The following is a 71,911-nucleotide window of genomic DNA, read 5'->3' as shown; positions in this document are numbered from 1 at the left end:
CAGAGGCGTCTCTCGGCCAAGGGGCTGTCCACGACGCTCCTTGGCCGCCTATAAATACCAAGGTACCTCCCTTGGTCCAGGTAATCCGAATTTGAGTACTGAAACGCTGTCGAACTCGTACCTCGCTCGTTTCTCTCAAGTCTCGACCTCTAAACACTAAACCCTCTACAAACCACCTCAATCCTACTAATGTTGAGCGTCGGAGAGGTAAACAGAGGCAACCCCTCTGTTTCCCCTTTGTAGTTCACACCTTCTTTGCTTACTTTTCAGGTGCTTGGACGAGACAGAGACCACCTACAGCTAAGGGACGGCTTGGAATACCAAGCCCGACACGCTCGAGTCGAGACGAGACCACTTGGTCCGGCCTTGGGTCTAACCGTCTGCGACTCCTAAATCGTTGTCCGAAAAACTGCGACAACAGTATCTTCCGAAGGTACTGAATTGACCAGTGCACTTCTAGAGACAAGATAAGAACAAACCATTTAACCTCTTATGTCTCGAAGTCACTACGTATGAATTGCATCGTGCTTACCTTAATCCTAAAATGAGACATGCCATTTCGACTATGACATCTGGCAAATGGATGTCAAGACAGCCTTCCTGAATGGCAATCTTGACGAGCGCATTTACATGGCTCAACCAGACGGTTTCGTGGAAAAAGGTCAAGAGACCAAGGTTTGTGAGTTACTTAAGTCCATTTATGGACTCAAGCAAGCATCTAGGTCATGGAATATTAGATTCAATGAAACTGTGAAAAGCTTCGGCTTTGAACAATCAATAGATGAGCCTTGTGTTTACAAGTTAATACACGAAGGCAAAGTTGTGTTTCTGGTACTGTATGTCGATGATATATTACTCATAGGTAATGACGTGGGTAAGTTATCTGAGGTTAAGGTCTGGCTAGCAAAGCAATTCGATATGAAGGATCTAGGAGAAGCCGCGTACATTCTGGGGATCCAAATCTTTCGAGATAGGAAAAACCGGACTCTGTCACTCTCTCAAGCATCTTATATTTATAAGGTGATGGATCGCTTCTCGATACAAGACTCCAAGAAGGGTCAAACACCCATTAGGCATGGAGTTTCACTCTCTAAGGACCAGTCTCCCAAAACTGCAAAAGAGATTGAAGATATGAGGAAGATTCCTTACGCCTCTGCCGTAGGAAGCCTCATGTATGCTATGCTTTGCACTAGACCTGACATCTGTTTCGCCGTTGGCATAGTTAGCCGTTTCCAATCCAACCCTGGACCCGAGCATTGGATTGCTGTTTAGCATGTTCTTAAGTATCTTCGAAGAACTAGGAACTTGATGCTTAAATACGCAGGTACTGACCTGACTATGACGGGATATACCGACTCCGATTTTCAAGCGGATAAGGATTTCAGGAAATCCACTTCGGGATCTGTGTTCATCCTTAATGGTGGAGCTGTTGTGTGGAGGAGTATTAAGAAATCTTGCATTGCTGACTCCACAATGGAAGCAGAATATGTGGCTGCTTCTGAAGCATCCAAAGAGGCTGTATGGCTTAGAAAATTCCTTAAGTATTTGGAAGTTGTTCCAAACGTCGATGAGCCCATGACCCTTTATTGTGATAATAGTGGGGTTGTCGCTAACTAAAAGGAACCTCAAAGCCATAAGCGCTCTAAGCATATTGAGAGGAAATACCATTTGATTTGAGAGATCGTGCAGTGCGGAGACGTGGAAGTGAAGAAGATCTCAACGGTGGACAACCTAGCAGATCCATTCACCAAGGCCCTAGCGAACAAGGTCTTCAACCAACATCGTGAGGGATTAGGCATGAAGGACTACACACATCTTCTTTGAGTCAAGTGGGAGTTTGTTGTCAATGGTGCCCACAAGAAGAGTTGTAGTCTTTATTTTGTACATTTGATGTAATAAAGTCTCATGAAGACTCTTGCTTGTAATTGCTTATTCATTAATAAAAAGTTGAAACGTTCATTCATTCCTCCTTGTCTATTTGAAGCTTTATGATAAAAACATTAGTCTTTAGTCCATAAACAAACCTAACAACTTACGAAGAGACAAATGTAGATTTGCATGAACAAACTCTTCGTAGTTTGCTTAAAACGATACATTCGCAATCTAAGGGTCAAAGGACTATTGACCTCAGTATGATTGTTAGAAGAATCTATGATGTCTGGTTATGAGGCATTGAGAGTTGGGGACTCTATAGTTCTTCTAGGTATCTTCCGAAGGTATTGAATTGACCAGTACACTTCTAGAGACAAGATAAGAACAAACCATTTAACCTCTTATGTCTCGAAGTCACTACGTATGAATTGCATCGTGCTTACCTTAATCCTGAAATGAGACATGCCATTTCACACCTTACGTATTCTCATTTGAGAAAGTCAGAGTTCGGACTCACTATGTGATTCCGAAAAAGGCCTATTGGTGAAGTACTAAGCTGTGAGAATGTCATGAGTAACTTTGTGAAGTTCTCATAGATATGGAATTCATGTACAAGATTGCTGAAATGCAATGTATATCACCTCATGCTTTGTTCCTTGGAGTGTGAATAAATGAACTGGCCAGTGTCCAAATTGAGTCTTGACTCTTTTGGATGAAACAATGTGACTTGTTAGCTCCTCGTCAATACATTGTTTCTAACTTATTCACAAGCGACAAAGGAGTTGAGGAAATAACAGCTAGAAGGGTAAACTGGTAATTTTGTAAATCCCGGCTAACTGATGATATTCATGAAGGGTAAACATAGATAATATTTAGTGGATCCGCTCATCATAATTTGGTTGAATTCCTGAGTAGAAAATAAATTCATTTGAACCGAGAGATTTTCAGTGTCAACTCTTTAGTGGAGTCAGTTGGCATTAAACTAAACTTGGAAAATGTTTGTGAACTTTTGAGTCCAGGTGTTTAGCTCAAGCTTTGTTCATTTGGATCCATGAGGTCACTGTCACGAATCACATCGAGTAGGAATAGTTAAACTAGAAGCTAAGTCAAAACAAGAACGAGACAAATTTTACGAAAATTGTCAAAAGGGTATTTTTGTATTTTGAGACATAGGATGAAATGAATGTCAATAAATTTTTTGACAAGGTCATTAATGACATGTACCACTCGGCCAATATTAGTCTTATTGGGCCTTGTGGATTAATTTCATTTCATAAGAATTTTATTGAAAATTCTTAATGTGCCTTTTTCATGTTGTCATGAGCAAATGAAGGAGCTTCTAGAAGCCCCTTCTAGAGTTGAAATGGGCGCCTACTACCCAAGAGAAAGAGAGAATATTTTGTGCATAAATGTATCAAGATACTTGCCAAAAGAAAAAGAGGAAACAAATTTCCTCCAAAGAGGAAAGCATAGGGGGCGCGGCCAAATGGGTCAAGGGAGAAGCAAATAAAAGAGGAAACAAATCCAAGGATGTACTTGGATCCTCTTGGCCGTGTGCCTCATGAAAGAAAAGGGGAAATTGGCTCATGAATATGTGATATTCTATAGAAGAGGAAACTACCTAATTGAAGGTGAGACCTCACCTATAAATAGGAGCCTCATTCCACACATTTCATTCATCCCAAGTTCTAGAGATTTGAGAGCTTCTCTCTCTAGCTTGGCCGATCCTCTCTCTCTCTCTCTATTCAATTTTGTTTTTGTTTTGGCACCTAGGTCCTCATTTGACCTAGAGTTTAGCTCTTCGACTTCAAGACTCGTTCTTAAGTCGTAGTGTTTAAAAGTGCCCACACACTAATTCATTTTCTCTCGAGTGATTTAGTGATAGAAACTTTCGTGGTTGCTCGCGTTGCCAAGGAAGGAAGAGAGACGTGCTTCGAGGGAGACGAATGTTTTCAACCTTCCGAAGGCTCATCAACGTTCAAGCTTCTAAAGAGGTTAGTAACTTATTTATGCTCATAATAGTTTTTATTTACATGTGCTTGCTCTTTGTCTAGGTTAGTAAAAACTGTTTTACTTGTAAAAGAAAATTTTTAAAATTCCGCTGCTTACCGAAGCGTTAAACTTTTTTCTTAAACCCTAGATCAATTCCAACAAATGGTATCAGAGCTATGGTAAAAGATATGCATGTACATGTATTTAAAATTACGAGCTTGAAAATCGTTTTCGAAAGTTTACTAATTTTGTGACAAGTTAGAATGGTTATCTTAGATTTTTTTAATTTATTGCTTTTGCCTTTAAATTAAAAATCATTTTGATTTTCTATGAGTTTGCGATGTTATTAAAACACATTAGAATCAGTTCTAAAAGTTTTTAATTTTTTAAATTGAAAATCGTGTTTTTAAGTTTGAGAATTTTTCGAGTAAAATTTTGTGACTAGTTTTCTTGTTTTACTAGTTTCTTATTTTTACTTGAATCGTTTTATACTTGATGTTATTTCTTTTATACCATGTTATTACCTTGCTAATTAAACACAAATAAAAGCTTTAACAACTTCCTAAAACGTTCCGTTACACTCGATTCTTTTTCGCACCTAAAAGACCGAACTTTAATTATTTCTTTTTCTTCGAGCTGGAGTAAAACCCGATATAAAAGTGGCATAACTCTCTGCTCAGAAATCTAAATTTAATTATTCTTGAATCAAATTAAAGCTCTGTCTGTCCTCTTTCCAATTCCACCGGTTTTTGGTCAAAAGAAAATCGGAGCCGCCAGTTATGGTGATTTTACTCCGAGGTGCGCGGCTGTTCCGAAAGTCCAGTTTTTTAGAAATCCGGATTTTCAGCCCCCCTACCATGAGTTATAGAACTCTAATGAGAAAATTTTCTTGAGCAAAAATGTTTTTCATAAGATTATAAATATGATGTGAAAGATTAAAATATTTTGATTTTTGAAAGTTTAATTGAAATTGAATTTTTACAAAACTAGTTTGAATCTTGAAAAACCGTTTTCGTTTTCAAACTTGAAAATATTTTGTCATCCAAATCAAATAAGTTTTCAAAATGTTTTCAAAAGTATATCTATATCAATATGTTCAAAATCTATATGCTCTTGAAAATTTGAGTGGGAGGTCTCCTTGTAGACAAGCCGAAAAATAAAAAGATGTGTAATCTCAAACTTTCAAGTGTTCGAGTGAGTTGAAGTTCACACTTCCCTCATGCACTTTCCCGAAATAGAAAATAGGAAAAGATCCAAGTATGTCCCTTGTGCCTTTATGCACTAACACTGCTCTGAACATGAAAATCTTGGATTCTCTTCTAGTTGTCCGCTCTGTCGCTCTCTAAGTAGGAAATCTGTTTCCGAACTTATAAGAGTCGATGTACCAACTCCAAAAACTAAGTGGGAGGGTTATATTTGTTGTTTGTAACCCACGATCCCCAACACTAATAAAAGAAGCAATTAACGTGGGACTAAGAGCTGCTCTTGCGACCCTCTCTTAAATGGGAGTACTCCAAGGCGTTTTTGCTTCGATCATTGCTCAATGAGATACGTCCGAGAGTGATACGATGAAGGCAAGGCTTCCCCTTGGGGGATTGTTTGTCAAAGTTGACCTTTTGGACTAAGTGGTTGGTTGCACACTTAGGCTCAATCCCTAGTAATCCTCCCTTGAGGCTCTGCGAAAGGATGTGAGTGATCAAACCAATTTAAAAGGTGGCTAGTCAAAATTGGTGTATTGACATCTTGGCTAAGCATTAATGATGTGTCATTTACATATAAATGGAGATTTTTTGCGGCCTTCTCTTGAGGGAGTAAATTATCGTTTGGTTTATAACACCTTTGGATTTTATCAAGTCTTAAATAAAACTTAAATCCTAAACCAAAGACTAATCCTAAACTTGTTTCAACTTTTATAAGCAACATGTCTCTCAACCATCTCTCAATCATCCTTTCCTCAAACAAACTCGAAACCAAAAACTACATAGATTCGAAACGTGACCTCGATATCATCCTTACCATTAACAAGCACAAATAGGTACTCACCACCTCGTGTCCTCCTCTGACGAATGATGATTCGACTCAAGAGGACAAAGACGCCTTAGCGGCCTGGCTTCGATCCGATGAGATTGTGAGGTGCTATATCTTAGCATCTATGAACAATATGCTGAAAGAGCAACATCATGACATCGAGACTGGCGCCGAAATGATCAACAATCTCCATGAGATATTAGGAGGGAAAAGGCGTCATGCAAGGCAACAAGTAGTCCGACAGTTTATGAACTGTCACATGAAGGCTAAGACTCCTGTTGGAGACTTTATGATACTGATCATTAGTTATCTGAATAAAATGGAAATCCTAGGATCTGAGATTGATGGAAAGAATGTCATAGATATGACCTTAGAAACTCTCCCCGCATCTCTTGATACCTCCAAGATGAACTACTCCATAAACAAGCTAGAGTACACTGTTACCAAGCTTATGAAGGAGCTTCACACTGCTGTGGGTCTCACTAAAAGAAAGAGGAATCAAGGAGAGGCACATGCTACTGAGCAAAAGGCCTCCGCCTCTAGAACTGAGAAGAGACCTTACAAGGCCAATAAAAAGAACTGTCCTGCCTATCTCAATGCAAAGGAACATAGTATTGTACTAGTTACCAAAGCATGCTTAGTAGCTGATAATGTATCAACGTGGATTCTTGACTCCGCTGCTACTAACCATATTTGTTGTTCCTTGACTGGTTTCAAGAAAATCAAAAGCTTAGAGGAAGGTGAGTTCTGTTTCAAATGGGGTGATGGGAGCCTGGTGTCTGCGAAGGCTGTGGGATCCGTGACGCTGTCTTTTGAAGACCGCACTTTAAACTTGAATAATGTTTATTTTGTTCCTACCTTTGGGAAGAACTTAATATCCGTTGCTCGTATTCTTGAGCAAGATTATTGTTTAAAGTTCATCAAGAATGGAATTCGTATTTTGTTTCCTGATAATTCTTTTGTCACTGATGCATGTATGAAGAATGCTCTTTTTACATTTATCCCACTCAACCTTTCATTTTAGACACTGAAATAGATAATGATCTAATTAGGGAGTCAAAGAGGATCAAACTTTCTGAATCCTCCGATCTAACAAAATCAACATACCTATGGCACTTAAGACTTGGTCATATCAGTCTAGATAGGATTAAGAGACTTGTGAGGGATGGTCCACTACAAGCCTCTGCAATAGGTTCACTACCTACTTGTGAATCATGCATAGATGGAAAAATGACTAAGCGACCTTTCTCCGATAAGGGTCGAAGAGACACTGAGTTGCTGGAACTAATACATTCTGATGTATGTGGTCCGCTCATCCAACATGCACTTGGAGGATACGAATACTTCGTTACCTTCACCGATGCTTACTCACGATATGGTTTTGTCTATTTTCTCAAACACAAATCCGAGACCTTTAACGTATTTAAGGTCTTTAGGGCTTTAGTGGAAAAGCAAACTGGCAAAGTGATCAAAACCCTTCGATCTGATCGAGGTGGTGAGTATATGTCTGGAGAGTTCGATGACTTTCTTAAAGAAGAAGGTATCGCTTCTCAACTTACCGCACCTGGCACGCCTCAACAAAACGGAGTGTCAGAGAGAAGGAACCAACCTCTTATGGAGATTGTTAGATCAATGATGAGTTACTCGTCACTCCCTCCTTCCTTTTAGGGATATGCCCTCGAAACAGCCGCCTATATTCTGAACCAAGTTCCGTCCAAAATGGTTCCTGGTACTCCTTATGAACGATGAACTGGCCGTAAACTGAATCTTGACCGCATCAAAATTTGGGGTTGCCCTGCACACGTGCTAAGGATAAAGACTAGCAAGTTGGCTAGTAGATCAGAATTGTGTCTGTTCGTTGGATATCCGAAGGAAACCAAAGGTTTTACTTTCTATGGTCCCGAGGACGATAAGACTTTCGTTAGCACGAATGCTCGTTTCCTTGAGGAGGACTTTATGAAGGATGCAAAACCTAGAAGCAAAATTGTGCTTGAAGAAAAATTGGGTGAGGAAGCTTCTACCTCATCTGTAAGAACTGTTCTTACCTGTTGTCGCTGTTTTTCGGACAACGATTTAGGAGTCACATGCGGTTAGACCCAAGGCCGGACCAAGTGGTCTCGCCTTGACTCGAGCGTGTCGGACTCGGTATCCCAAGTCTTCCCTTGGCTGTCAATGGTGTTTGAGCTCGCCGGCATACCTGGAAAAGGTGAGAGAACCGTGAGCTAAGAAGCGAAAACAGAGGGGGTGCCTCTGTTTACCTCTCCGACGCTCAACATTAGTGGGATTGAGGTGGAGTATAGAGGATTTAGAGGGTGAGAGGCCAAAGATGAGTGAAACGAGTGAAGTATGAGTTCGACAGCGTTTCGGGACTCAAAAAATGGATTACCTTTGGAAGAGGGCAGGCCTCTTGTATTTATAGGCGACCAAGAGGTCATTGGAGGGCCCCATGGCCGAGGATAGCCAATGGCCGAGGATAACCAGTGGCCGAGGATAGCCAATGGCCGAGGATAGCCAATGGCCGAGGATAGCCGAGGTCGAGCTCATGAGGTCGAGGTCGAGTTCGTGAGGACGAGGTCGAGCCATGGAGCTGGAGGCCGAGCTCATGAGGTCGGAGGTCGGCCATGGAGCTGGAGGCCGAGCTCATGAGGTCGGAGGTCGGCCATGTAGCTGGAGGACGAGCTCATGAGGTCGTGAGGCCGAAGTCGAGCTCATGAGGCCGAGGTCGAGCTCGTGAGGCCGAGGTCGAGCTCGTGAGGCCGAGGTCGAGCTCATGAGGCCGAGGTCAAGCTTGTGAGGCCGAGGTCGAGCTTGTGAAGCCGAGGTCGAGCTCGTGAGGCCGAGGTCGAGCTCGGTCGAGCTCGTGAGGCCGAGGTCGAGCTCGTGAGGCCGAGGTCGAGCTCATGAGGCCGAGGTCGAGCTCGTGACGCCGAGGTCGAGCTCATGAGGCCGAGGTCGAACTCGTGAGGCCGAGGTCGAGGTCGTGAGGCCGAGGTCGAGGTCGTGAGGCCGAGGTCGAGGACGTGAGGCCGAAGTCGAGGTCGTGAGGCCGAAGTCGAGGTCGTGAGACCGAAGTCGAGGTCGTGAGGCCGAGGTCGAGGTCGTGAGGCCGAGGTCGAGGTCGTGAGGCCGAGGTCGAGGTCGTGAGGCCGAGGTCGAGCTCGTGAGGCCGAGGTCGAGCTCGTGAGGCCGGTCTAACTCATGAGGCCGAAGTCGAGCTCATGAGGCCGGTCTTTGGCCTCTCAGCCATGGGACCCCGCGGGCGCTGTCGACCCGGAACGGGCCGACAACATTAGCCCCCCGAGTTTGCGATCGAGCGTAAGTCGAGTGGAAACTCAATGCTTACGTCGGCGTGTGGACGCGGGACGAACGCTCTCGGGTTTGCGAGCGTGCCGCAAGAGGGCTTTTAATGCATCGCGAGGGAAAGCCTCTGTGCGTCGCGAGGGACGGCCTATGTGCGTCACGAGGGACGGCTTTATTGCGTTGCGATGGACGGCTTTATTGCGTCGCGAGGGATGACTTTATGCGTGTCTTATGTTCTCGACATACTATCGTAGTCGATTCGCACGGTTTTGTCGGTGCGCGTCTTATTTTCTCGACTTACTAGTGAAGGCGTAATCGATTTGCGCGACTCGGGCCTCGGGGGACCCTAGTGTCAGGTTCGTGTGACCGGGTTTCCCGCGGACGCTGGCTAGACCAGATAAGTCCGGCGGACGCAAGACTTTGAAACCCACTTGTGACTCGCTGCCTTTCGGCTCACGAGCTGGGCGGCGAGCGCGGTGCCACACTTGTGCGGCCAGGTTTCCCGTGGACGCTGGCTAGACCAGATACGTCCGGCGGACGCAAGCCTTTGAAACCCATTTGAAACTCGCTGCCTTTCGGCTCACGAGCTGGGCGGCGAGCGCGGTGCCACATTTGTGTGGCCAGGTTTCCCGTGGACGCTGGCTAGACCAGATACGTCCGGCGGATGCAAGCCTTTGAAACCCATTTGTAACTTGTTGCCTTTCGGCTCACGAGCTGGGCGGCGACCGCGGTGCCACATTTGCGTGGCCAGATTTCTCGTGGATGCTAGCTAGACCAGATACGTCCGGCGGACGCAAGCCTTTAAAACCCATTTGTAACTCGCTGCCTTTCGGCTCACGAGCTGGGCGGCGAGTATGGTGCCACATTTGTGTGGCCAGGTTTCCCGTGGACGCTGGCTAGACTAGATAAGTCCGGCGGACGCAAGCCTTTGAAACCCGTTTGTAACTCGCTGCCTTTCGGCTCACGAGCTGGGCGGCGAGCGCGGTGCCACATTTGTGTGGCCATACCATCTCATGAACATGGCACCACTGGGCGCGTGCGTCACGTGACAGGCAAGGTTGGGTGCAGATTTGATCCCCCGACGAGTGTGGCACCTTAGTGCGCTGGTCGCATTTCCGAGTTGGGTCTCTTGGGTCGAGCCTTGTGCCTTTGTGAGTGCGGCGCCCTGGTGCGCGTTTCGCATTTGGGTACTCAGGTGGCCCGTTCTTATTTGGTACTCGACTCGAGGAGTGAACTCGACCCAAGGAGACACGTAGAGTCGTCACGAGGAGTAGCTAGTCGACTCGCGGACTCGGTACTTGACTCGAGGATTGGACTCAACTCGAGGCGGCATGTAGAGTCGGCATGAGGAATAGCTTGTCGACTCGTGGACTCGGTACTTGACTCGAGGATTGGACTCAGCTCGAGGCGACATGTAGAGTCGGCACGAGGAATAGCTTGTCGACTCGTGGACTCGGTACTCGACTCGAGGAGTGAACTCAACTCGAGGAGAAATGTAGAGTCGGAACGAGGAGTAGCTTGTCGACTCGTGGACTCGGTACTCGACCCGAGGAGTGAACTCAACTCGAGGAGTAAATGTGGAGTCGGCACGAGGAGTTGTCGATCGACTCGTGGACTTGAAACTCAACTCGAGGAGTGAACTCAACTCGAGGAGTAATGTAGAGTCGGCACGAGGAGTAGCTTGTCGACTCGTGGACTCGGTACTCGACTCGAGGAGTGAACTCAACTCGAGGAGAAATGTAGAGTCGGCACGAGGAGTTGTCGATCGACTCGTGCACTCGAAACTCAACTCGAGGAGTGAACTCAATTCGAGGAGAAATGTAGAGTCGGCACGAGGAGTAGCTTGTCGACTCGTGGACTCGATACTCGACTCGAGGAGTGAACTCAACCCGAGGAGACAGGTAGAGTCGTCACGAGGAGTAGCTAGTCGACTCGCGGACTCGGTACTTGACTCGAGGATTGGTCTCAACTCGAGGCGACATGTAGAGTCGGCACGAGGAATAGCTTGTCGACTCGTGGACTCGGTACTTGACTCGAGGATTGGACTCAACTCGACGCGACATGTAGAGTCGGCACGAGGAATAGCTTGTCGACTCGTGGACTCGGTACTCGACTCGAGGAGTGAACTCAACTTGAGGAAAAATGTAGAGTCGGCACGAGGAGTAGCTCGTCGACTCGTGGACTCGGTACTCGACTCGAGGAGTGAACTCAACTCGAGGAGAAATGTAGAGTCGGCACGAGGAGTTGTCGATCGACTCGTGGACTCGAAACTCAACTCGAGGAGTGAACTCAACTCGAGGAGTAATGTAGAGTCGGCACGAGGAGTAGCTTGTCGACTCGTGGACTTGGTACTCGACTCGAGCAGTGAACTCAACTCGAGGAGAAATGTAGAGTCGGAACGAGGAGTAGCTTGTCGACTCGTGGACTCGGTACTCGACTCGAGGAGTGAACTCAACTCGAGGAGAAATGTAGAGTCGGCACGAGGAGTAGCTCGTCGACTCGTGGACTCGGTACTCGACTCGAGGAGTGAACTCAACTCGAGGAGAAATGTAGAGTCGGCACGAGGAGTAGCTTGTCAACTCATGGACTCGGTACTCGACTCGAGGAGTGAACTCAACCCGAGGAGACACGTAGAGTCGTCACGAGGAGTAGCTAGTCGACTCGCGGACTCGGTACTTGACTCGAGGATTGGTCACAACTCGAGGCGACATGTAGAGTCGGCATGAGGAATAGCTTGTCGACTCGTGGATTCGGTACTTGACTCGAGGATTGGACTCAGCTCGAGGCGACATGTAGAGTCGGCACGAGGAATAGCTTGTCGACTCGTGGACTCGGTACTCGACTCGAGGAGTGAACTCAACTCGAGGAGAAATGTAGAGTCGGCACGAGGAGTAGCTCGTCGACTCGTGGACTCGGTACTCGACTCGAGGAGTGAACTCAACTCGAGGAGAAATGTAGAGTCGGCACGAGGAGTAGCTTGTCGACTCATGGACTCGGTACTCGACTCGAGGAGTGAACTCAACCCGAGGAGACACGTAGAGTCGTCACGAGGAGTAGCTAGTCGACTCGCGGACTCGGTACTTGACTCGAGGATTGGTCTCAACTCGAGGCGACATGTAGAGTCAGCACGAGGAATAGCTTGTCGACTCGTGGACTCGGTACTTGACTCGAGGATTGGACTCAACTCGACGCGACATGTAGAGTCGGCACGAGGAATAGCTTGTCGACTCATGGACTCGGTACTCGACTCGAGGAGTGAACTCAACTCGAGGAAAAATGTAGAGTCGGCACGAGGAGTAGCTGGTCGACTCGTGGACTCGGTACTCGACTCGAGGAGTGAACTCAACTCGAGGAGAAATGTAGAGTCGGCACGAGGAGTTGTTGATCGACTCGTGGACTCGAAACTCAACTCGAGGAGTGAACTCAACTCGAGGAGTAATGTAGAGTCGGCACGAGGAGTAGCTTGTCGACTCGTGGACTTGGTACTCGACTCGAGGAGTGAACTCAACTCGAGGAGAAATGTAGAGTCGGAACGAGGAGTAGCTTGTCGACTCGTGGACTCGGTACTCGACCCGAGGAGTGAACTCAACTCGAGGAGAAATGTGGAGTCGGCACGAGGAGTTGTCGATCGACTCGTGGACTTGAAACTCAACTCGAGGAGTGAACTCAACTCGAGGAGTAATGTAGAGTCGGCACGAGGAGTAGCTTGTCGACTCGTGGACTCGGTACTCGACTCGAGGAGTGAACTCAACTCGAGGAGAAATGTAGAGTCGGCACGAGGAGTTGTCGATCGACTCGTGCACTCGAAACTCAACTCGAGGAGTGAACTCAATTCGAGGAGAAATGTAGAGTCGGCACGAGGAGTAGCTTGTCGACTCGTGGACTCGATACTCGACTCGAGGAGTGAACTCAATTCGAGGAGAAATGTAGAGTCGGCACGAGGAGTAGCTTGTCGACTCGTGGACTCGGTACTCGACTCGAGGAGTGAACTCAACTCGAGGAGAAATGTAGAGTCGGCACGAGGAGTTGTCGATCGACTCGTGGACTCGAAACTCAACTCTAGGAGTGAACTCAACTCGAGGAGTAGTGTAGAGTCGGCACGAGGAGTAGCTTGTCGACTCATGGACTCGGTACTCGACTCGAGGAGTGAACTCAACTCGAGGAGAAACGTAGAGTCGGCACGAGGAGTAGCTTGTCGACTCGTGGACTCGGTACTCGACTCGAGGAGTGAACTCAACTTGAGGAGAAACGTAGAGTCGGCACGAGGAGTAGCTTGCCGACTCGTGGACTCGGTACTCGACTCGAGGAGTGAACTCAACTCGAGGAGAAATGTAGAGTCAGCACGAGGAGTTGTCGATCAACTCGTGGACTTGAAACTCAACTGGAGGAGTGAACTCAACTCAAGGAGTAATGTAGAGTCGGCACGAGGAGTAGCTTGTCGACTCGTGGACTTGGTGCTCGACTCGAGGAGTGAACTCAACTCGAGGAGAAAGTCGCCTCGTCGAGTGGTCCGTCGGGGACGCTATCTCGGGGCTCGTCGCCTTGCCGAGTATGTCTGTCGGGGACGCTATCTCGAGGCTCGTCGCCTCGCCGAGTGGTCCGTCGGGGACGCTATCTCGGGGCTCGTCGCCTAGCCGAGTATGTCTGTCGGGGACGCTATCTCGAGGCTCGTCGCCTCGCCGAGTGGTCCGTCGGGGACGCTATCTCGGGGCTCGTCGCCTCACCGAGTGGTCCACCTAAGCCCAATGGACTTTTCCCCCTCGCGCGTTTGTACCAGATCTGTGCACCGTGGTTGGGCTCTGTTCTCCCTCCACGGCGTTGGGGCCTTCGAGTGCGACAGCTGGAGGTCCAGCGAGCATTGGAGCTTCTTGGCGGGCGTCGGGGTTACCTGGGTCGCGAGCCAAGGAGCTCTCCTCTGCGCTGCCCGGGTCAGATCTGCTCCAAGGGACCGAGCACCACCCTTCCTCCATGGCGGCGTCGGAGCTGTCGCGCGCGCTGACGAGGGTCGACTTTGGATCTCTACTAACGTCGGCTCAGGTGGCTGTCGATCTGGCAGGAGCTCGTCCCGCCGGCGTTCGTGGTGGGACGATTGGGGCTGAGGTCTTGGCTAGCGTCGAGGCTGGATCGCGAGCGTCGGGGTCGTCTGGATCTACAGCGTCGGTTGGGATGGAAGCTTCAGCGAGCACCGGAGTCGGCTCGCGCGTGCTGGGGCCGAACAGATCTGCAGCATCGGTTGGGATGGAAGCTTCGGCGAGCACCGGAGTCGGCTTGCGCGTGCGGGAGTCGAGGCTTCGGCGGGCGTCGGAGTAGGTTCGCGCAAGGAGGCATAGCGTGGATCTGCAGCGCTCGATGACCAGCTGACCCGAGGAGACCAGCTCGCCTGTGCTCATGGCTTCGGACCCGCTCCTCTTCTTCGCGCGGCTGAAAGCTCATTCACCGGTCCCAGATCTCCATCGATGCAAGCTCCGGACCCTTCTTCCCCATCGCCATGATCGCCGCTGGAGAGGTAAGGTGAGCACGGACCAGACCTCGTTGCCGGGGCGACGATGTGGGTGGAGGAGCTGTGACCGTTGTCGCCGAGAGCGCCGATGTGGCCGCCGTCTCCTTCTCTTTCCTTTCTTCTATCTCTTCTCTTTTTTTTCTTTTCTATGACTTTTCTTCTCGCTGGAGAGTCTGAGATGAAGACCAGAGAGGAATCTTTTTTTCTTTCTTTTGTTTGTGGCTGAAGAATAAAATGGGAGAGGAAATTGTTGGCTTTGATTTTTTGTGGTCTTCCGTGGAGGAAGTGAGTTTGCCGGTGGAGAGCTCGTGATTGTTCTCGAGATCCCCTCCTTCTAGCGCCAAAATGTTGTCGCTGTTTTTCGGACAACGATTTAGGAGTCACAGGCGGTTAGACCCAAGGCCGGACCAAGTGATCTCGCCTTGACTCGAGCGTGTCGGACTCGGTATCCCAAGTCTTCCCTTGGCTGTCAATGGTGTTTGAGCTCGCCGGCATACCTGGAAAAGGTGAGAGAACCGTGAGCTAAGAAGCGAAAACAGAGGGGGTGCCTCTGTTTACCTCTCCGACGCTCAACATTAGTGGGATTGAGGTGGAGTATAGAGGATTTAGAGGGTGAGAGGCCAAAGATGAGTGAAACGAGTGAAGTATGAGTTCGACAGCGTTTCGGGACTCAAAAAATGGATTACCTTTGGAAGAGGGCAGGCCTCTTGTATTTATAGGCGACCAAGAGGTCATTGGAGGGCCCCATGGCCGAGGATAGCCAATGGCCGAGGATAACCAGTGGCCGAGGATAGCCAATGGCCGAGGATAGCCAATGGCCGAGGATAGCCAATGGCCGAGGATAGCCGAGGTCGAGCTCATGAGGTCGAGGTCGAGTTCGTGAGGACGAGGTCGAGCCATGGAGCTGGAGGCCGAGCTCATGAGGTCGGAGGTCGGCCATGGAGCTGGAGGCCGAGCTCATGAGGTCAGAGGTCGGCCATGTAGCTGGAGGACGAGCTCATGAGGTCGTGAGGCCGAAGTCGAGCTCATGAGGCCGAGGTCGAGCTCGTGAGGCCGAGGTCGAGCTCATGAGGCCGAGGTCGAGCTCGTGAGGCCGAGGTCAAGCTCGTGAAGCCGAGGTCGAGCTCGTGAGGCCGAGGTCGAGCTCATGAGGCCGAGGTCGAGCTCATGAGGCCGAGGTCGAGCTCGTGACACCGAGGTCGAGCTCATGAGGCCGAGGTCGAACTCGTGAGGCCGAGGTCGAGGTCGTGAGGCCGAGGTCGAGGTCGTGAGGCTGAGGTCGAGGTCGTGAGGCCGAGGTCGAGGTCGTGAGGCCGAGGTCGAGGTCGTGAGGCCGAGGTCGAGGTCGAGGTCGTGAGGCCGAAGTCGAGGTCGTGAGGCCGAAGTCGAGGTCGTGAGGCCGAGGTCGAGGTCGTGAGGCCGAGGTCGAGCTCGTGAGGCCGAGGTCGAGCTCGTGAGGCCGAGGTCGAGCTCGTGAGGCCGAGGTCGAGCTCGTGAGGCCGAGGTCGAGCTCGTGAGGCCGGTCTAACTCATGAGGCCGGTCTTTGGCCTCTCAGCCATGGGACCTCGCGGGCGCCCGCGGGCGCTGTCGACCCGGAACGGGCCGACAACATTACCCCTACTGAAACACAACCTAACTCTTCAGAATCTCGTCAAGTAGTACTTCGATGTAGTGGGAGGGCTACTCAAAAGCTTGACAGGTACATGTCTTATGGAGACTCTCTTGTAGCCGTCTCTGACATGGATGATCCTGTTTCCTATAGCCAAGCGATGGCTTGTTCTGAATCAAACCTTTGGCATAACGCCATGAAAGTTGAGATGCACTCGATGTATGTCAACAAAGTCTGGAAACTTGTAGACCTTCCCGAAGGGATTAAACCCGTAGGGTGTAAATGGATATACAAGATGAAAAGGGGTCCGGATGGGAACGTCGAGACGTTCAAAGCACGACTTGTGGCAAAGGGTTATACCCAACAAGAAGGGATTGACTATGAAGAAACCTTCTCGCCAGTCGCGATGCTTAAATCCATCCGCATACTCCTATCAATAGCTGCAGCTCTCGACTATGAGATCTTACAAATGGATGTCAAGACAGCCTTCCTGAATGGCAATCTTGACAAGCGCATTTACATGGCTCAACCAGACGGTTTCGTGGAAAAAGGTCAAGAGACCAAGGTTTGTGAGTTACTTAAGTCCATTTATGGACTCAAGCAAGCATCTAGGTCATGGAATATTAGATTCGATGAAACTGTGAAAAGCTTCGGCTTTGAACAATCAATAGATGAGCCTTGTGTTTACAAGTTAATACACGAAGGCAAAGTTGTGTTTCTGGTACTTTATGTCGATGATATACTACTCATTGGTAATGACGTGGGTAAGTTATCTGAGGTTAAGGTCTGGCTGGCAAAGCAATTCGATATGAAGGATCTAGGAGAAGCCGCGTACATTCTGGGGATCCAAATCTTTCGAGATAGGAAAAACCGGACCCTGTCGCTCTCTCAAGCATCTTATATTGATAAGGTGATGGATCGCTTCTCGATGCAAGACTCCAAGAAGGGTCAAACACCCATTAGGCATGGAGTTTCACTCTCTAAGGACCAGTCTCCCAAGACTGCACAAGAGATTGAAGATATGAGGAAGATTCCTTACGCCTCTGCCGTAGGAAGCCTCATGTATGCTATGCTTTGCACTAGACCTGACATCTGTTTCGCCGTTGGCGTAGTTAGCCGTTTCCAATCCATCCCTGGACCCGAGCACTGGATTGATGTTAAGCATGTTCTTAAGTATCTTCGAAGAACTAGGAACTTGATGCTTACATACTCAGGTACTGACCTGAATATGACGGGATATACCGACTCCGATTTTCAAGCGGATAAGGATTCCAGGAAATCCACTTCGGGATCTGTGTTCATCCTTAATGGTGGAGCTATTGTGTTGAGAAGTATTAAGCAATCTTGCATTGCTGACTCCACAATGGAAGCAGAATATGTGGCTGCTTCTGAAGCATCCAAAGAGGCTGTATGGCTTAGAAAATTCCTTAAGTATTTGGAAGTTGTTCCAAACGTCGATGAGCCCATGACCCTTTATTGTGATAATAGTGGGGTTGTCGCTAACTCAAAGGAACCTCAAAGCCATAAGCGCTCTAAGCATATTGAGAGGAAATACCATTTGATTTGAGAGATCGTGCAGCGCGGAGACGTGGAAGTGAAGAAGATCTCAACAGTGGACAACCTAGCAGATCCATTCACCAAGGCCCTAGCGAACAAGGTCTTCGACCAACATCGTGAGGGATTAGGCATGAAGGACTACACACATCTTCTTTGAGTCAAGTGGGAGTTTGTTGTCAATGGTGCCCACAAGAAGAGTTGTAGTCTTTATTTTGTAAATTTGATGTAATAAAGTCTCATGAAGACTCTTGCTTGTAATTGCTTATTCATTAATAAAAAGTTGAAACGTTCATTCATTCCTCCTTGTCTATTTGAAGATTTATGATAAAACATTAGTCTTTAGTCCATAAACAAACCTAACAACTTACGAAGAGACAAATGTAGATTTGTTGGAATCGATCTAGGGTTTAAGAAAATAATTAACGCTTCGGTAAGCGGCGGAATTTTAAAAATTTTCTTTTACAAGTAAAACAGTTTTTACTAACCTAGACAAAGAGCAAGCACATATAAATAAAAACTATTATGAGCTAAGAAGTTTACTAACCTTTCTTGAAGCTTGAACTTTGAGAAGCTTTTGGAAAGTTTGCAACGCTCGTCTCCCCTCGCAGCACGTCTCTCTTTCTTTCCTCGGCACCTCGAGCAACCACGAAAGTTTCTATCACTAAATCACTCGAAATAAAGGAATCAGTGAGTGGGCACTTTTAAACACTACGACTTAAGAACGAGTCTTGAAGTCGCAGAGCTAAACTCTAGGTCAAATGAGGACCTAGGTGCCAAAACAATAAAACGAAATTGACTAGAGAGAGAGAGGAGAGGGGCGGCCACAAGTTCTAGAGAGAGAGGCTCTCAATCTCTAACTTATGTGGAATGAATCAAATGGGAGGAAAGATGTGGGGTATTTATAGGAGGAGGATTACCTTCAAAAGGTAGTTTCCTTCTAAAGGAAATTTGTTTCCTCTTTTTCTTTTGGCAAGTATCTTCATACATCAATGCACAAAATAAACTCTCTTTCACACTAAGGGCTGCACGAAATTTGGTCTCCCATTCACTTGGGTTGGACGGCCAATAGCCTTCTAGAAAGGCTTTCTAGGTTTTCTTTTAATTGTTCATGACAACATAAGAAAAGCCCATTAAGAATTTTCTAGTAAAATTCTATGAAATGAAATTAATTCACAAGGCCCAATAAACATGTTATGGCCGTGTGATATAATATGTCATCATATGACATTGTCAAAAAATTTATTGACATTCATTTCATGCCATGTCCAAAAAGACAAAATTACCCTTTCGACAATTTTCCTTATTGTTTTGACTTAGCTTCCAGTTTAACTATTCCTAATCGATGTGATTCGTGACAGTGACCTCATGGACCCAAATGAACAAAGCTTGAGCTAAACACTTGGACTCAAAAGTTCACAAACCTTTTCCAAGTTTAGCTTAATGCCAACTGACTCCACTAAAGAGTTGACACTGAAAATCTCTCGGTTCAAATGAATTTATTTTCTACTCAAGAATTCAACCTAATTATGATGAGCGGATCCACTGAATATTATCTGTGTTTACCCTTCATGAATATCATCAGCTAGTCGGGATTTACAAAATTACCATTTTACCCTTCTAGCTGTTATTTCCTCAACTCCTTTGTCGCTTGTGAATAAGTTAGAAACAATGTATTGACGAGGAGCTAACAAATCACATTGTTTCATCCAAAAGAGTCAAGACTCAATTTGGACACTGGCCAGTTCATTTATTCACACTCCAAGGAACAAAGCATGAGGTGATATTGCATTTCAGCAATCTTGTACATGAATTCCATATCTATGAGAACTTCACAAAGTTACTCATGACATTCTCACAACTTAGTACTTCACCAATAGGCCCTGTTCGGAATCACATAGTGAGTCCGAACTCTGACTTTCTCAAATGAGAATACTAAGGTGTGAAATGACATGTCTCATTTCAGGATTAAGGTAAGCACGATGCAATTCATACATAGTGACTTCGAGACATAAGAGGTTAAATGGTTTGTTCTTATCTTGTCTCTAGAAGTGAACTGGTCAATTCAGTACCTTTGGAAGATACCTAGAAGAACTATAGAGTCTCCAACTCGCAATGCCTCATAACCAGACATCATAGATTCTTCTAACAATCATACTGAGGTCAATAGTCCTTTGACCCTTAGATTGCGAATATATCATTTTAAGCAAACTACGAAGAGTTTGTTCATGCAAATCTACATTTGTCTCTTTGTAAGTTGTTTAGTTTGTTTATGGACTAAAGACTAATGTTTTATCGTAAAGCTTCAGACAAAGAATATTGAATGAACGTTTCAACTTTATTAATGAATAGATAGGCAATTACAAGCAAGAGTCTTCATGAGACTTTATTACATCAAATGTAGAATATAAAGATTACAACTCTTCTTGTGGGCACCATTGACAACAAGATTTGCATGAACAAACTCTTCGTAGTTTTCTTAAACCGATACATTCGCAATCTAAGGGTCAAAGGACTATTGACCTCAGTATGATTGTTAGAAGAATCTATGATGTCTGGTTATGAGGCATTGAGAGTTGGAGACTCTATAGTTCTTCTAGGTATCTTCTCAAGGTACTGAATTGACCAGTGCACTTCTAGAGACAAGATAAGAACAAACCATTTAACCTCTTATGTCTCGAAGTCACTATGTATGAATTGCATCGTGCTTACCTTAATCCTGAAATGAGACATGTCATTTCACACCTTAGTATTCTCATTTGAGAAAGTCAGAGTTCGGACTCACTATGTGATTCCGAACAGGGCCTATTGGTGAAGTACTAAGTTGTGAGAATGTCATGAGTAACTTTGTGAAGTTCTCATAGATATGGAATTCATGTACAAGATTGCTGAAATGCAATATCACCTCATGCTTTGTTCCTTGGAGTGTGAATAAATGAACTGGCCAGTGTCCAAATTGAGTCTTGACTCTTTTGGATGAAACAATGTGACTTGTTAGCAACTCGTCAATACATTGTTTCTAACTTATTCACAAGCGACAAATGAGTTGAGGAAATAACAGCTAGAAGGGTAAAATGGTAATTTTGTAAATCCCGGCTAACTGATGATATTCATGAAGGGTAAACATAGATAATATTCAGTGGATCCGCTCATCATAATTTGGTTGAATTCTTGAGTAGAAAATAAATTCATTTGAACCGAGAGATTTTCAGTGTCAACTCTTTAGTGGAGTCAGTTGACATTAAGCTAAACTTGGAAAAGGTTTGTGAACTTTTGAGTCCAGGTGTTTAGCTCAAGCTTTGTTCATTTGGATCCATGAGGTCACTGTCACGAATCACATCGAGTAGGAATAGTTAAACTAGAAGCTAAGTCAAAACAAGAACGAGACAAATTTTACGAAAATTGTCAAAAGGGTATTTTTGTCTTTTGAGACATAGGATGAAATGAATGTCAATAAATTTTTTGACAAGGTCATTTAATGACATGTACCACTCGGCCAATATTAGTCTTATTGGGCCTTGTGGATTAATTTCATTTCATAAGAATTTTATTGAAAATTCTTAATGGGCCTTTTTCATGTTGTCATGAACAAATGAAGGAGCTTCTAGAAGCTCCTTCTAGAGTTGAAATGGGCGCCTACTACCCAAGAGAAAGAGAGAATATTTTGTGCATAAATGTATCAAGATACTTGCCAAAATAAAAAGAGGAAAAAAATTTCCTCCAAAGAGGAAAGCATAGGGGGCGGCCAAATGGGAATAAAAGAGGAAACAAATCCAAGGATGTACTTGGATCCTCTTGGCCGTGTGCCTCATGAAAGAAAAGGGGAAATTGGCTCATGAATATGTGATATTCTATAGAAGAGGAAACTACCTAATTGAAGGTGAGACCTCTCCTATAAATAGGAGCCTCATTCCACACATTTCATTCATCCCAAGTTCTAGAGATTTGAGAGCTTCTCTCTCTAGCTTGGCCGATCCTCTCTCTCTCTCTCTCTCTATTCAATTTCATTTTTGTTTTGGCACCTAGGTCCTCATTTGACCTAGAGTTTAGGTCTTCGACTTCAAGACTCGTTCTTAAGTCGTAGTGTTTAAAAGTGCCCACACACTAATTCCTTTTCTCTCGAGTGATTTAGTGATAGAAACTTTCGTGGTTGCTCGAGTTGCCGAGGAAGGAAGAGAGACGTGTTGCGAGGGAGATGAACGTTTTCAACCTTCTGAATGCTCATCAACGTTCAAGCTTCTAAAGAGGTTAGTAACTTATTTATGCTCATAATAGTTTTTATTTACATGTGCTTGCTCTTTGTCTAGGTTAGTAAAAACTGTTTTACTTGCAAAAGAAATTTTTTAAAATTCCGCCGCTTACCGAAGCGTTAAACTTTTTTCTTAAACCCTAGATCAATTCCAACAGAACCTCCTGTGCAGCTTCTCGTGGATGGCGGCGTACCCAACATCATGTTTGGACCTTTTTTTTTACATACTCATTTATTATAGCAGCAATCCAGTACTTAAATTATTCAAAAATTATGATGTATATGTTACCTCTTCAACCTTTTTTCAACCACGTTGCCATGTCCTCCACATCAACATCCGACGGCGCTGCCTTAGGCTCCGAGAGCGGATGCTTTGCTGGCTTCCTTACTCCGATGGTGAATTTAGCACAGACCTTTGGCACTGTGGGAGTGTATGCTTGTGGACTTCTCATAACCCTCTTCTTCTCCTGTAAGATTAAAATCTCCATTCAGCGAATGTCACAAACGCATAAACATGTCAATAACTGAAGTACATTTCAATAAACAAGAAGGATGTCCCTAATGTTCTAACATGTCCCTAACGTAGATTCGGGTCACTAACTGCAGAACATGTCACTAAGGCGGACTTAGATCACTAGATTCAAAAAATGTCACTAAAGCCGAATTATGTCACTACAGACTAAACATGTCAGTAAACCTCTTAGACGTCACTATAGGCATGCGATGTAAATCTCTATATATTATTCCCTATATTATTGCCGGAATTAAGTAGTTTACCGGAGAGTCTGGAATGTTTAGTATCTCCGACGCTCCTTCACTCCGAGATGTCTTTGACGAATCATACGCACTGAACATGTAAGTCTCGAATCCGAATCCACTTGGATTGAATATGACGATGAGGCTGGTTCGGCTGGAGATGCAGCATCAGTACATCCGCCGACAGCTGCTGGGACGTGATGCGCTTCTTCTTCTTCTGCATCACCTTCAACCGCATCACCAGCAGCAGAGTCTACACTTCTTTGCTTTGCCTGCTTAGCCTCATCTCCGTCATCGTCATCATCATCAGCATCGTCGTCCTTTTTTTGTCTTCTTCTTTGCAATCCCTGTCTTCTTTTTTCTTTTTCTTCCCATCTCCATCTTTCTCCTTTCCTGTATCTTCTTCTTTATCGGTAGTGACATCGGTTGGGTCACTACTGACAGCATTTTTCTCAACGATGACAGCCTCTTCGTCACTAGTGACAACCTATTTTTCACCGGTGAGAGAGTCTTTGTCATCGGCGAGGGTCTCGTTCTCCTCATTCTTTTCTTCTTCTTCTTCTTCTTCTTCTTCTTCTTCTTCTTCTTCTTCTTCTTCTTCTTCTTCTTCTTCTTCTTCTTCTTCTTCTTCTTTTTCCTTCTCACAGGCTTCACTTTCACTTGCTTGTCGCCCTCCGTCACCAGGGTTGATTTTCTCTCTCTTAGTCTGTTCTCTGCTCCTCCTCTCCTCAGACTCTTACTCTGCTACCTCCTCCAAAATCTTGTCCTTCGCTGCCTTCTTTGCCGACCGCATGTCAAGATCCTCCAACACGTGCTTTAGGTCATGCGCAAGCGAACCTATGTGTTTTCGGATCTCCTCCAGGTCTACTCGTAGATTACCGACCTCATTCTCTAGGTTGGTCAATTGCTCCTGAAAAATCAGTCACAAAATCTTTCACTCAACATGTCACTACCGTCTGAACATGTCACTAAAAGTTACTTTTGAATTACGTACCTCGGTTTTTATGTCACCCGACTTGGTCTTCTTCGAGGCAGGTGGCAAAACAAAGTCTCGCAAAGGTTTGGAGGACTCGGGCTCCTCGTCACCAGCCTTCTCGCTGCCAAGATCTCTGAATTCGACATCGTCGAGCCCAATTCTTTGGATACCCCCCTCGGTCACTTTGGAGTTCGAGGACCACTTCAACAACAAGGGATCCACAGAAGCATTGAAGACTGTGCAGAAACCTCGCTCTTGAAGTCTCGGGATGCATTTGTACGCCCAGACCTACAGAGGATGTAAGAACCCAGGGAGATGCGGCTTCGACTTCGTCCCTCGCTTCGTCTTCGCCTTCGTCATGAATGACCTCACTCCGGACATGAAGTAGTCCCATGCTACGTTGCCCCATGGAAAGTTGTTGAATGCGTCGGGATCATCTACCATCTTTATGTATGACAAAGTCGGCAATAGACTGGCCGGTTGGCCAGAGAGAAGCACGTTGTATAAGAAATGGAGAAGTAGGAAGCGAGTCCGCTTTACGTCGCCCCATTCCTTGCTCGGCTCAATGAAAGCGGAGATATTTCATCTAGAGGCAAGTGCCCCTTTTTGGAAAGTCTCGTCGAAGAGGCCTTTTTCAATTACGTCAGTGTACTCCATCTCCTTGAAGTTGTAATCCTCGGCCAACTTCAACCCCATTATATTTGCGTAATGTTGCTTCGTGAACTCCCTAGGAGTTCTGCCAAGCTCGATAAGTAGCTTGTCCGCCGATTGGGGTTGTCCTTCGTAGTACCCGGTTCTCAACATCAGATTGCTAATTAGTTTTGAAGACCGGGTGATTGTTGGCAAGGACAGAAAGCGTCCAAAACAAGATTCCTTGAACAAATCTATTTGATTCTATGTCATTGCACAGTTCTCGGCAAAGTTATCCACATTCCCATGGAAGTTGAAGTTGTATTCGCCCATCTAGTCCTCACTGACATAACGTCGCCATGACTGAACACAAATCAAAAGATCAGACAAACAATTACAATTCATCATGAAACACAAAACTGAAGCAATTATTTATTTTCGACTACTTAAACCATGTAACTACTGACATAAATGTAACTAAACCAGAGATGTGATATATGTTATCGGCCCGACCTCAATCACGACCAAACAAGGGCAAGACAATGACCAGACTTGCCCCTGCCATTGATCGATCCTATGAGGCCGAGGTCGAGCTCGTGAGGCCGAGGTCGAGCTCGTGAGGCCGAGGTCGAGCTCGTGAGGCCGAGGTCGATCCTATGAGGCCGAGGTCGAGCTCGCGAGGCCGAGGTCGAGCTCGTGAGGCCAAGACCGAGCTCGGCTATCCTCGGCCTCATGAGCTCGACCTCGGCCTCACGGGCTCGATCTCGGCCTCATAGGTCTCACGAGCTCGACCTCGGCCTCACGAGCTCGACCTCGGCCTCATAGGATCGACCTCGGCCTCACGAGCTCGACCTCGGCCTTATAGGATCGACCTCGGCCTCACGAGCTCGACCTCGGCCTCATTGGATCGACCTCGACCTCACGAGCTCGACCTCGGCCTCACGAGCTCGACCTCAGCCTCGCGAGCTCGACCTCGGCCTCATAGGATCGACCTCGGCCTCACGAGCTCGACCTCGGCCTCACGAGCTCGACCTCGGCCACTGGCTATCCTCGGCCATTGGCTATCCTCGGCCATCGGCTATCCTCGGCCATCGGCTATCCTCGGCCATTGGCTTTCCTCGGCCACTGGCTATCCTCGGCCATTGGCTGTTCTCGGCCATTGGCTATCCTCGGCCATCAGCTATCCTCGGCCATCGGCTATCCTCGGCCATCGGCTATCCTCGGCCATTGGCTATCCTCGGCCATGGGGCCCTCCAATGACCCCTTGGTCGCCTATAAATACAAGAGGCCTGCCCTCTTCCATAGGTAATCCATTCTTGAGTATTGAAACGCTGCCGAACTCACCTCTCGCTCGTTTCTCTCAAGTCTCAGCCCCTAAACACCTAAACCCTCTATTCTCCACCTCAATCCCACTAATGTTGAGCGTCGGAGAGGTAAACAGAGGCACCCCCTCTGTTTCCCCTTTGTAGTTTACGTGTTCTTTCTTCCTCTTCAGGTGCTTGGACGAACTCAAGGGACATCTACAGCTAAGGGAAGGCTCGGGATACCGAGTCCGACACGCTCGAGCCCGAACGCGACCACTTGGTCCGGCCTCGGGTCGAACCGTTCGGGGCTCCTAAATCGTTGTCCGAAAACGAGCGACAACATTTTGGCGCTAGAAGGAGGGGACCACCGACCTTAGCGCACTCTCCCTTCCATTCCACACCCTCACTACTCTTACGACTCTCGAGAGATGAGTCACATTCCAGCGACCTCCGCCGGCACTCGAGCGACGAGCTCAAGGTACGGTCTCCGGAGCCTCGCTCACCGTCTTGAAGGGCAACCTCGTGATAACAAGAGCCAGCCCCAAGACCCGACGAATGACGCCGAGGCCGCGCTCCGAGAGGACACGGCTCGGCGGCTCGCAGAGCTTCTAGACCGTCCCGGCGTCGACGGCTCGCTCATTGCCGATCTCCTCGGCTACGATGTCGAGGATCGATCCGCCCATAACGACTCCGACCCCGACTATGTGGGGGAGTCAAGGACCGACTTGGCGACTCCTAGCCTCGCCCATTCGCGACCCGAGAGGCCCGATGGTGCTTTGGCCGGTCCGTCGCGTCCGGCGCGACGACAGGCACGGTCACATTCCCGGGGACTCGCCCCTTCGGTTTCAAGAGGCGGCCGGACATGGCCCCTCACCGAGGAGAGAGCGACTCTGGGCAATGATGGGGCCGATAGCCGAAGCGCTCGCCGCACGGCCCAACCAAGGGCGAACTCGCCCCACCACGCGCCGAGCGTGGACCTTAGAGAGCGCTTGATGGCGCAGAGAAACTCCCGAGGGGAGGATCTCCGCCAAAGGCTCAACTCTCGGAGGGACGCGCTCCCCGCCGCAACTCTCGGCCAACCTCAGGCCAATATCGTGGACCAAGCGTCCAACGAGCGCCAGCCGGCGACTCCCGTGGCCCCGGCGGTCAGCCTTGCTAACGGGCTTGACATGGTCACGATGATTCAGAGCCTCCAAAACCAAATCATCGAGATGAGGGAGTCGGGGAGGCAGAGGCCGTGTGGAGGGATCGAGGAATCATACTCTCCTTTCGTCACGCAAATCCTTGCGCAACCTTGCGTGGGGAACTTCAAATTGCCGTCCATCCCTCCCTATGATGGGCGGACTGACCCTAACTTCCACATCCAACACGACGAGACGTGGATGACAATGCAAGGGCAGCCGGACGTGACCCTATGCCAAGCCTTCAGCCTAACCCTCACAGGGTCGGGCATTGAGTGGTTCCGGAGCTTGAGACCCGGGAGCATCCCGTCCTTCCGGGCTTTACAAGAGGCTTTCCTTGCCCGCTTCGCCACGCTCGTGGCACAAAAGAAGTCGAAGACCCACCTCCTCTCCATTCGGCAAGGGAGAGACGAGACGTTGAGGCAATACCTCGCTCGCTTCACCGAGGAGTCTCACAAAGTCGATGGGTTCGACGACAAGGACGCCATCATGGCGATCACCGAGGGAGTTCGCACGGGCGACTTCCTCAAGTCCATTGTTGGGAAAGTCCCGCGGGGCATGGCGGAGCTGATGACGAGAGCCCGCACGTATATGGGAATCGAGGATTATCTCGATGGCCGAGATGGCCGGAAGTCAAGGGGGCAAGGTAGTCGACGCCACGACGACCAAGATGGAGATCGTCCCGACCCTCAAAAGAGGAGGAACAAGGGAGGCCAGGCCCCTAACGGCCGCTCCCTCCCCGGGCCAAGACCATCACACGTCGATAGCTTCCGAAAGTTCTCGACGTTCACCCCCTTGAACACCCCACCAGAGCGGATCCTAGCTCTGCACCGCGACAAGCTAGGGAGCCCCACTCCTCTCGCAAAGGATCCTGCAAAGAGGGATCGAAACAAGTTCTGCGAATACCACCAAGATCACGGGCATCTGACGTCCGAATGCTATCAACTCAAGCGTCAGATCGAGGCCTTGATTCAAGACGGGAAACTGAAAGAGTACGTCCTTAGAACGATCGGGACGGGCGCGGCGCACGGTGAGCGTCCACGGCAGGAAAGGAAGGGTCCGGCAACGATGACCGTCACAGACCGAGCAGCGATCGAAGAACTGGAGAGCTCGCAACTGCACGTCGTGGGCTCAATCATGGGCGGCCCGGAGTTTGGGGACTCGTCCACGCAAAGGAAGAAGTACGCGCGTGAAGTTTCCCAAGGGAAAATAGCGCACTACATCAACCATACGTACGAGGCTCCTCCTCCGGCCCCGTTCGAATCCATGTTCTTCACTGGCCAAGAGGCGGCGTGAGTCCTCCACCCACACAACGACGCGATAGTCGTCTCAGCCCCGGTCGCCAACAACCTCGTCCGGAGAATCCTAATCGACAATGGGAGCTCCGCCGATATAATCTTCAATGCGGCGCTGGACAGGATGAAGCTATCTGGGATGAGACCGACCCCGATCTCGACTCTGCTCTTCGGCTTCTCCGAGGAGAGGGTTATGACGGAGGGAACCATCGACCTCCCGGTGACCTTCGGGACACTGGGGGGGCTCGAGGTCACCCACATCGTATCGTTCTTGGTCGTGGACCAACCCTCCGCCTACAACATCATAATTGGCCGCCCGACCCTCAATCGGTTGAAGGCCGTTATGTCCACTTACCACCTGATGATGAAGTTCCCGACTGACAAGGGGATAGCCATGATGTTGGGAGACCAATCAATGGCAAGGATGTGCTACATCCAAGGCGTGGACGGGAAAGAAAAGGGAAACATGGTGAGCACCGTCTTCCAGCTCGGGGACAAGTTCCCGTGCGAAATAGAGGAAGGAGGAATCTTCGGAGAACTGGACCAGAGGGACGATGTCGGGCGTCGAAAGGTGGAGACACCGGACGACCTTGTTCCCGTCGTGTTGGACGACGCCAAGCCTGACCAGGTAGTCAAGGTAGGCGCCCATCTCCCGTCCGAAGTCCGAAACCAGCTCACCACCTTCCTCCGCAAGCACAAGGACGTCTTCGCGTGGACACACGCCGACATGCCGGGGATCGACCCCGAGATAATGGTTCACCGTCTCAACGACGACAAGAGAGTAGCCGAACGCGTTCAACCGCGGCGGACGTTCAGCGGAGAGAGATACCAAGCCATCGGTGTAGAGGTCGACAAACTTCTCGCCGCCGACTTCATCAGGGAGGCGGAACACCCCAAGTGGGTGTCCAATGTGGTGATGGTCAAGAAGCCAAACGAGAAATGGCGGATCTGTATCGACTATAAAGATCTCAACAAGGCCTGCCCGAAAGATAGCTTCCCCCTCCCGAGGATCGAGCAGCTTGTGGACGCTACGGCGGGCCACGAGTTGTTGAGCTTTATGGACGCCTACCCAGGCTACAACCAGATCCGCATGCACGAGCCGGACCAGATCAAGACCACCTTTGTTACGAACCGCGGACTCTACTGTTACAAGGTCATGCCCTTTGGCCTCAAAAACGCGGGAGCGACGTATCAAAGGTTGGTAAACCGAATGTTCGCCAATCAAATTGGAAAAACCATAGAGGTCTACGTGGACGATATACTCGTCAAAAGCCTCAAGACCCACGACCACGTCCGAGACCTGAGAGAGATGTTATTGCGATCCTGCGACGCTACAAGATGAAGCTCAACCCCAACAAGTGCGCTTTTGGGGTCGAGTCCGGAAAATTCTTGGGCTATATGGTTAGCCGCCGCGGGATCGAGGATAACCCTGAGAAGATAAGGGCGATCTTAGAGATGAGGTAGCCGTAGAAAGTGAAAGAAGTTCAGAGTCTGACAAGAAGGATCGCCGCCCTGACGCGATTCGTGTCCAAGGCCACCGACAAGTGCCAACCGTTTTTCAAGGCACTGAAGAAGACCGACGGGTTCGTGTGGACGGAGAAGTGCGAGGAAGCATTACGCGAAATGAAAGCCTATTTCGCCTCCCCCCCGCTCCTTGCAAAGCCAAAGAATGGCGAAACCTTGTACATCTACCTCGCGGTTTCCGACAGGGCCGTGAGCGCGGTTCTCATACGCGAAGAAGACAAGGTGCAATGGCCGGTCTATTACGTTAGCAAGGCGCTCCTCGACACCGAGACTCGATACCCGGAAATCGAGAGATTGTCCCTCGCCCTTATCATGAGCGCGAGAAAACTCCGACCCTACTTTCAGGCGCACCCCATTGTGGTCTGCACGGGGCATCCCATCGAGAAGGCCCTTCAAAAAGGGACCTCCTCTTGAATGGCCGTATGGTCCCAAGAGTTGGGCGAGTACGGGGTCGAGTTCCAACCGAGAACCGCCATCAAGGGCCAAGCCCTCGCAGACTTCATAGCCGAGTTCACAGGCGCGCCCTCGGCTGATGAGGGGGACAAAGGCGGTGAGGGCAGAGAAGACGAGGAGGACAACCACAGCGAGTCGTCGAAGAAGAGGACCAACAACCCGATAGGGCCGGTCAGGGACTTGCACGTGGATGGCGCGTCAAACGCCCGGGGGGCTGGCGCCGGCGTTGTGCTCACAAATCCCGATAGGGAAAAACTGAGATACGCCCTGCGGTTCGAGTTCAAGGCTTCCAACAACGAGGCGGAATACGAGGCTCTGATCGTTGGATTGGAGCTAGCAAACAAGCTAGGCATCCGAAACCTGCGCATCCACTGCGACTCGCAGTTGATTGTGAACCAGGTTAAGGGCGACTACGCCGCAAAAGAGCCAAACATGGTCGCGTACCTGTCCAAGACCCAAGAGAACCTAGAGGCCCTATCATGGTTCGAGATCGTCCAAGTTCCTCGAGAGGCGAACGTCGACGCTGACGCCCTGGCCCGCCTCGCGTCCGGGATAGACGAGGAGGGCGAGGGCAGCGTCCCGATCGAAGTGCTGACCCGACCCTATGTCTCGAGAGGCGACGTAGGGGTAGTCGACGAGACTCCGCCCCCCTCATGGATGACTCCGCTCGTGGAATTCCTTAAGCGAGGAGTCACCCCCGAAGACAAAGAAGAAGCCAAAAAGCTAAGAAGCTTGGCGCCGAAGTACGCGATGAGGGAGAATAACCTGTTCAAGAGGGGCTACTCCATGCCCCTCCTCCGCTGCTTGACCGAGGTCGAGGCGAAGAAAGCGCTCCGTGAAGTGCACAAAGGGGTGTGCGGAAACCATGCCGCCGGATAATCCTTGGCATTGAAGCTTCTAAGGCTCGGATATTTTTGGCCAACCTTGAAAAAGGACTCCCACGAGTGGGCCAAAAAATGCGACAAATGCCAAAGGTTCGCTCACATCCCGCGCCAAGCGCCTGCCCCGCTATGCCCGATCATCGTGCCGCGACCCTTCGCGAAGTGGGGAATCGATCTCATCGGTGAGCTACCTATGGCTCCGAGGCAATACAAGCCTGCGATCGTGGCGATCGACTATTTCACGAAGTGGGTAGAGGCCGAACCGCTGGCAAAGATCACCGAGACAAACACAATGAACTTCATCTGGAAGAACATTGTCTGCCGCTTCGGGATCCCCGCGTCGATTATGACCGATAACGGAAAGCAATTTGACAACGCGTGCCTCCGAGAAGTATGCGAGCAGTTGGGCATTAGCAAGACTTTCTCTTCCCCCCGCCATCCTCAAGCCAACGGTCAAGTAGAGGCGGTCAACAAAACAATCAAGGAGAATCTGAAGAAGAAGCTGGAGGAGAAAAAGGGGGCTTGGGCCGACGAGCTCCCCATGGTCCTATGGGCGTACCGAACCACCGCGCGAAACGCGACCAGCGAAACCCCTTTCGCTCTCGCGTTCGGCATCGAGGCCGTGGTGCCCGTCGAGACCAAGTTGCCGACCCTGCGCATCGAGGAATACGAAGAAGCCGCCAACAACAACGCGATCAGGCTCGAGCTGGACCTCATAGATGAGAAGAGGGCGGACGCGCTCACCCGCCTTGCTGCACAAAAGAGGAAGGTTGAAAAATACTACAACTCCAAGGTCAAGCTGCGGCAGTTCACCGACGGAAGCCTCGTCCTCAGGAGGGTGTTCCAAAACACCAAAGTGCAAGGGGCGGGAGACTTGGGCCCCACCTGGGAAGGTCCGTAGCACGTGCGCCGAGCCATCCACAACGGCACGTACGAGCTCGAGAACCTGGAAGGACTCGTATTCACGCACCCTTGGAACGCGGAGCACCTTCGGCGATACTACCAATAGATGCCCGTTCCCGCTTACTCTATGTTTTGTTATGTCATTTCATTTTCGATTATTGCAATGACAATTTTAAATCTCAAGTATGGCCAAACGGCCTGGGAATGTAATTTTTTAACTATTTCAACATTGTAATCGAATTACATTTCGCTTCGAAACCTTTACCTTATTTTGTAACAATTTCTCGTCTTCTTTGCGAGTACCCGAGAAACTCGGGGGGCTAATGGATTGTTGGGACTTTGACCTTGTCTAGTCGAGCTCGTCACTTCCAGCTCGCCACTTCGAGCTGTCGAGCTCGTCACTTCGTCTAGTCGAGCTCGTCACTTCGAGCTGGTCACTTCGTCACTTCGAGCTGGTCACTTCGTCTAGTCGAGCTGGTCACTTCGTCTAGTCGAACTCGTCACGTCGTCTAGTCGAGCTCGCACAATGGCACGTGTTACGCGCCGAAAGGTAGCTAAAGATTAACAAGTCGGATCCGCGCACCGGACCTCCGACCCCCGCGCGATGCTCTCGCACAATTCCACGCCCCGCAAACCGATAGGCAACGGGGCGTCGGTAGATCGCGTCCGCGCACCGGACCGTCGATCTCGGTAGTCAAAACCCAAAACGTGACGCGCGTACCGACAAGTACCACGCTCACTGGGAACTGCAAGCTCGTCCCGATACACACGCCGATAGGTAGCGTACTCGCCGGAAGATGAGCGCGACGGCCACCCAGCTCGCACACGCCGATAGGCGACGAGTCACGAATGGATGGCCGAAGGTCGCACCCGCCGGGCGAATCTGGTCTAGCCAGCGTCCGCGGGAAGCTTCGCCGCCAAGTGCGGCAGTAAGCCGTGCAAACCGGTTACGCTAGGTAAGGCAAGCCGGGCTCATGAGACACGCACCAATCACATTGCGCGAATCGATTACGCTAAGCATAGCAAGTCGAGAAAATAAGACGCATAACAGACGAAAAAGCTTTAACTAAAGCAAACAATGTTGTACGAGCAATCCAACAAGAAAAGTATGAGAGTACGGCAAACTTCTAACGGAAGAAAGACATAACGAAATTCCGGAAGAAAGCATGACGCAAGCGCTAAACAAGTGCGCGGAAAACCTGTTGTTGCTGTTTTTCGGACAACGATTTAGGAGTCAAAGGCGGTTAGACCCAAGGCCGGACCAAGTGGCCTCGCCTTGACTCGAGCGTGTCGGACTTCGTATCCCAAGTCTTCCCTTAGCTGTCAATGGTATTTGAGCTCGCCGGCATACCTGAAAAAGATAGGAGAACCGTGAGCTAAGAAGGGAAAACAGAGGGGGTGCCTCTGTTTACCTCTCTGACGCTCAACATTAGTAGGATTGAGGTGGATATAGAGGGTTTAGAGGTGGTGAGAGGCCAAAGATGAGCGAAACGAGTGAAGTATGAGTTCGACAGCGTTTCGGGACTCAAAATTGGATTCCCTGGACCAAGGGAGGTGCCTTGGTATTTATAGGCGACCAAGGGGCATTTTGGGCATCCCCTTGGCCGAAGGCCGGGTCTGAGTCAGCCATGGAGGAAGGCCGGCTCTGAGGAAGGCCGGCTCTGAGGAAGGCCGGCTCTGGGGAAGGCCGGCTATGAGGAAGGCCGGCTCTGGGGAAGGCCGGCTCTGAGGAAGGCCGGCTATGGAGGAAGGGGAGGAAGGCCGGCTCTGGAGGAAAGCCGGCCCTGGAGCAAGGTCGGCTCTGGAGCAAGGCCGGCGCTGGAGGAAGGCCGGCTCTGGAGCAAGGCCGGCGCTGGAGGAAGGCCGGCTCTGGAGCAAGGCCGGCCCTGGAGGAAGGCCGGCTCTGGAGCAAGGCCGGCTCTGGAGGAAGGCCGGCCCTGGAGGAAGACCAGCTCTGGAGCAAGGCCGGCTCTGGAGGAAGGCCGGCTCTGAGGAAGGCCAGCTCTGGAGGAAGGCCGGCCCTGGAGGAAGGCCGGCTCTGGAGCAAGGCCGGCGCTGGAGGAAGGCCGGCTCTGGAGCAAGGCCGGCCCTGGAGGAAGGCCGGCTCTGGAGCAAGGCCGGCTCTGGAGGAAGGCCGGCCCTGGAGGAAGGCCGGCTCTGGAGCAAGGCTGGCTCTGGAGGAAGGCCGGTCCTGGAGGAAGGCCGGCTCTGGAGCAAGGCCGGGGCTGGAGGAAGGCCGGCTCTGGAGCAAGGCCGGCCCTGGAGGAAGGCCGGCTCTGGAGCAAGGCCGGCTCTGGAGCAAGGCCGACGCTGGAGGAAGGCCGGCGCTGGAGCAAGGCCGGCGCTGGAGCAAGGCCGGCTCTGGAGCAAGGCCGGCTCTGGAGGAAGGCCGGCCCTGGAGGAAGGCCGGCCCTGGAGCAAGGCCGGCTCTGGAGCATTCACTCGGCCATTGGCCGAGTTAACTGAGCGGCTAGATGACCTTTGGGCCGGCTGTGGGCCGGATGACCTTTGGGCCGGCCGTTGGCCGGCTAACCTTTGGGCCGGTCACGGGCCGACTGACCCTTGGGCCGGCTGAGCATACGGCCCGCCATTGGCCGGCTAAACCTTGGGCCGGCCATTGGTTTGGGCCGGCCAATGACTGAGGCAAGGTCTCGCCGTCAAAGGCCTCATGCCGGTCTCGTGGGTCGAAGCGATGCCTTTTTCTTCGTCGGTCCGAGACGGGCCGACAACATTAGCCCCCCGAGTTTCTGGTCGAGCGTGGGTCGAGCGGAAACTCAGTACTTGGGCTGACGTGCGGACCCGGGACAAATGTTCTTGAGTTTGTGGTCGCATCGTAGAAGGGCTTTCAATGCGTCGTGAGGGACGGCTTGTGTGTCGTGAGGGACGACTTTCGTGCGTCGCGAGGGACAGCCTTTGTTCCGGGTTAATCGTGCGTGGCTTATCTTCTCGACCTACCAATGAAGGCGTGATCGGTCCGCACGGCCTGGGCCTCGGGGAGCCTTGGTGCCACGTTTGTGTGACCGGGTTTCCCGCGGACGCTGGCTAGACCAGATACGCCCGGGCGGACGCAAGCCTTTGAAACCCATTTGTGACTCGCTGCCTTTCGGCTCACGAGCTGGGCGGCGAGCGCGGTGCCACATTTGTGTGGCCAGGTTTCCCGTGGACGCTGGCTAGACCAGATACGCCTTGGCGGACGCAAGCCTTGAACCCATTTGTAACTCGTTGCCTATCGGCTCACGAGCTGGGCGGCGAGCGCGATGCCACATTTGTGTGGCCAGGTTTCCCGTGGACGCTGGCTAGAACAGATACGCCCAGCGGACGCAAGCCTTGAACCCATTTGTAACTCGTTGCCCATCGGCTCACGAGCTGGGCGGTGAGCGCGATGCCACATTTGTGTGGCCAGGTTTCCCGTGGACGCTGGCTAGACCAGATACGCCCTGGCGGACGCAAGCCTTGAACCCATTTGTAACTCGTTGCCCATCGGCTCACGAGCTGGGCGGCGAGCGCGATACCACATTTGTGTGGCCAGGTTTCCCGTGGACGCTGGCTAGACCAGATACGCCCTGGCGGACGCAAGCCTTGAACCCATTTGTAACTCGTTGCCTATCGGCTCACGAGCTGGGCGGCGAGCGCGATGCCACATTTGTGTGGCCAGGTTTCCCGTGGACGCTGGCTAGACCAGATACGCGCTGGCGGACGCAAGCCTTGAACCCATTTGTAACTCGTTGCCTATCGGCTCACGAGCTGGGCGGCGAGCGCGATGCCACATTTGTGTGGCCAGGTTTCCCGTGGACGCTGGCTAGACCAGATACGCCCGGCGGACGCAAGCCTTGAACCCATTTGTAACTCGTTGCCCATCGGCTCATGAGCTGGGCGGCGAGCGCGATGCCACATTTGTGTGGCCAGGTTTTCCGTGGACGCTGGCTAGACCAGATACGCCCGGAGGACGCAAGCCTTGAACCCATTTGTAACTCGTTGCGTATCGGCTCACGAGCTGGGCGGCGAGCGCGATGCCACATTTGCGTGGCGAGGTTTTCCATGGACGCTGGCTAGACCAGATACGCCCAACGGACGCAAACCTTGAACCCATCTGTAACTCGTTGCCTATCGGCTCACGAGCTGGGCGGCGAGCGCGATGCCACATTTGTGTGGCCAGGTTTCCCGTGGACGCTGGCTAGACCAGATACGCCCAACGGACGTAAACCTTGAACCCATCTGTAACTCGTTGCCTATCGGCTCACGAGCTGGGCGGCGAGCGCGATGCCACATTTGTGTGGCCAGGTTTCCCGTGGACGCTGGCTAGACCAGATACGCCCGGCGGACGCAAGCCTTGAACCCATTTGTAACTCGTTGCCCATCGGCTCACGAGCTGGGCGGCGAGCGCGATGCCACATTTGTGTGGCCAGGTTTTCCGTGGACGCTGGCTAGACCAGATACGCCCGGCGGACGCAAGCCTTGAACCCATTTGTAACTCGTTGCCTATCGGCTCACGAGCTGGGCGGCGAGCGCGATGCCACATTTGCGTGGCGAGGTTTTCCGTGGACGCTGGCTAGACCAGATACGCCCAACGGACGCAAACCTTGAACCCATCTGTAACTCGTTGCCTATCGGCTCACGAGCTGGGCGGCGAGCGCGATGCCACATTTGTGTGGCCAGGTTTCCCGTGGATGCTGGCTAGACCAGATACGCCCAACGGACGTAAACCTTGAACCCATCTGTAACTCGTTGCCTATCGGCTCACGAGCTGGGCGGCGAGCGCGATGCCACATTTGTGTGGCCAGGTTTCCCGTGGACGCTGGCTAGACCAGATACGCCCAGCGGACGCAAGCCTTGAACCCATTTGTAACTCGTTGCCTATCGGCTCACGAGCTGGGCGGCGAGCGCGGGCTCAAGGCTCAACTCGAGGACTCATGTAGAGCCTGCACGAGGAGTAGTTAGTTGACTTGTGGACTTGGGACTCAACTCGAGGGCTCTTGTAGAGCCTGCACGAGGAGTGGTTAGTTGGCTTGTGGACTCGGGACTCAACTCGAGGACTCATGTAGAGCCTGCACGAGGAGTTTCATGAAGAATCGGCGTGAGGAGTATCGGTCGACTCGTGGATTCGAACTCGACTTGAGGAATGAACTCATCTTGAGGAGACATGTGGAGTTGGTACGAGGAGTAGCTTGTCGACTCGTGGACTCGAACTCGACTCGAGGACTCACGTAGAGCCTGCACGAGGAGTTTCGTGAAGAGTCGGCGCGAGGAGTATCGCTCGACCCGTGGACTCGAACTCGACTCGAGGACTCATGTAGAGCCTGCACGAGGAGTTTCGTGAAGAGTCGGTGCAAGGAGTATCGGTCGACTCGCGGACTCGGAGCTCGACTCGAGGAATGAACTCATCTCGAGGAGACATGTGAAGAGTCGGCACGAGGAGCTTCAGTCGACTTGTGGTCTCGAACTCGACTCGAGGACTCACGTAGAGCCTGCACGAGGAGTTCCGTGAAGAATCGGCACAAGGAGTATCGGTCGACTCGTGGATTCGAACTCGACTCGAGGAATGAACTCATCTCGAGGAGACATGTGAAGAGTCGGCACGAGGAGTATCAGTCGACTCGTGGACTCTAACTCGACTCGAGGGATGTGCTCATCTCGAGGAGTTTCGTGAGGAGTCGGTGCGAGGAGTATCGGTTGACTCGCGGACTCGTAGCTCGACTCGAGGAATGAGCTCGTCTCGAGGAGATATGTGAAGAGTTGGCACGAGGAGTATCGCTCGACCTGTGGACTCGAACTCGACTCGAGGACTCATGTAGAGCCTGCATGAGGAGTTTCGTGAAGAGTCGGCGCGAGGAGTATCGGTCGACTCGCGGACTCGGAGCTCGACTCGAGGAATGAACTCATCTTGAGGAGACATGTGAAGAGTCGGCACGAGGAGTATCGCTCGACCCGTCGACTCAAACTCGACTCGAGGACTCATGTAGAGCCTGCACGAGGAGTTTCAGTCGACTCGTGGTCTCGAACTCGACTCGAGGACTCACGTAGAGCCTGCACGAGGAGTTTCGTGGAGAGTCGGCGCGAGGAGTATCGGTCGACTCGCGGACTCGGAGCTCGACTCGAGGAATGAACTCATCTCGAGGAGACATGTGAAGAGTCGGCACGAGGAGTTTCAGTCAACTCGTGGGCTCGAACTCGACTCGAGGACTCACGTAGAGCCTGCACGAGGAGTTTCGTGGAGAGTCGGCGCGAGGAGTATCGGTCGACTCGCGGATTCGAAGCTCGACTTGAGGAATGAACTCATCTCGAGGAGACATGTGAAGAGTCGGCACGAGGAGTTTTAGTCGACTCGTGGACTCGAACTCGACTCGAGGACTCACGTAGAGCCTGCACGAGGAGTTTCGTGGAGAGTCGGCGCGAGGAGTATCGGTCGACTCGCGGATTCGAACTCGACTCGAGGAATGTACTCATCTCGAGGAGTTACGTGAAGAGTCGGCACGAGGAGTGTCAGTCAACTCGTGGACTCGGACTCAACTCGAGGACTCATGTAGAGCCTGCACAAGGAGTTGCGCGATAAGTCTTTCCTTGGGACCTCCGGCCTAACCATCGGCCCCTTGAGACTTTGTTATACTTTTGTTTTTATTTTTGGGTTGTTCTTTTTTTGTTGAGCGAGGGAGCTCTAGTTTCGTTGAGCATTGATCCCTGTTAGCCCCCCGAGTTTCTTGCGTTTGTGAGACAAAGGCCAAGAAACTCTCATGTTAGAGGTATACAATAGTGTGCGTTACATTTCATGTGTGAAATAACTCTTTATTGCAATAAGGGGGTCGTTACAGTTTGTCATGGCACTTGGCCTTTTTTGAAAAAAGGAAATTACATTTTCGAAATAAAAGTGATCACGAGGCCGATCGAGTTCGGACGTGAGTCTAATGGCGGAAGCCGTGGTAGTCGTCATGGCGAGTGGTGGGCGCTTGTCTCTCTTTGGGACCCCCGGCCTAACCATCGGCCCCTTGAGATGCCTCATTCCATCCGACGAGTCGGGCGCTCGGTCGGGGTTGTCACCTTGCTAACGGATGCGACGAATTCCTTGAGATCCCCACCTCGAATCAGGGAATCAATTTGCTTCCTAAGTTGGTAGCATTCAATGGTTGCGTGTCCGTGATCTTGGTGATATTCGCATAACATACTTCGATCTCGCTTCGCGGGGTCCTTTGCGAGTGGAGCGGGGCTTCCCAGCTCATCGCGGCGTAAGCTCAGGATCCGGTCGGGCGTTGTGTTGAGCGGGACGAAGGATTGCTTCGGGGCTGGAGAAGGGTGGTCATTAGGGACTTGACCCTTCCGGCGCCTTTTCCTTCGTGACTCGAGACCAACGGCCGGTATCGCAACCGCGGCTGCGCGCTTCTGGTTGGGTGCTCGATCAATGTTGGGTGGTTGCTGCCCCAAGACGATCGCGGTCTCGCGTTGAGCATCGAGTTTTTCTCTCAAGTCAAACTCGTGATCCTCTCTTTGAGAGCTGAGGTGGTCTCTCAAGTCCCCGGAGGCCGTCCCTATCACCCTTGTTAATGGCGTGTCATTCGGGCGACGCCTTTGGCGGAGGCCGCGACCATCGACGTTGTCACCTTCACAAGGGTTTTGGACGCGGATGGTGAGCTTGGAGCGCCCCTTTCGGGACCTCGAGACTGAGTGTCCTCGGGTATTGCGTGAGCTTTGGAGCCTTGACGTGGTCGCCCGAGGGTGTCCCCTCGAGGGCGCGTGCGCGTGCTCATCAGGAAGTTGACGTCTTGACGCGGTCGCCCTAGGGTGTCCCCTTGGAGGCGTGCGCGTGCGTCCACTTTCATGAACAGCGTGGTCAAGGTTGGTCTCGTGGTTGACGTCGTCGACGTTGTTGGAGTCGAGGAGGTCGGTGATGAGTGCGCCGGTGACGCCGGGGCGGTCTAGGAGCTCGGCGAGCCTTTGAGCCGTGTCCTCTCGGACTGCGGCCTCGGGGTCATTCGTCGGGTCTCGGGGCTGGCTCTCATTATCATGAGGTTGCCCTTCGAGATCGCGCGCAGAGCTTTGGAGGCCGTGCCTCGAGCTAGTCGCTCGGGCGCCCACGGAGGTGGCATGCACATGACTCATCTCTCGAGAGTCGTAGGTGTAATGATGGAGGAATGGAAGGGAGAGCGTCGAGGTCCCCTCCTTCTAGCCCCAAAATGTTGTCGCTGTTTTTCGAACAACGATTTAGGAGTCAAAGGCGGTTAGACCCAAGGCCGGACCAAGTGGCCTCGCCTTGACTCGAGCGTGTCGGACTTGGTATCCCAAGTCTTCCCTTAGCTGTCAATGGTGTTTGAGCTCGCCGGCATACCTGAAAAAGATAGGAGAACCGTGAGCTAAGAAGGGAACACAGAGGGGGTGCCTCTGTTTACCTCTCCGACGCTCAACATTAGTAGGATTGAGGTGGATATAGAGGGTTTAGAGGTGGTGAGAGGCCAAAGATGAGCGAAACGAGTGAAGTATGAGTTCGACAGCGTTTCGAGACTCAAAATTGGATTCCCTGGACCAAGGGAGGTGCCTTGGTATTTATAGGCGACCAAGGGGCATTTTGGGCATCCCCTTGGCCGAAGGCCGGGTCTGAGTCGGCCATGGAGGAAGGCCGGCTCTGAGGAAGGCCGGCTCTGAGGAAGGCCGGCTCTGGGGAAGGCCGGCTCTGAGGAAGGCCGGCTCTGGGGAAGGCCGGCTCTGAGGAAGGCCGGCTCTGGTGGAAGGCCGGCCCTGGAGGAAGGCCGGCTCTGGAGGAAGGCCGGCCCTGGAGGAAGGCCGGCTCTGGAGCAAGGCCGGCGCTGGAGGAAGGCCGGCTCTGGAGCAAGGCTGGCGCTGGAGGAAGGCCGGCTCTGGAGCAAGGCCGGCCCTGGAGAAAGGCCGGCTCTGGAGCAAGGCCGGCTCTGGAGAAAGGCCGGCCCTGGAGGAAGGCCGGCTCTGGAGCAAGGCCGGCTCTGGAGGAAGGCCGGCTCTGAGGAAGGCCGGCTCTGGAGGAAGGCCGGCCCTGGAGGAAGGCCGGCTCTGGAGCAAGGCCGGCGCTGGAGGAAGGCCGGCTCTGGAGCAAGGCCGGCCCTGGAGGAAGGCCGGCTCTGGAGCAAGGCCGGCTCTGGAAGAAGGCCGGCCCTGGAGGAAGGCCGGCTCTGGAGCAAGGCCGGCTCTGGAGGAAGGCCGGCCCTGGAGGAAGGCCGGCTCTGGAGCAAGGCCGGCGTGGAGGAAGGCAGGCTCTGGAGCAAGGCCGGCCCTGGAGGAAGGCCGGCTCTGGAGCAAGGCCGGCGCTGGAGGAAGGCCGGCTCTGGAGCAAGGCCGGCGCTGGAAGAAGGCCGGCTCTGGAGGAAGGCCGGCCATGGAGGAAGGCCGGCCCTGGAGGAAGGCCGGCCCTGGAGGAAGGCCGGCCCTGGAGCAAGGCCGGCTCTGGAGCATTCACTCGGCCATTGGCCGAGTTAACTGCGCGGCTAGATGACCTTTGGGCCGGCAGTGGGCCGGATGACCTTTGGGCCGGCCGTTGGCCGGCTGACCTTTGGGCCGGTCACGGGCCGACTGACCCTTGGGCCGGCTGAACCTTGGGCCGGCCATTGGTTTGGGCCGGCCAATGACTGAGGCAAGGTCTCGCCGTCAAAGGCCTCACGCCGGTCTCACGGGTCGAAGCGATGCCTTCTTCTTCGTCGGTCCGAGACGGGCCGACAACAAAACCGAAGAAAACTCGGCTACTCTGAGCCGAAGTCGATCTGCTCTTCGTCATCCTCGGGGCAGGGGGCGCCAAACCCGCCGATGGCTTCTCCGTCAAATTGACAGTTTGTCGACTGGGCGGCTTCCGCGGGGGCTTGGGGGCGCAGGTCGTCCTCAGGCGGCTCGTCGTCCAGAGGAGGAAACATGACGTCAAAGAAGGAAAACGTGGTCCCACGAGACACGTTCTCCTTCGCGGTCGCATCTCGGACCCGTTTGGCTGCCTCATAACGGGCCGCCTCCAGCGCGAGGTCCCAGTCATCCTCCAAGTCCATCTTGGACTGCACGGCGTCGTCTTTCTCCTCGGCAAGGATCTGCACCTCCGCCCGCAAAGTATCCCTCTCCCTCTCGGCCTTGACCCGGGAGATCTCGCTCACTGACAGCCGAGCGTGGACGATGCTCAGCTCCTCGTCCCGGCTCGAGAGCGCCGCCTGGAGCTTCTTCGTCTCCCCTAAGAAGGTGTCGGCCGCCTGCTCTGCCTTCTCTCGAGACGCATGCCCGGCCGTGCGAAGCAATTTCTCGGTCGCCGACTCCTCGCGAGCTCGCTTAAGCTCATCCTCGAGTGCTTGCAATTCTCGAGCGGTGCGGGCTCCCGCTAGAGCGTCAGCGTGGGCGGCCGCCGTGCTCTCCTTGTCCTTCTCCATGATCTGCATGCGTCGCAGCAGGTCCCGGAGAATACGACCGCTTCGCTCTTGACGTACGAGCATCTGCAGAGACAAGTGATATACGTATAGTCGAAATAAGCATAATGGTTACGCATGAGATAAGCGGGCGAATCGTACCTTTCGGGCATCGCCGATCCCGTTTTGGAAATGCTCCAGATCGCTTGTCGTCAGCAAACCTTTGAAGTCCCGCAGAGAGGTCCCAAGTATCCCTCGGGAGCACTGATCCCTTAGCTCCGCCGCCTCCGCCAGGAGCATCGAATCCATGCTATCCGGCACCGTCGATGTGTGGGCGCGCTTGTGGCCAGAGGGTGGGCCGAAGGAAGTCGATGACGACGATCGCTTGTTAGAAGAGATCGCCTCGTTCCCCGCCCGCGGTGGCGACTCTCGGTGGCGAACCTCAGCTCGGGGGCAAGCCGCGGTCGTAGCTTCAGCGACAGGTGCCACTCTCGGCACGTGTGTGTGCGGCCGATGTCGTCTGGGCATGGTATCTGAAAGAGAGAGGGACGACAGTAAGTTAGAACACACACGATAAGCGTAATACAACAAAAAGCGTGATAACATGAGAGCGTGTGAACGACTAGTACCCCCCGCGTCGGGGGGAGGGGTGGACGAACCCCCCGCCTCTGATACAGGGCCCTCCGTAACCTCCACGCCAAGACCAAGACACGGAGGAGCGTTGTCATAAGGCACGAACCACCCGGTCCTCGCCATTAGGTCCGGGGACTCGAACAGTGACCCCTGCCGCCTCGAATCCGGGATCGCTTTGATCACGGATACGAGTTCGGAATCTTCTGCGTCCCCGACGGAGGGAAAGTCGACCGCGGGCCCAAACGTTAAGGGCGCCGCCCCGAAGGTCGACTCAGAAACCCACACCCAAGGGTACCGATGTTTCGAGGTAACCTTTGTGACGATGGAGATGCGCTTCCGAGGGCGCGCGTAGTAGAAGCCCGGTTTCCCCGGGACCTCGCGAACGACCACGAGATCCTGGATATCGCCTGCGGTGACTGCCCGTTTCTTTGCTCGATAGAGCATCATATGGCACGCGGCGATCGCCCGGTTGAAGGACGTAGACATCAGCGACGCATGCACCCCCAATCGAATCAATAGCTCTTGGATCACCGGTTGAAAGGGTAACCGTAGCCCCCCGCGAAGACTCGCCTCGTGAATGGCCGCGTGTCCCTTCGGAGGGCGAGTCGGGCGATCGTCGGGCAACGGCCTCAGGATCGACACCGAATCCGGGATGCCGTAACGCTTCCTCAAACTCGTGAAACTGACGATCGAGAGCGAGCTCGGGACATCAACGCCCGAGCAGTCCAGGTCATCACGGATTGCAGACCCCTCACGGCGGCCGCCTGAGCCGGCCGGCCTTGTCTTCCCCTTGTCCGGGCCGGCAGCGGGCCCACCGTCGGCGCCCGGCCTGGTCGGAGAGTCCCATCGCGCGCCTAGATCACCCTGGCTCTTTGGGCTCTCGCCCGGCCCATCGGCGCTTGCGCCTGGCCCAGCAGCACGGCCCGGCTCGCCAGATGGGACGCCACCGACCCCTAGGGCTAGGGCGACCAGCGCCTCGGCCGTCGCCCCCTGGCCGGCGCTGTCCGGCCGGCGCTCCTCGTCTCTGGCGCTGCCGCCAACGACGCCGCCCGCCTCCGGCGGCCCTCCATCGGCGCCCCCCGCCTCCGATCGACCTCCATCGGCGCATCCCTCTTCGAGGGAGGCCAGGCCCAGAGTACCCGGGCCTCCCTCGCCGCCGCCCGCTTGCCGGACAGTCCCGACATCGCCACCCGGGACCGACGCGACTCTCCCTGCGCCCGGCTCGGCCGACGCAACTCCTTCCAGGGCGGGCGCTCCACCAGCGCGGCTTAGGCCTCTCCCGGCAACGCCTCTAGCACAGACAAGGCCGACGGGGGTCGGCCCACCTTCGCGCGGACTCACCTCGGCTGGCGCACCTTCCCCCGGGCCGCGCGCATCCCCGACGACGTCGGGGTCCCCTCTGGCGACGTCTCTGGTGCGCGTACCCTCCTCCACGTCAGCCAGCCACGCGTCGACCGAGTGAAGATCGCCTCCAGCGACGTCTCCGGTGCGCGTATCCCCGAAGGCGATGATGGGGGCGCTGCGTTTTGGGTAGCCACAGGGGATGAGAATTGCGCCCAAAAATCGTCTAGGTTTACATCTTGATTCCCGAGCAGAGGGAAGAGGTCATCTTCGACGGACCCACGCCCCGACAGGTGGTTGGTAGGGTCCATCGGCACGTGTAGCGAGGCTAGACGAAAAGTGACCAGAGAAATAAAAAATAAATAGTAAAAGAGGCTCGAGTCAAACCTTTTCGCGATGGGTCGCTCCGGTGGACCGACGATGACGGGAATCTTGAGTTTACCGCACGAGCTTCACTCGACGATAAACTCGGGGGGCTAATGTTATCGGCCCGACCTCAATCGCGACCAAACGAGGGCAAGACAGTGACCAGACTTGCCCCTGCCATTGATCGGCCCATGGGCCGGCTCGGCCAATGGCCGGCCCAATAGCCTCGGCCCAAGACCGAGCTCGGCTATCCTCGGCCTCATGAGCTTGACCTCGGCCTCACGGGCTCGATCTCGGCCTCATAGGTCTCACGACCTCGACATCGGCCTCACGAGCTCGACCTCGGCCTCACGAGCTCGACCTCGGCCTCACGAGCTCGACCTCGGCCTCACGAGCTCGACCTCGGCCTCACGAGCTCGACCTCGGCCTTATAGGATCGACCTCGGCCTCACGAGCTCGACCTCGGCCTCACGAGCTCGACCTCGGCCTCATAAGATCGACCTCGGCCTCACGAGCTCGACCTCGGCCTCATGAGCTCGACCTCGGCCTCACGAGCTCGGCCTCGGCCTCACGAGCTCGACCTCGGCCTCGCGAGCTCGACCTCAGCCTCATAGGATCGACATCGGCCTCACGAGCTCGACCTCGGCCTCACGTGCTCGACCTCGGCCTCGCGAGCTCGACCTCGGCCTCACGACCTCGACCCCGGCCTCACGAGTTCGACCTCGGCCTCACGAGCTCGACCTCGGCCTCATAGGATCGACCTCGGCCTCACGAGCTCGACCTCGGCCTCACGAGCTCGACCTCGGCCTCACGAGCTCGACCTCGGCCACTGGCTATCCTCGGCCATTGGCTATCCTCGGCCATCGCCTATCCTCGGCCATTGGCTATCCTCGGCCATCGGCTATCCTCGGCCATCGGCTATCCTCGGCCATCGGCTATCCTCGGCCACTGGCTATCCTCGGCCATCGGCTATCCTCGGCCATCGGCTATCCTCGGCCATCGGCTATCCTCGGCCATTGGCTATCCTCGGCCATGGGGCCCTTCAATGACCCCTTGGTCGCCTATAAATACAAGAGGCCTGCCCTCTTCCAAAGGTAATCCATTCTCGAGTATTGAAACGCTGCCGAACTCACCTCTCGCTCGTTTCTCTCAAGTCTCGGCCCCTAAACACCTAAACCCTCTATTCTCCACCTCAATCCCGCTAATGTTGAGCGTCGGAGAGGTAAACAGAGGCACCCCCTCTGTTTCCTCTTTGTAGTTCACGTGTTCTTTCTTCCTCTTCAGGTGCTTGGACGAACTCAAGGGACATCCACAGCTAAGGGAAGGCTCGGGATACCGAGTCCGACACGCTCGAGCCCGAACACGACCACTTGGTCCGGCCTCGGGTCAAACCGTTCGGGGCTCCTAAATCGTTGTCCGAAAACGAGCGACAACAATATAACTACAACTTGTCACTAAAACTGTCTAAATAAAACCTGTGATCAAACACAAAGAAAGTGAAGCAACTTTTTTTTTTCCAACTTCTTAAAACAACTTATCCAGAATCCATACATTCCACTAAACCAGGGTGTGATATGAATACAACTTCTCACTGAAATTTCAACTTCTTAAACCATTTAACTACTGACATAAACACTGAAATTTCAACTTCTTAAACCATTTAAATACTGACGTAAATGTAACTAAACCAGAGATGTGATATAACTACAACTAGTCACTACAAATTGTCACTACAATTTCTGAAACTGAAGCAATTCTTTTTTTTTTCTTTCCAACTTCTTAAAACAACTTATCCACAATCCAGAAATTCCACTAAACCAGGGTGTGATATAAATACAACTTCTCACTCAAATTCTTAAACCATGTAACTGCTGACATAAATGTAACTAAACCAGGGAAGTGATATAACTACAACTTCTCACTACAACTGTAAAATGTAACTACACTAAAGCCTATAAAGCCTGTGATCAAACAACAGATCAAAAACAAAGAAACTGTAGCAATTCTTTTTTTCCTTTTTCTTTCCAAGTTCTTCAAACAACTTATCTAGAATCCAGAAAATCAACTAAACCAGGGTGTGATATAAATACAACTTCTCTCACTGAAATTTCGACTACTTAAACCATGTACATACTGACATAAATGTAACTAAACCAGTGATGTGATATAACTACAACTTCTCACTACAACTTTAAAATGTAACTACACTAAAGCTTGTTACCAAATAACAACTTTCACACATAAAAACTGAACTGAAGCAGTAATTTATTTTCAACTTCTTAAAGAATGTAACTACAGACATAAGTGTCACTAAACAAGGGCGTGATTTGACTAAAACTTGTCACTAAATTCGTCACTGTAACTTTACGTCTCATTAAAGCCTGTAAAACGTCACTACAGCAAACCATTCTATCCAGATGTAGTTACATCTTCATCACTACTACTTTGGTAACTACCTAGTACTTGACAATAAATATTAAACATGCAACTACAATCTGAAATAAACTGAACTGAAGCAGTAATTTATTTTCAACTTCTTAAAAAATGTAACTACAGACATAAATGTCACTAAACAAGGGTGTGATTTGACTAAAACTTGTCACTGTAACTACACGTCTCACTAAAGCCTGTAAAATGTAACTACAACAAACCATTCTATCCAGATTTAGTTACATCTTCGTCACTACTACTTTGGTAACCAACTAATACTTGACAATAAATATTAAACATGCAACTACAATCTGAAATCTTTCAACATTTAGTTACACCTTTGTAACTAAATCTCTGTCATGTAATGCAAACATCTGCTTACCATTTCAACTGCATCTTCATCGATTTTCTCACTTTGCTTCAGCTGTTTGGCAGGTGATTTCTTCGGCGATGGGGCAGAGTTCCGCTTCTTTGACAGTCACAATTTCGCTGACACAATCTCTCCCTTCTTTGGTAAAGGTGGTGTCTTGTTGGGGGACGATTGACTTGAACGACGGAGTGATGAATTTGGGTTCTTGGTATCGGTCTTCCCCGACGAAGACATTTGGAAAAATGGGTTGCGATGAAAAAGGGGTTTTTGGGTATGGGTTCTGGGTAGCGGTTTAGGCAAAGGGGTTTTTGGGTATTGCCCTTAGCACGGTTGTGTTCTGGGTAGCGGTTTAGGAGGGGCGTGGGGGCGTGGGACGGTTACTAATGTTGGAGGGGCGTCGGGGCGTAGGACGGTTACTATTGTTGGAGGGGCGTGGGGGGCGGTTTAGGTTGTTGGAGGGAAAGAAGAGGGAATGTGGGACGGTTAAGGTGGACGTGGGAGAGAAAGAGGGAACGGAGAGAGAGACCTGAAATGAAAAAAAAATGTGGGAGGGAGAGTAAGAGGGACGAGAGAGGGAGAGGGAGATTAAAAAAATAAAACTTAATATATGAATTTTATAAAAAAGGGTATAATAGTATTAGCACATTTAGAGAATCATAGAGCACTCCTAGTTAGGTAAATTTTTGAAAAAAATAGGAAATTCACCCTTAATTTAATTCTAGTCTTAGTACCACATGACAATTGAATTGGGTGTTATTCGATAAAAAAAAAAAAAAATTAATGAAATTGGGTGTAAAAGAAGACACGTGAGGAACTATAAATAAACTTTTTCCAAAATAAGTCATATCTAACTTCTAAAAAAAAAAAAAACTCTCATATCCCCTCCGAAGCGAAAAAAAAACCCCGTTGTGATTTCCCCCTCTCTCTCTCTCTCTCACCAAACAAAATCAAATTCAGCTCGAAAACCCTAAAACCACATCAATCCCAATCCACGTCGAAAGGCCCTCGTCGATTCGGATTCGGTTAGGGTCAGAAATGGCTGGAACGGCTCCGAGAGACCAAGCTCTCTCTCTTATTGCCGCCGCGAACAACCATGGCGATTTGGCCGTGAAACTCTCGTCGCTGAGGCAGGCCAAGGAAATCCTCTTCTCCGTCGATCCGTCCTCTGCCGCTGAGCTCTTATCGTTCTTCATGGAGCTTCAATCCTCGCCCGAAACCCTTGTCCGAAGATCGCTCCTCGAGTGAGCTCCATGGAAACCCTAAATCCTCTCTCTCTCTCTCTCTCTCTCTCTCTTTGTGAATTAGAGATTTCGTAGCTTTGCGTTATACATGAAATACTGGTCTAGTCGTTTTCGATTAAACCCAGCTAGAAAGGGCTATGTTTGTGCTGTTGGCTGGAAAGCCATGAACTTTCTATTTCCTTTAATCGGGAATTCTTGGTGTATAGAGACAACAATTGAACTAAATTTTCTTTTGTCGTAATTTTAAGGTCTTATTGTATTGATCCAAAATTGCCAGTTTAACATTGTATGCTGGTTTTGGGGGTTCTTAAACAGGTTAGTGGAAGAGATTGGATTGAGGTCAATGGAACACTCTTCTGTACTAATGCCCGTATTGCTGAACTACTTAAACGACGATGACCCTGTTGTTGCAAGACAATCTATCGTCAGTGGCTCGAATTTGTTTTGTAGTGTTTTGGAAGAGATGGCATTGCAGGTCTCTCTCTCCTCTTCTCATTGTTTATACCCAACATATGTGCATGTAATGTCTGGTCTTAACACTTGATGATGTATTGGAATATCAGCAAAATATTTTTAGTCTGCTCAATTTTATTTTTTGATTGCTATTTGCATTAAGCGCTACAAAGTTGCAGGAGAAGCGTTCTCTGTTTAGTAAATGATTTCTTACCGATTTCATTGCCCTTCCGAGAACTGGAATCACGATAAATCAAAAAAAGAAAAATGGAAGTTTAAAGAACTTTTGTCCTTTGGAAAATAAATAAGCGCATGTATGAAAGCGGGTTGAAGAGGAAGGGTACATCTTATTATGGAATTGTGTCAGAGCATTTCCAATAGTCCCACTCCAAAGGATCGTTCTAAGGGAGCAAAAAGCTAAATCAACACCAATGAATTTTATTTTCTTAAGATCGTCTCTTTTTATCTTGCCCTCGTATACCATTCAAACTGCCAATTATCGTGCTCTGTTATTCACTATTTAATAAAGGAATTAAGGGAAACAAAATCCAAACGGATTTCCAAAGCCTGCAACTTTAAATCACTTGATGCTCTAACATATCTAAACGCTAATTTTAGTTCATAGGTAGATAGATTTACAATTTAGAAAATTATTTTGGGAAAAAAATTATCTTTACTGAACTCATTAAATACTTCAAATGGAGCCAGCATCCTATTGTTTTCTCTCGAAGAATTTGCTTCCATGATTATGAGGTTTGTTATCCAATGATAGTTTAACCGGCGTGGTAAAGTGGAGAGATGGCTTGAAGAACTTTGGTTGTGGATGCTTAGGTTTAAAGAGGCAGTTTTGGCGATCGCATTGGAGGTATGCAGTTAGGATGCTACTGGATTTCAGATTGCATGCTCATTTTTCAGTTGCTATTGGTTCTTGGGGACCTTAACTAGCTTGGTGTTTTACTTTCTTGTCCGATGAGAATTTCAAGGGGTTTATGTTTTTATAGTGATATATCACGTGGTTTGGAAGAAAAAATTTCTTAATGATTTTTGTTCCTGTACTGATTGTTTTCTAATTTAAGTTGTCGTTAGTACTTACTCTTTGGCGTACTGTTTAAGTTATTACGTTTTCTTGTTTTTTTCCCTTAAATTAGTAGGATTAGGTTAGGGACATCCTCATATCGAAGGAATAAATCAAAAGAGACAAGCATCTTCCAGGGGTGTGTGGGAATGACCAATTAATAATTTTGAGATGGGCCTGAAGTCTCATCAGAATATATATGAATTTGCTGCTAGGGTGTATTCATTACATGTCTCGCTCCGTACTTTCTAGATCTTATAAATCTATAATTTTTGTAAAATTTGGTTTTGTAGCCTGGTACCGCTGCTAAAAAGTTGTTGGCCTTGAAATTTTTGGAAACATATGTCCTGCTTTGTACATCTGACGCCGATGGGACGGAACACCCAGTTGCAGAAGGTAAAATGACTCTTACTTTGAAGACCGAGTAGTTTTAGTGAGAATATTACATCTTGCTTTCTTCTGCATATGATTTTGCGAAACCTCTAGCCAAGTTTGAGTTTTCATTTTTCTACTTCTCAGAAGGTGATTAACATCGGTCTCGTTGTAACAGGGGGTAGACGTAATTTTAATGTCTCATGGCTGGGACGCGGCCACCCAATTCTTGACCCATACATTCTATTGTCAGAAGGGAATAAGACTCTTGGCATTCTATTAAATATATTGCAGATAGCCAGCACTTTACCTGGTTCCTTGACAATCGCCGTAGTGAATTGGTGAGTGTGGTAATTCTGGTACTTACAGTGTTTACCCTCATAGAATTATATTTGGTATTTAACTTTGTCATTACAGTTATCATGACTTAAGTCCTGATAAGGCAAGATGTTTACAGTTATCAGATTAAACTTGTGGCCATTTATCTGTTTCCTCTGTGTTCGTACTTTTTCTTAGGCTGTTGCCTAGTTATAAAAAAAAGTTCGAGTTTTTTATTTTTTATTTTTTATTTTTATTTATTTTTGAAGAAAAAATTAAATTTGTGGCAATTGGAATTGGAGGAAGTTGGGTTGACGTTTTTGTATCATTTAATGGCATCACATTATGTGTATACATGTAGAGACATACATCTAAATATTTAACTACCTTGCTGCTGTATCTTTTAGTGGGATTGTTTGTTCCATTGTATACGAGTATGAATAGTATGTTTTCTTATGCATGGAATTTTTAGTTATGTGTGCTTGAAATTTACTTCTGCTGTCTGTCTTATTCCCGCGATGTTACCTGTTTGGTCTTCAGATCAAGCAGTACTTTTAAAAGTCATCTGATAGAGACGATAAAATTAACCATTTTGAAAAATGCATGAAGGAAAAAAGCATAAGCTTGAAACGGGTTTTCTTGGAGAAAATTTGACTGCTTGTTTGTGATACATTCTGACGTGTTATGTGTTCTGAGGAATTAATTGATACTGCTACATTGGTGATTCAGATAACGGGAGTTTCAGGGCTATAAACAATGTAGTTCTGCTCATTGTTTTGATACTTGGAGCCCCTTGCTGTTGATATGGTTGCATATCTGATGGATAAAATGGTCGTCTCGTGTGCTGAGCAAAATATGATGGTTAAGCCATGCAGTTTATGCTTGTAAACTGTTAAACAGACCATTTTTTTTTTAATTTTTTTTTTTTTTATAACTATAGTCATTCTAAAGTAATAATTTTGTATGTTCTTACAGCTACTTATGTTTCAGTTCAGAAAATTGTAACATTATTTCAATACAGTTGACTCACACTTGACACAGTTAATTAAAATTCTTTTCACGGTAGAGTACGCCTGATTCTGTTGTTAATTTGATACTAATTGGCTTACTTGTCACTACTCGATGCTTTATATTGGATTACACGTTCTTATTGCTCTGTGCCTATTACCCCTTGGAAGATCAGCTCTGTTATATCTATATGAGTTCTTCTGACGTCTCTTCACGTTTAGTTGCTGACTTTGAGATTGGTACGTCTTGCTTCTTGCCGGTTGGCGATTTAAACCTTCTTTTAAGATAAAGAGAAAACATCTTAGGATAGATCAGTTTACAAGAAGCTTGGAAAAAATACAACTTTTGGTCTGCACTCTTTTTATGCATCTGTGAGAATATAAAGAGGTCAAAGCAACAGTTTAAAGAATATAGTAACACTGATGAGCCAAATTTTCCACACATTTGAATCTGCAAAATTAAGTTTTGGACTGAATGTCTGATTGACTCGCTTTCTATTGATGCTCATCAGCAGTTAAAATATAACAGTATTATTCGTGGATGAAATTTGTCGCACAGCTCTTCTTTCTAAAAAAAAAAAAGATGAAGAAAATGCGGCGCTGTAAAACCTCCATCACAAGAGTTAAAAGAGCTCAGAACAGACTGTTTTCTTTTATCCAGAAAAGTTCCTTTGTATTTGAAGGAAATAAAAAGCGATGTAGAGATGGGCCCTTGCGATTATTTGCTGCCCGCATGTAATCTAGCATCGCTGTTTAGGCCGTGTGTGTGTCCTCTGCTTTGTTTTTTTTTTCTTCTCCTTTTTAATAATAAAAAAATGAATTTTCTGGGCTTAGAACGTGTCGAAGTTTAATTTATGTTTAGCGGACTTACCTTTAGTGATAATATACCTAAAATGTCGAACAGATAGGATTTAAGATGGTACAAATTTCCCCATGAAAGTAAACAGAAATTTTCAACATTGCAGAAGCATCGAAATTGCATTCGAGTTTTATATTTGCATAAGCAGGTTAAAAGCTTACTTAGTTCATTTGTGTGTGATTTTGAAGAGGAACTGACATAGGTGCATACTGTATCTATTCTTCATTGTCTAAGTTACACTCAACGAGTTCACATATTAACCAGGAATTGGCGGGAACCATCAAGCTAAAATTCTGCATTTAGTTTTTTATTTTCATTATACTGTGTAAAGTATACACGGGACAACTGTTTAACTCACTGGATTTAATCCCGCGACCTCATCCGAATACAGACTTGCCCATTTCTCTTACCACTGCTAGGTTTATGTTTTGATAATCTGCTTTTGTAATTTGTGACAACTATCAGAATTTGTAGTGCTGTATCTTTTTTGTTTTGTTACAGATGATTCAGGAATAATTTGTGCTCATATCATGACTGTTTGTTCTGAGTATGCTAAGAACTTCAACAAAGTCAAGGTGTTAGACAAAGCATAGGAGATTTGCACTTTCCGGTTGTTGCCCCAGTGAAATCTTTTCTCGACATTGTTTAACTGAATCCATATTCTTTGCGTTTTTAGACATAATAGAATCCAGCGTCCATTATACTTGAAGAAATGATTATTGCCACTCTCCGTTCAAAATGTTGCCTACTGCGTAAAGTGGTATCTCAACTCTCCGAAACTCTTATCGGTCTGCAGAGTTCCATCAATAGTCTGAAGCTAGCTTATCATATTGTTTTTCGGCTTGAAACAGAAATCAGTTTCTCAGATTTTGCTAAAGTTAAAACTTCTGATATGCTTTAGACTAGCTAATTATGCTACGTTTGAGTCATCTTCTTAGTGTAGTTTAAATTTCTAGTGGTTTTGCAGTTTGTGTTGATTTTGTGCTTATGAAGTTGATGTATGTGCATCAATCAGTGAATTAGTCTTTATATAATGCATACAAAATTATTTTAAATGATCTTTTTTTAGTGAATTATTCCTTTACTTTTCACAGTATACAGGCGTCTGATTACATAAATTTTTTCAACACAACATATTACTGCAGTAATTCTTGTTGGATTTGACCCTTATTTCCTTGGATTATGGTTTTGCTCCACCAATTTCATGATTCGTTTTTTTCTAACTGAAGTCTTCAATTGATGAACGCCTCAGCACATTTCTTTCGCAATAGTTGTATTAAGTTGTGAATATATACAAGGACTGCAAAATTTTGCTCCTATATCTATTGATAAATCAATGGATACCTTATTTTCCTGATTTTGTTGTGTCACATATCTTCGAAACCAAACTGTTTATCTCATACTTAATTTTATTTATTTATTTTTTTTTTGCAGTCTTGCAGCCATAGCTATAAGGCGATCTGTTCATTATAGCTGCATACTAAATGCTCTTCTTGACTTTAATCCAAACCTTGAGATGGTCAAAGGATGCCATGCTTCTAGTGTCATGTATTCTATAAGATCAGCGTTGTTGGGATTTCTTAGATGTACTAACCCAACCATCATGGAGGTAAATATAGATATATACACACACACATATATATATATATATATATATATATATATTTTCCAGCTTGTATTCATATTAAGGTTTCTAGGGAATGTCCCTTTTTTGAGGAGGCTTTTGATGCTTGTTTATGCGGGCTGATATCGGTAGTTCCAAAGCTCTATCTTTTGTAAAGTGGCTTTTGCCTTTGATTGTCTAAGATGTTCTTGTTTTAAAAAAATATTTCAAGGATTGCAGGTTTCACTTGCTCTAAAAATATTTGACTGCAAATTCACGCCATATAGGTGACAGTAGCATGTAGTGTTGATCGGTTTCATTTGATATGATATTCTAGATTCCTGTTGCACATGTTTTTAACATTTAGTTTTTTAGGTTCTTACATTGAATGTGCCACTTAAGGAAACAGATAGACTCTCGATCGGTAGAGGTTTGCCTTTGATGTACAATATTCAGGAGAGCTTCCATGATTGCTTCTAAAACTGACTCATCTTATGGATACTTTGTTTCTTATGGTTGGAGGAAAAAAATATAGCCTTTTTCCGGCTACTCATGTCACCATTATGATTAATTACTTGCAATCCTCTGTACTTTGAAACTCTTCTACGTTAAATTGTTGTTTAAATAGAAGAAGCAAGTAACATAATCATCTTGTAAAAAATCACGAAAGAATCTTATGTAGCTCTCTCTGTGCTCGGTCTGTGGATTCTTTTTTACTTCATTGTTTTGAGTACGAGTATGTTCCTTACAAATAAAGAATAACCAGTAAAAAATTTCACTCTATGAGAATCAAGTGTAAACCTGGCAAACATTTATTCCAATAGGAAACAGAGTTAGCACAACTTAATTGAAATTTGGTGTCTTTTTGCATTTTGATATCAGACCTTAGAACTCCTCAGCGCTTTAAAAATACTTTACATCTGGTTTTACACGTGACAACTCTTTGCCATTTGTTTATTTCAGTCAAGAGATCGCTTAGTCAGGGCTCTGAGAGCAATGAATGCCGGAGATGCAGCTGATCAAGTTATCCGACAGGTTGACAAAATGATTAAAAATGCTGAGCGGACATCGCGCGATTCTCGGTTGGTGAAGGTAATTGTGACTGTTGTATTATATTCTATTTTTAATTTCCATTTTATTAGCATCTAGTCACTGATGACTTGTGTTGTGTTGCAGACAGTGAGTGACCACTCAAACCAACTACCTGTTACAGGGGATGTGTTGAAGAAAAGGTCCTTGCCTCTTGATAACAAAGACTCACCTAATAACCATGAATTGGGGTCTAAGAGAATTCATTATGGTCCAGAGAGCCAGTTTTTTCCGGTGCAGAGTAATGATTTTGGGCGGGATAACAGTTCCGCTAATGGTCTTGCAATTGATGTACCGTTGCAGGATGATGAATTGAATCCCGTTGAAAAGATGATTGCTGTTATTGGTGCGTTCCTGGCTGAAGGAGAGAGAGGAGCCGAGTCTCTTGAGATCCTTGTTTCGAAAATTCATCCTGATTTGTTGGCTGATATTGTCATTACTAATATGAAGAACTTGCCCAAGAACCCACCTCCTTTAACGAGTTTCGGGAATGTTCCCGGGACTCGACCGGTGGATTCTATTAGTAGTACATGGGAAGCTGTATCAGTAACCCCTCCGACAAATTTTATTCCATCTCCAACTTTCCCTTCGCAGATGTCTACCGCTCCACCTACTGTGCCTAGTTCATTGGTCTCCGATTTGCCCACCTATCTCACCATTGATCCAAAACGAGACCCGCGAAGGGTAATCTTAATCTCTTCATGCTTATAAGAAATTATACTAGCGCCTTCGAGATTGGTTTTTTTATTTTATTTTATTTTCTTCACATACCAATTAGCCAGGTTAAAATGACGCGTGCTGCCCTTTTCAGGATCCTCGACGCTTGGATCCACGGCGCTTAGCTGTATTACTTGGCCCCACACCAATGCCTACTGTAGAGGATGCTAATGTCATAAAATCTGAATTTGCTGCTTCTAGTCCTTTGAGTAGGCCAAACTCAATTCCTGTTGGGATGATAATTGAAAACTTTTCAGCACAAACCATATCTAGGGAGGACGAGATGGAAAGTCCATTGGCATCTGTAACGTGTCAAAAGATTCCCAGAGATGAAATTCTTGAAGAACCCGTGGAGCTAACTCCTGTAAAACAGCAAAAAAATTTGGATCGAAATGATTCTCTTGTTCACAAACGCGAGGACCTAGCTGAGAAATTTCCTGATGTCCAAGTTGAGGATGAGGCTGATACATCATCTTTCTTAGAATTTGATGGGCACTTTTCAGTTTTCTCAGAAACATCTGCATCTGAAGATATATGTCATGATTTACCTCAGCTACCAACATACGTTGAGTTCACAAAGGAGCAACAAGATAGTGTGAGAAAAGTAGCAATCAGTCAGATTATTGACTCGAATAAGCATCTCTATATAACTGATTGTACTCAGATCCGCTTGGAATTAATTGCCCGGTTGATTGCTCAGGTAAGTTTTGAGATCAATGTACAATTGTACTTGCAGTTACTATACTCGTAGTTTTGAACTTCGTGGTCTGACTTATATGGATTATTGTTGGTTATGGTGTTTCTCTTTTTTTTTTTTTTTTTTTTTTTTTTTTTTTTAATTTATTTTGCCAATATATATTCTTCCTTATAAAAAGTGTGTTTATACCATGCATCAGGCTGAAAGAGAATTTATCGCAAACTTGTAGTACAAGTGTTCTTTGTGGTCTTGCAGGAATTTGATATCTGCGATAATTCACTTGTTATGCCTTCGTATTAATGACCTAATTCATCTTGCAGATTGATGCTCAAGACGAGATTGTTTTGATGGTTCTAAAACAAGTTGTTGAGGACTACCAAGAGCAAAAGGTTGATTCTTAGAAAATATATTTAAGATCCTTCCATTGTGTTTCATGTAGAGGTTATTGAAGTTTTAGCTTGAAAACCACTTTTAATTTGTCCATTTCTTATTTTTTTTTTCTATATTTTTACGCGAAAATAGATAGCTGCTGGATGAATAAAAAAATTCTCTATGATGTTAGTTTTTTTTCTCATGTTGTAATTCTTTGTAATAAAGTTTTTTTTCTTTCTCTCTCTCTCTCTCTCTTTATGAACTATTTGAAAAAAGCTTCCCCCGTTCAACCTTAATGCTTTATTGCTTGTAACTTCTTCGATAGCTTGATTTTTATTTCTTTTCTTTCACGAGGAGCATGTTTGACCTCTTAGTTCATCTCTTGAATTGAAATTTTCTGTAATTATTTTGCACTCTAATATCTAGTAATCATTTGCAGGGGCATGAGCTCGTGTTGCATGTTTTATATCATCTGTATTCCCTCCAAGTGCTCGATTCCAGTGAAACTACTACATTTTCTTTCGTGGCATATGAAAAATTCCTCCTGGCAGTGGTTGATACTTATCTTTTCTAATTAAGACTTTGTCAGCGTTAATATTCTATAAAATGTTTTCATGAAAGAATTATCTATGACTCTGTTGCTTTTGATTTATAGGCCAAATCTTTACTTGAATCGTTACCGGCTTCGGACAAATCTTTTAGCAAACTTCTTGGTGAAGTTCCAATTTTACCTGATTCTGCCTTGAAATTACTAGGCGATCTCTGCTCCACTGATGTAACCGATCGAAATGGAAAAGATATTGGTGATGTGGAACGCATCACTCAGGGCCTCGGTGCCGTTTGGAGTTTGATTTTAGGTCGTCCAATATACAGGCAGGCCAGCTTAGATATAGCTCTAAAGGTAACATGAACAAGGAATCATATGCTATAGCTATTTCCACTGTTATAAGCTTCTTAGTCTTGAATTCATGTTTGATGGGATCTATATGCTCTATGCTCTCTGTCAATTGTTCTCCGAATGGCAAACGACGGTGAAATTATTTTTTAACAGTTATACGTGTGAGGGGCTTGAGCTCAATATTTGCAATTGATTATTGTTTATCTTTTGTTCCATAATTGCCTATTCTTAAACTGAGTTCCATTTCCTGATTACAGTGTGCTGTTCATTCGCAAGATGATATTCGTGCAAAAGCTATTCGACTGGTACAGAAACTAATGCTGAAATCTCTACATTATTCTTTTTTTCTTTAATTCCCATTTCACGTGGAAGAATTATGTTAATTTCTCCATCTTAACAGGTTGCTAACAAACTATACCCATTGAGTTACGTATCAGAAAGAATTGAGCAATTTGCGACAAATATGTTGCTGTCTGCTGTGGATAGTCACACTTCAGATTCGGAACATCTGCAACCTGAATCTGCTGAGCAGAGAACTGAGGGGAATGTAGGTTTTCAATCATCTCTTGTATGTAGTTGTCTACTTCATAGAGCCATCGAAAGTCTAATCAGTGATTCAACCAAAAGTACAGAAAATGTTCGCGTCCAATATTTTTTTTTGTAAAAATTAGTTGTGCTTGTCAGTTTTTTTAAATGAAATAGTGAGATATTATTAATAAACGGAGGGAAATATACATCAAAGGAAAGTTGCATTTTAGCCAAAAACCAAAGAGCCACAAAAAACCAGGCCATACGCGAACAAACACGCCGGCCCGAAAAATAGGACACACAAAAACAACCACCGCAACCAGGAAAAACCTATTCTTTACATCATAGGGTCCCTAAATAATCCCTAGAAAGAACTGAAAGAGAATAGTTCTAAAAATCCGGACACAAGGAGTGAAGCCAAAGAGCCATGTTGAGGTTCACACTTCCCAATGAGCTGGTTGACGTTCCAATCTTCGTCGTTGAAAAGTCTTCCATTCCTGATCCTTCATATATTCCAACATCCGGCCAAGAGTCCGGCTTTGACAACCGCAACCCAGTTTGGGCCTCTTCTCAGATTGACGTGCAACACGAATAAGTCACTGACCGAAGAGAGTGTTAAGGTCTAACTCCAGCCTATCGAGAAGCCACTTCCATATTTCCTTGGCTCCTCTACACTCGAAAAAGATGGTCTGAATTTTCCCCCGTGTTCAGGCACAACTTACAGAATCTAGGTTGGAAGGTTAGGTGAGGCTTTCGACGTTGAATAACATCCGCCGCCGTGTTCAGCCATCCCACGGCAACTAACCAACCGAAGAATTGAACCTTACTCGGAGCGGGGGACTTGTTTCACCCTCTCTCTCAGAGGATCACTTGTCTTGTCTTCTAACTTTTTTTCTCTACAAAACACTTTTTTTGTTTATAGTTAAAATGATAGTGGAAGTAAAGGATATGGGCACTCGAAATTCATAAACAGTGGGAAAAGAATTTGAAAAATAGACGGAAAAAAGCTATTAGTTGGGATTTTTTTAATGCCTTCTTTTGGATGAATGAACGGTTCATGCATTGTGTACACCATTCCTTCTTGAAAGGGATGAAAGCCTATTCTATTTCTTGCCTTTGTATCCTCTAATATTTATTTTCATGTTCAGGTTGGAAGCCAGGAAACCTCAGGAAGTGATTCTCAAATTTCAGACTTGGGAAATCTGGAAAATTCAAAGAAAGACCGTCAGGTGGCACAGAGCATGTCTGCTATGTCTCTTGTGGAAGCTCAGCGACTCATCTCTTTATTTTTTGCTTTATGTACTAAGGTTTGACTGTTTTTCTTTCCCACTAGAACTGCTTGTCTGCATTATTTTTCTGTAAACAATATTATTTTGCTTTACTTGCAGAAACCAGATCTTCTTCAACTTATTTTTAAAATTTACGGGGGAGCTCCAAAAACCGTAAAACAGGTTGCTCTCTGTCTATAGTTATTTTTCTTAAAAAACTTTTAGGAGTATTATATCCTTATGCTTCTATGTTATCATAGACTTGTGTTTTGTTCCTCTTGGCATCATGTCAATGATTTTCCAGATTCTATATGTTCATATGAGAAATGGAAAGAGTATCTTTCTTGTTTGGAAGTATAACCGATTAAGTGATCTGGAAAATATATGTTTTCTACTGAAAGATTGTAACTTCATTTCGTTGTTCTTGTCTGAATGTGTAGTTCTTGCCAAGTGATCCACTATATATAATTTAGATAAGAAAATTGATAATAACCAGTATGGCGCAATAAAAATTAGATCCAGTGGTGTTTCATAAAGATGACAAGAGTTGAATATTGCTGGTGTGACAAACTTACCTCATCTGATTTTTGGATGTGACGATGGACTGTACAGGCCTTTCACCGTCATATCCCTATTCTTTTAAGGGCACTTGGGTCATCTTATTCTGAATTACTCGACATAATATCTGATCCACCGGAAGGAAGTGAAAATCTTTTGATGCTGGTAGGTGTATATATATATATATATATATATATATATATATATATAATATATATATATATATATACATTTATTCATTTCAATTGTTTCTGTATCGTTCAAACAGTGTGTACATTGCTAATAATTTGTTTTTACTTGGGTTTTTCTATGCATAGGTGTTGCAAAGTTTGACCCAAGAGACAACGCCATCCCCGGATCTAATTGCCACTGTCAAACATTTGTATGAAACTAAATTGAAGGTAATTCTCATCTTAAAACTTTTTATTCTTGGTTGTTAAGATCCTTGCTGATATATTGTAAATATAATCCTGGTGTTTCTTTTTAAAAAAATAGTTTATGTCCTTGGTGCAGGATGTCTCAATTCTCATTCCAATGCTATCTTCACTTTCCAAAAACGAGGTTTGCATTATATTACATTTTTTTTTCCTGTTCTCATTTGTCATCATAGTTTTCTTCCTGTTCTCATAAAATGTTTTTATCTTTATAAAATGGTTTACGTTGGGTTATTTTCCAAATGTTTTACATTGGGTGTTTTTTTAGAGTGGAGTCTGAGACAATATTAACTGCTCCTAAAGGTCTTTACCTTTCTGTTTAAGGCTCATTTATATCTTGTTTTTGGGCCTATGATTATGCATTCTATGTCTGTTCTAGTTATATTCTTATTTGATTGTCTAATATTATTAATGGCAGGTCATACCTATATTTCCCCGGCTTGTGGCGCTTCCTTTAGAAAAGTTTCAGATGGCGCTTGCTCATATATTGCAGGTATTCATGGACCATAACAAGTGCGCTTAAGATATTCTTATATCTATATCTAACCCAGTGCCTTTTGTTTGAAACTTTACAGAACATGTTTAGGAATAGTAGTAAAATAAACTTTATCTTATTTGGTTTTCACTTTTTTTTTTTCTTTCTCGAATTGGGTTTATATATTGTAACGAGACTGGAGGGCTTTGAATATTATAGTTTTGTTAGTCAGTCTGTTGTTGTTGAATCATGATAGGGTAACTCATACTTCTTTATATTGTGGTTTTTAATTATACAATGTTTTGTAATTGCAGGGTTCCGCACATACAGGTCCCGCTTTATCACCCGCAGAAGTTTTGGTTGCCATCCATGGCATTGTTCCTGAAAAAGATGGTCCTACGCTTAAGAAAGTATGTTCTTTTTTCGTAGAAATAAATAGAAGTTAGTTTATTTATTTATTTATTTTTTTGGCTTTATAAATAGTTGTAAGTTGTAATAAGCATGCTGTGTGAAACTAAACTCTGCAATGTATATATATATATATATATATATATATATATATATATCCCTTTATCTTTGCACTAAATTTCCTTCGACTTTGTATCTCTTACTTTCAGATAATGGACGCTTGTTCTGCTTGTTTTGAACAAAGAACGGTTTTCACACAACAGGTCTTGGCTAAAGCCCTGACTAAGATGGTATGCCTATGTGGTTTATGATCTGTGTATAGGGCACTAGTTTGGCTTGTAAATGCTACTCTTGGAAATAGCTTTTAGATTTTGCTATAACTTGAAAGAAAAACTGTCCATGAATAAGAAGTCCATACCCAATTTTAGATTCTGATTTAGCTTTCGTTGTATTATATTTTTGAAAAAAAAAAAACTATTTTTAGGCCAGAAATACTTTGTTTTTTTACCGCAAAAGTGACAATTCATTTTCTGATGCCCTGAGTCGATACCAAAATGGTCTTATTTTGTGGATTATGTCAAAAGGAGTACCTAAAAATTGACCTTTATTGATAGGAAAGCTCGTGTTATTTTATTTTTCTTCAATATTTTGTTCTCTGAGAACTTGCCCAATGACCAACAATTAATTTTGTTAGTAAAATTTGCCTACGATTTATTCCTGGAAATGGGTTATCTTAGGAAAATAACTCATTATGTAGTAGTAGTTTTTTTTTTTTTTTTTTTTTTTTAAAAAAAAAAAAACATCGGGACTTTATTCATTCAACACGGCTTAGCCGGAAAACATTACAAAAAGTTCAAAAAAAAAAAAAAACCAAAGCGAGAAACAGTTTTTTTTCTTCTTTTGTTTCAGGTTGATCTGACTCCACTGCCACTTCTATTTATGAGAACAGTAATACAGTCGATTGATGCCTTTCCTTCACTGGTAACTTCCTTACCTTTCTGGTTTTCCTCGTCTTGAATTTTCTATGCTTGATACCAGTTTGGAGATTGTTGCATAATTGGCAAATATTTTTGTGTCTATTGGAAGCAAATGTGGTATTTTTGGTATCATACAATGAATGAATGTACATCACATGATCTATTACAACCGTACATCACATGTTCAACCTATCCTCTGAAAAGCAAAAGTCGACTAATGAACCATGTATTTGTAGAGATCAAACCACACAAAAGAAAAATGAGTAACTATTATTTATTTTTTTCTTCTTTATAATAGTAGATACATAATTCTTTATGTAGAAATAAATAGAAACTCTTAGTTCTTCCATCACCTCCATAAAGTGTTATGGTAGTACTTAATCTAATTTTGGCCTCTTAAGAAGGTACAAAACTAATGACAAAGATGGCATAATAATGAGAATTCATTCTTAATCATCCAGGTTGATTTTGTGATGGAGATACTTTCCAAACTTGTGAGCAAACAGGTACCGTACACGTACTCTCTTGAGCTAGAAAATAATTTCTTCAGATCACCCTTTTCACAATGCCTTAAATGGAGATGAGAGATTTTTTTTTGGTCCGTCTGTACGGATCGCAGGTTTGGAAAATGCCGAAACTATGGGTTGGTTTTATGAAGTGTGTGTCTCAGACACAACCCCATTCTTTCCACGTGTTATTGCAGGTAATAAATCTTCTATCTCCAAACAGTGAATTTTTATTTTTATTTTTTTTATTTTTTTGTGTAAATGTATTTTGGGTCAACGATATTCTTGTGTGCATGTAGTTACCGTCCCCACAACTTGAAAGTGCTCTAAACAAGCATGCAAGCCTCAGAGGTCCACTTGTCGCTTTTGCTAGTCAACCAAATTCAAAGAGCTCATTACCCAGGTTCGATCTCATGAACTATTCCGGAGTTATTCCTTCACAGCTTTATCGATATATGGTGTACAATTGTGTGAACTTGCAATTGTGTTTGGTGTTGGACATTACTGTTCGATCCGGTGTAAATAAAGTATGTAGTGTGTGGTAGAAAGAAAGAGACTTTCCAAAGTTGATAAGATAAGGAGTTACTTGTCTCATCTTCGATCTGTTTTTCAGATAGAACCTCTTAATACTTAACATGATTCATACCAGTGCTCAATAGTTCAAACGAGTATCTGTTCCAGATAGAGATTTGGGTTTTCAACAAAGAATGATTCAACTAGCACTGAAACATTTAAAAAAATAAAAAATCACATGAAATATTGATGCTTTGCTTGAATTCACGAACACTGCGTTTTTTTTCTTCTTGTGCGCAGATCAACACTGGCGGTTCTTGGGCTTGCGAATGAAATGCAAATGCAAATGCAACCACCACAACACCGGTCATCGTCTTTCAACTCCTCAGACACAGCTAGTTCATCGATACGCGGTGCAACCCCAACTTGACAATCATTGTCGACCCAATCTGTATATAATTTCAGGCCATGATGTTTAACTAATTAAATGACCGCCGTGGCTGCGACGATGGAAGACACTTCCGAAAGCAGATTTGCTGACACTTCCAGAAGCAGCGTAGTAGCAGTTTGGCATCCAATCGAGGTCGGAGCTGCTATTTCCTATGTTCTTCTGCAGACGAAATTGATGTGATCCAAAGTGTATTAAGCTTTTGTTGCCGTTTTGTTTCCATAATCATCCTCAAATTTTGATATTTCAAGAGTCCATAAGGCGGGTTCTCGATTGAGTGCCAGGTTTTGAACCAATATGTCTCATGATATCAGTGGTCCCTTCTTCCCTTGCCTATATATTTGTACCCTTGTTTTGATTATGCTCTCTGATGATCTATAACCAGAGTTATTTATGTACGTTCGTTTGTCTAGTCACTCGTATATTTTAGGTTCGCCGAGTTCTCTTGTTATTATGAGGGAAGCTTTACCAGATTGTTTTAATAAAGAGGGTTACAGAAATAGTCATAAAATTATCTTTGTACTGTAGTTTGGCCTCGACTAATTTATTAAACAAAAATTACTCTTGAATTATTTATTTTGTACCAATTTTATTCTTCACAACGTATTTAAAATTCTAGATGGTCATACACTTTTCAAAAACATAATATCTCGGGAAAATATCATTAATAGCTCTCGGTTTAGACTAAATGACTCGACAATACCATCTGGTTTACACTAGGTCACAGAGAACATCTAGTGTTTGGCTTAATGATAGGAAAACCCCTCAGTTTTTTCTTTTTCTGATTTAAAAATCCTTATATTCACTTTTTATTTTAAGAAAATATATTTAACCCCAAGTATCATTGATTTCTATGCACATATTTCGGAAATAGCCAAAATTCATTATATATGCTTAGCAACTTCTAATAAAAATATATTCAACGTTTTTCTAATTTATAAAGTTTAATGTTATTCTGGTATTTTATCCGTAAAAATTGAAAATGTTTCGTGAAATTTATGAAATTTATTTATTTTTATATAAAAATATTACAAATAATAGTCACAAATTTTTGAGCTAGAGATTGTTAAATACAAATATAATGCCAATAGTTAGGATGAAAATAATTAAGAAATGAGATAAGGGGCGATTCGAAAAAAAAAACTCTCTCCTTTCGTAGTCAAACATGTTTTATCATGGTCCAAATATTTTATTTATTTATTTATTTTTTACACGGGAAATGGCCACAAAGAGTAGTAACTTTAATACTTTTGACCAAAATAAACAAAATTATGTTTTTGGACACTTCTACTAATAACTGTAGACAATAAAGTATACGGTCGTCATAAACTGTAGACTTATAAGTCTACAAATAACAATTGTAGATATAAAGGTCTACAATTACTAGTAAAAGTGTCCAAAAATATAGATTGACTTATTTTGGTCCAAAAATATCAAAGCTGCTACTAGTCGATGTCGTTTCCCCTTTTTCACTCCTACTAGGGTCCAAATCCTACAACGTTGGCTTACATGATTCATAAGGCATTTTTCTTTTCTAAATTTCAACACTCACTTCTCACTAGGCCGGAAACTACTGCTTTTCTTCAAATCAAGTCGACCTGGTCGAATTTAGAAAAAAAAATAGATATTGTGATTAGGATGTCACGAAATTAGCACGCTTCTTGACGAGGTGGTACTTGTTTTGTGACGATATGGTCACAAAATTTCGAGAATTCGTACCGACCGTAGTCACGAAATCATGACATTTCGTGACCACCAGGTCACAAAACCATGAAATTTCATGACCACCAGGTCACAAATTCCTAAAATTTTGTGACGATATCGTCATTGTTGCTCGTTTTCGGACAACGATTAAGAAGCTCTGAACGGTTCGATCCAAGGTCGGACCAAGTAGTCACATTCGAGCTTGAGCAACCTAAACGCGGTATCCCGAGCTCGTCCCTAGCTGTAGTTCGCCTTCCACGTCCTCCGGGAGATCCTGAAAAGTGAAGGACGAGTAAACTACATAGGGGAAACAGATGAACTACAAAGGGGACGCCGGACGGTCGGACATGAGGACTTATCAGTCAACCCGTGGACTAGAGACTCGACTCGAGGAATCTTTCTTCGATTCTACCCAAAGCTGCCAAACTCGACTCGAGGAGTAGTGTAGATTCAACATGAGGACTCGAGAGTCAACTCGTAGACCAGGGGCTCGACACGAGGAGTTGAGCGTCAAATTGAGGAATTCTACTTGGAGTCTACTCGAGGATGTCGAAATCGACTCGAGGAATCTTTTATGGAGTCGACACGAGAACTTATCAGTCAACTCGTGGACAGGAGACTCGACTCGAGGAGTTGAACTTCGACTCGAGGAATCTTTCATGGAGTTGACACGAACTTACTATTCAACTCATGGACTGGAGACTCGACCCGAGGATTTGAGCGTCGACTCGACAAATTCTACTCGGAGTTTACTCGAGGATGTCGAAATTAACTCGGGGACTTATGAAGGGTCGACACGAGGACTCGAGAGTCAACTCTCGGACTTGGGTCAACACAAGACTTATCAGTCAACCCGTGGACTAGAGACTCGACTCGAGGAGTTGAGCGTCGACTCGATGAATCTTTGTCCGAATCTACCCAAAGATGCTACACTCGACTCGAGGAGTAGTGTAGAGTCAATTCGGGGACTGGAGACTCTACCCGAGGAGTTGAGCGTTAACTCGATGATGTCAAAATCGATTCGAGGAATCTTTCATGGAGTCGACACGAGGACTTATAGTCAAATCGTGGACTAGACACTCGACTCGAGGAATTGAACTTTGACTCGAGGAGTCTTTCATGGAGTCGACATGAGGACTTATCTAGAGACTTGACATGAGGAGTTGAGCGTCGACTCGAGGAATTCTACTTGGAGTTTACTTGAGGATGTCGAAATTGACTAGAGGACTTGTGAAGGGTTGACACAAGCACTTGAGAGTCAACTCGCGGAGTTGAGACTCGACTCGAGGAGTCGAACGTCGAATCAATGAATATATTTTTTGGAGTCGACACGAGGACTTATCAGTCTGTTGGAATAGATCTAGGATTTAAGAAAAGATTATCGCTTCTAACAAGCGGCGGAATATAAAAATTTCTTTAAAAACTACTATTTTGAGTTTTCACTCGGTACCAACCTCGTTAGAAGCTTAAGCGTTGAGAAGCCTTTGCAAAGGTTGAATTGCTCGTCTCCCCACTAAGCTTGTCTCCCACGAGTCTTCTTGAACCTGTTAGTAACCACGAATGTTTCTACCACTAGAGTCTTTCAAGTATGGTTAGGATTTAGTGTGTGGGCACTTTTAAACACTATGACTCAACAACTTGTCTTGGAGCTAAAGAGCTAAAACAAAACACTAGGTCTAATGAGGACCTAAGTGCCAAAACAAAAGAACAAGAAGAGAGAGAGAGAGAGAGAGAGAGAGAGAGAGAGAGAGAGAGAGAGAGAGAGAGAGAGAGAGAGAGAGAGAGAGAGAGAGAGAGAGAGAGAGAGAGAGAGAGAGAGAGAGAGAGAGAGAGAGAGAGAGAGGTGCAAGGCTAGAGAGAGAAGCTCTCAATCTCTAAAACTTGTTTGTTGTGAATTGTGAATGAGGTGGGGTATTTATAGGAAAAGGTTTGCCTTGGAAAGGTAGTTTTCTCTCTTCCATTGAATATCACATATTCATGAGCAAATCCTTACTTCCTCTTTTCCCACTCTTGCACGTCTAACATGCCATCAAGGCACTTGGATTTGTTTCCTCATTTGTTTTGCTTTCCTCTTGGCCGCCCATCCTATTTCCTCTTAGAGGAAATTTGTTTCTTCTTTTTCTTTTGGCAAGTATCTTCATACATCAATGCACAAAATAAACTCTCTTTCTCTCTATGGTATGGACGAAAAATGAGCTTCTAGAACATGCTTCTAGATGTTTCTTTATTTGTTCATGACAATATAAGAAAAATCCATTTAGAATTTTCACATAAAATTCCATGAAATGAAATTCAATCCTCAAGGCCCAATTTCTTAAGTTGGCCGTGTGACTAAATTTATCGTCATCATATGAAAATGTCAAAAAACTTATTTATTGACATTCATACCATCCTATGTCCAAAAGGAAAAAATTACCCTTTAGACAATTTTCGTAAAACTTGTCTAGTTCTTGTTTTGACTTAGCTTTCTTGTTTAACTAATCCTACTCTAATGACTTGTAGTAGTGACCTCATGGATCCAAATGAACAAAGCTTGAACTAGCATACTTGGACTCAAAAGTTCCCAAGTTCTAGCTTAATGTCAACTGACACTCCACTAAAGAGTTGACACTGAAATCTCTCGGTTCAAATGAATATATTTTCTACTCAAGAATTCTACTTAATTGTAATGAGTGGATCCATTGAATATTATCTATGTTTACCCTTTATGAATATCATCAACTAGATGAGATTTATAAAATTGCCATTTTACTCTTCTAGTTGTTATTTCTTCAACTCCATTGTCGCTTGTGAATAAGTTAGAAACAATGTATTGACGAGGAGCTGACAAGTCACATTGATTCATCCAAAAAATTCATGCTCAATTTGAACACTGGCCAGTTCATTTATTCACATTCCAAGGAACAAAGCATAAGGTGATATACATTGCATTTCAGCAATCTTGTACATGAATTTCATATCTATGAGATCTTCATAAAGTTGTTCATGACGTATTTATAACATAGTACTTCACCAATAAGTCTTGTCTATACCACATAATGAATCTAGAACCCCTGATTTTCTCAAATGAGAATACCTAAGCTATGAAATGACATGACTCATTTCAGGATTGAGGTAAGCATGATGCAATTTATACATAGTGACTCCGAGACAGAAGAGGTGAAATGATTTATTCTTACAATGTCTCTAGAAGTCCATTGGTCAATTCAGTACCTTCTGAAGATATATACCTAGGATGAACTAAAGAGTCTCCAACTCTCTATGCCTCATAACAAAACATCGTAGATTCTCCTAACAATCATACTAAGATCAATAGCCCTTTGATCCTTAGATTGTGAATATACTACTTTAAGCAAACATGAAGAGTTTGTTCATGCAAATCTATATTTGACTCTTCATTTGTTGTTAGGTTTGTTTAAGGACTAAAGACTATAGTTTATCATAAAGCTTCAAACATACAAGGAAGAATGAGTGAACGTTTCAATTTTTATTAATTATTTAGTAGTTACAAGCAAGAGTCTTCGTGCGACTTTATTACATCAAATGTACATAAGTAATGTCTACTACTCTTCCTGTGGGCACCATTGACAACACCGTCAACCCCTGGACTAGAGATTCGACTCGTGGAATCTTTCTCGAAATCTACCTGAGGATGCCAAACTCGACTCGAGGAGTAGTGTAGAGTCAACATGAGGACTCGAGAGTCAACTCATGGACTAGGGACTCGACCCGAGAAATTGAGTGTTGACTCGAGGAATTCTACTTGGTTTCTTCTCGAGGATGTCAACATCGACTCGAGGACTTGCGAAGGGTTGAAATAAGGACTCGAAGAGTCAACTCGCGTACTTGAGACTCGAATTGAGGAGTTGAACGATGGCTCGAGATATCTTTCTTGGGGTCAACAAGAGGAGTTATCAGTCAATATGTGGACTTGAGACTCGACACGAGGAGTTGAGAGTCGATTCGAGGAATCTTTTATGGCATCAAAACGAGGACTTATCAGTCAACTCGTGGACTTGAGAATCGACTCGTGGAATCTTTTATTGAGTCAGCATGAGAACTTATCAGTCAACTCGAGGTCTAGAGATTTGACTCAAGGAGTTGAACGTCGACTCGAGAAATCTCTCATGTAATAACCTCGAGGATGTTGAAATCAACTCGAGGATGTGCATGTAGTCAACACGAGGAACACAATGTAATCTCGTGGACTTGAGACTCGAGTTGAGGTCATGAAAGACCACTCGAGGAGTCTCCTTTGGAGTCTACTCGAGGATCTCGAAATCCACACGAGGAGTCTCCCTTGGAGTCTACTCGAGGATCTCAAAATCCACTCGAGGACTTGCAACGGGTCGACACGAGGACTCGAGAGTCAACTCGCGGACTCGAGATTTGACTCGAGGAATCGTACTTGGAGTCTACTCGGGGATGTCAAACTTGACCCAAAGAGTAGAGTAGAGTCGACCTGAGGACTCGAGAGTCAAATCGTGGAATTGAGACTAGACTCGAGGAATTCTACTTGGAGGCTATTTGAGGATGTTGAAATCGACTCGAGGACATGCGAAGGGTTGATACGAGGACTCGATAGTCAACTCGTGGAATTAAGACTCGACATGAGGAATGAATAGTCGACTCGAGGAATCGTTCATTAAGTCGACATGAGGACTTATCAGTCAACCCGCAGAGTAGAGACTCGATTCAAGGAGTTGGGCGTCGACTCGAAGAATCTTTCATGTAGTCCACATGAGGACTTATTAGTCAAGTAATGGACTAGAGACTCAACTCTAGTATTCGAGAGACCACTCGAGGAGTTTTCCTTGGAGTCTACTCAATGATGTCGAAATCTACTCAAGGACTTGTGAAGAGTCAACACGAGGACACTAGAGTCAACTCACGGACTTCAGACACGACTCTAGGAATTGATAGTTGACTCGAGGAATCTTTCATGAAGTAGACACAAGGATTTATCAGTTAACCCGCGAACTAGGATCTCGACTCGAGGAGTTGAACTTCGACTCGAGGAATCTTTCATGGAGTCGACACGAGGACATTGTTGTCAATGGTGCCCACAAGAAGAGTAGTAGTGTCTATTTATGTACATTTGATGTCATATAGTCTTACGAAGACTCTTGCTTGTAATTGCTTATTCATTAATAAAAAGTTGAAACGTTCATTCAATCTTCTTTGTTTGAAGCTTTATGATAAAACCTTAGTCTTTTAGTCCATAAACAAACTTAACAACTTACGAAGAGACAAATGTAGATTTGCATGAACAAACTCTTCGTAGTTTGCTTAAAACGATATATTCGCAATCTTAGGGTCAAAGGACTATTGACCTCAGTATGATTGTTAGAAGAATCTATGATGTCTGGTTATGAGGCATTGAGAGTTGGGGACTCTATAGTTCTTCTAGGTATCTTCCGAAGGTACTGAATTGACCAGTGCACTTCTAGAGACAATATAAGAACAAACCATTTAACCTCTTATGTCTCGAAGTCACTATGTATGAATTGCCTCATGCTTACCTTAATCCTGAAATGAGACATGCCATTTCACACCTTAGTATTCTCATTTGAGAAAGTCAAAGTTCGGACTCACTATGTGATTCCGAACAAGGCCTATTGGTGAAGTACTAAGTTGTGAGTCTGTCATGAGTAACTTTGTGAAGTTCTCATAGATATGGAATTCATGTACAAGATTGCTGAAATGCAATGTATGTCACCTCATGCTTTGTTCCTTGGAGTGTGAATAAATGAACTGGCCAATGTCCAAATTGAGTCCTGACTTTTTTTTGGATGAAACAATGTGACTTGTTAGCTCCTCGTCAATACATTGTTTCTAACTTATTTACAAGCGACAAAGGAGTTGAGGAAATAACAGCTAGAAGGGTAAAATGGTAATTTAGTAAATCCCGA

General features: G+C 46.8%; 1 protein-coding gene across 1 annotated transcript; it reads left to right on the top strand.

Moving 5' to 3' along the window:
* The first annotated feature begins 48,330 nt into the window (after positions 1–48,330).
* On the top strand, positions 48,331–64,725 carry LOC149390177 (symplekin). Its single transcript, XM_089618846.1, has 27 exons — positions 48,331–48,720; positions 49,036–49,195; positions 49,946–50,038; positions 50,542–50,644; positions 50,799–50,961; positions 54,239–54,413; positions 55,371–55,499; positions 55,584–56,180; positions 56,308–56,913; positions 57,231–57,299; positions 57,722–57,835; positions 57,938–58,183; positions 58,438–58,485; positions 58,581–58,727; positions 59,857–60,015; positions 60,097–60,159; positions 60,589–60,699; positions 60,852–60,935; positions 61,048–61,095; positions 61,387–61,461; positions 61,758–61,853; positions 62,061–62,141; positions 62,761–62,832; positions 63,290–63,334; positions 63,448–63,531; positions 63,634–63,737; positions 64,148–64,725. Exons 1-27 carry the CDS (start codon positions 48,515–48,517, stop codon positions 64,275–64,277), a joined length of 4,008 nt encoding a protein of 1,335 aa, XP_089474972.1. The 5' UTR covers positions 48,331–48,514; the 3' UTR covers positions 64,278–64,725.
* The last annotated feature ends 7,186 nt before the right edge of the window (positions 64,726–71,911 follow it).

The sequence above is a fragment of the Urtica dioica genome, chromosome 7, assembly GCF_054948205.1.
Source record: "Urtica dioica subsp. dioica isolate 48M chromosome 7, U.dioica_male_clone48M_v1_H2, whole genome shotgun sequence".
Classification (NCBI taxonomy): domain Eukaryota; kingdom Viridiplantae; phylum Streptophyta; class Magnoliopsida; order Rosales; family Urticaceae; genus Urtica; species Urtica dioica.
The sequence above is the reverse complement of the archived record's forward strand: the minus strand, read 5'-3'. Positions and strand labels throughout refer to the sequence as shown.

Bases quoted from the DNA above. Each gene is read 5' to 3' on its own strand.
- LOC149390177 (XM_089618846.1), top strand. From the start codon at position 48,515: ATGGCTGGAACGGCTCCGAGAGACCAAGCTCTCTCTCTTATTGCCGCC. The intron at 48,721-49,035 runs GTGAGCTCCATG...GTTCTTAAACAG, and splicing joins GTCCGAAGATCGCTCCTCGA to GTTAGTGGAAGAGATTGGAT. The intron at 49,196-49,945 runs GTCTCTCTCTCC...ATCCAATGATAG, and splicing joins TGGAAGAGATGGCATTGCAG to TTTAACCGGCGTGGTAAAGT.